Raw genomic sequence first — 72,089 nt, forward strand, 5'->3', positions numbered from 1 at the left:
CTAAATATAACTGAAGTCTGGCACATAGTAGGTGACTTCTTGATGGTAGGATTCCTTTGAAACTGGCACTACTGCCACTATTGTGAGCATCAACTCCTTAGTCCTGTGGTCTCAATGGACTGTGACTGACAGCCATTGCTATATCACGGGAGCCATATTTACTCCTTCATTTGCCAACCCTCCATTCTCCCCTTCTGGCTGTCTAGGCTGTCCCTTCCCTTGAGAAGGGTGGATGGTGCAAGATGTGATCCATGCAGGATCAATGGAACAACTCCTCCTCCCACTCCACCTTTCTCTGTTGGGGTGCTAATCCCTCATCCTCATTCTTTTCTCCTTTTTTGCTCATGGAAGTCTCTTCTGGCCCACAGACTAATCCAATTTTCCCAGGGCAGCCTCTGCACTTTCACAGCACACATCACAGTTATCATTCCTTGTTTAGAGCTGATCTTCCCTGGGAGACTTGGGATTCAGGGTCTCAGGGATTGTGTCTTTTGGTCCATGGCTGCATTCCATGCCTAGCCTGATGCCTGACATGTAATAGGCACTTAGTGAATATTTGTTGATTGTCTGACAGATGTAACCCCTCCCCTCTGATTATCATGGATAGGTTCCCAGGGTAAGGCATGCACTTGGAGCTTCTGTCCATGCCTGTGTAGAATGGACATGTTAGTTTCCAAGGGCTGGTGAGATTAATTAGTTCACTCCCTCTTTTTTTCAGATGAAGCAATGGTTTTAGTTTACTAGGTCTGACAAACAAATTGCCTCAGGCTTGGTTTGGATGACTGAAAGTTTTTGTTTCAACAGTTCTGGAGACTAGAAGCCCAAGATCAAGATGTCAGTAGGGGTGGTTCCTGCTGAGGGCAGAGAGAGAAGGATAGGTTCCCTGCCTTTCTCCTAGTTTCTGGTGTTTGCTGACAATCCTTGGTGTTTCTGGGCTTGTGTGGAAACATCACAAAGATGTCTGCCTTCATCTTCACATGGTATTCTCCCTCAGTACATGTCAGTCTCCAAATTTTCCCTTTTTATGAAGACACCAGTCCTACGGGATGAGGGCCCACCCTAATGACCTCATTCTAATGTGATCATCTGCAAAGACCCTGCTTCTAAGCAAGGTCATATTCACAAGTACTGGGGGTTAGGGGACACAATTAGCACATAGCAATGACTCAGTTCATAATACATTGTCCCCTCTGTTGAAAGAAGATGCTACTGACTCACCATTCCTAGAATATGGAGGTTGGGTTATTTTCTAAGTCTAGTCTTATTTGTTGTCTTTTGTGAGCAAGAACAATAAGACAGAGGAAAACTTGGGTTATAAATTAAGAGGTTAGTTCACTCAGGTAATGGAGTTTGTTTGCTAGGTTTGGCAAATGGTCTTCACATTAGTGTTTTCAACTGATTGACATTAGACCCACTTGGCTGCATATCTACCAAGAAGGGCAGTCACAAGAGTTCATTTATTCTCATGGATCAATAAACAATTATTTAGAGAAAGTGACTTTGTCAACAATTTAATTAAAGTCACCCAACCTTTGAAATGAGAAGTAATCCAAGTTTGGCCTCATATTAGCTCCATGGCCCTAGGCAAGTGACTTAATTGTCTGGACCTCAGCGGGCTATCTGTAAAGCTCTGGTACTGGATTAGTAAACGCCAATGACTCTTCTGGCTGGAACATTCTTTGGATTACATAGTTCTTTTAGTGTTAAAAGCAGAACAGTCTTCTAAGGAATTGGGTTGTGCAAAGTATAAAAAGGAATCAATAGTTGAAACGCTTTTCCTATTCATTATCATCAGTAGATATGAGGTGGTTCTAGGCTCAATGTAGAAAGATGTTTGGTCCCTGCCATCATCTACTTTTATGTGCTCATTGTCTACTCCATGCAAATGACAGACCAGCACACAGGACATATGACCTCTGCTAACAGAGGACTATTCCCCTGGCCCACTCCAGTGATCACATGTTAGTGGGTCTGCAGTGTTAGAATTTGCATGGGTTGACTGTGTCATTTTCATCCCCCAAATAAGTAATTTTCTAAGGAGTTATTTATAGGAGTGCCTGATAACATATTTAAGAACCTGATTAGAGTTTTAGTTACTTGTTGCTAGTGTAACCAAGCCTTTGGGGTGTACACATTCATTCTTTATAATCTCAGCATAAAAATTCTTGCTTATAATATCATCTTTACTATAAATAGGGATCTTTAGATGCTCTGCCCTTCTATTGTCCTACCTCTTACAATGCTCAATGTATCTTAATCCCTTTTCTTTATTTTGTACCAAACTGTGACCCCTTATTGTAGGGAGGATACAAAATAGACCAGATGTCTTAACCATGTTTGGATAAATCAGTCATCACTCTTCTTTTTTCCAAGAAAAATGAGACATAAAGCCTTGAGTGAGGGGCGTAGACCCTACTTTCCATTCAGTCTTTCCAAAGCAAACAGAAAAGAGGTGTAAATGTCTGTTAACTGAGCTATGTCACTTGAATGGGCATTCAGTTTTAAGGATGCGAATAGAGGGGGGAGACCCAACTGTCAGTGTTTTGTCTCATTTAAAATTGCGACTAAAAATAACCTCGGGAGAAAGCGAATTGATTCATTAATTTAGTTCTAATGTTTGAAAGGAGTATAGATTTTGATATGAAGCCAGGGAGACAAACTCTCAATACAGTAGTCTTTCCCTCAAATTTAGAATGCTACAATTTACATTTAAATAGTATCTGAAAAAAAAAAAAAATAGTATCTGATTTCAGAACCTTACTTTTTTGCCAAAAAAAAAGTCCCCTCAACAACATTACAATGAGGCAGAGTTGATTTGCAGCAACATAACAATAAGTCAATCATCAAAGTATTTTATTCCAACATTTTATATTCTGTGTTAGGTATCAGTGGCCAGGTTAGATGTTGAGCATACATAATATTTAAAGCAAAACAACTTTATGAGATCAGAACAACTCCAATTTACACATGAAAAAAAAATAATACGGAAGAAGTTCAATAGTCTGCTCAGGTTCATCCAGTTAGGAAATAGTATACTCAGTTTTCATGCATGGAGCAGGACTATTTGACTCAAGCCCTGAGCTCTTTCCAAATACTCTGGAGTCCTATTAACAGGGTCTTGATTTTGTACACAGCTTTGCAGGAGTGAGAATCAGATTACTACAAAGGCCTTGTTCTGACATGGATTCCTATGGCATCATTCAGCTACGCCAGGACAGTGCTGGTGGAGTTAGGAGGAGGACCGGAAGCACACACTAATGGGCAGGCAGAGGTGAGGGAAACAGTTCCTCAGAGTACTTTTAGGGGGAAAAAAGTACACACATCATTATGATAAAAGAGACCATAAGAGTGCCATGAGAAATTATGAAATAATGCTAATGGGAGCCTGAGAAAGAAGAGATCCTGGTATGCAAAAGCCATTTCGAACCCCACTCCAAGTATGACCACTACAGTGGTGGGCTCTATCACTGGGGAGAAGATCAGGAAAGACCTATTTGAGGAAGGGGCACAAGGATGGGCCTGAAGGATGGTTAGGGTTTTGATAAGAGGAAATTCAGGGATCCCTGGGTGGCGCAGCGGTTTGGCGCCTGCCTTTGGCCCAGGGCGCGATCCTGGAGACCCGGGATCGAATCCCACATTGGGCTCCCGGTGCATGGAGCCTGCTTCTCCCTCTGCCTGTGTCTCTGCCTCTCTCTCTCTCTGTAACTATCATGAATAAATAAAAATTAAAAAAAAAAATTAAAAAAAAAAAAAGAGGAAATTCAGGTGGGAGATGGCATTCCAAGGGAATGGTGTGGGAGAAGCATAAAAGTGGTGCTACTGTATAGGCAGAAGAAGACACTACTGTAGAGTATCATAACTTAGGACAAATATTTGAAAAGCAGCCCAAGGTTTATAAAACTGGGGCCTGGGAATGTTCTAGTCCAAAGATTTCAAATTCTGTCTTGTGGTTCTTTAAGAAGCCTGGAAATGGGCTTTAGTTAGTCTATGAAGTTTTATTTGAAACTCTGAATGTATGTCCATATTTCAGTTATCTATTGCTGCATAACAAACCACTCCAAACTGAATTAAAATTGAACTGACTTGAAACAATAATTTATTATTTCTCATGATTTTGCAGTCCAGGCTGGCTCAGCCAGGAACTAGAAATTTGCTCAAAACTCCAACCAGGGATCCCTGGGTGGCGCATCGGTTTGGCACCTGCCTTTGGCCCAGGGTGCCATCCTGGAGACCTGGGATCGAATCCCACATCAGGCTCCTGGTGCACGGAGCCTGCTTCTCCCTCTGCCTGTGTCTCTGCCTCTCTCTCTCTCTCTCTCTGACTATCATAAATTAAAACAAAACAAAACAAAACAAAACACTCCAACCAGATGTTTGGGCCCTCTCACTTATTTTCAGGCCTCCTTTGTGTTTAGTGCTTGCCCTCCTGCCTAGAATTTGAAGCAACAGCTACCCCCATCCAGTGGTTCCCCATCAAAGGCCACTTTGGGGGACATTTCCACAATTTACATTGAACATCCCCTTGCTGTCAAGTACAGAACTTAGATAAAAGAGAGGACATTTTGTGGATCAGTTTGGCTCAAAATGAATCAGAACTTTCTTACATCTGGGCTATGGACCTTGTCCTCAGCCAATGAGTCATCCAACTTTAGATGAATTGAAGAAGTGAATGCGTAATGACTCAGGAATTCTGCAAAAGCAATTCCTTCACTTCATGAGGATGGTCTTATGATGACTTGGAATTTAAGGGTCCTCGATTAGTTGTTCCTTGACATAACAAAGCTACTGAAATGCAGAAAAGCTATAGAGATGTCTGGAAACAGCAGGGTACTTGATCACTGGAAGCATAGATAATGTCCAAATCCATAGCATTACGATTAACTGGTGGGAGAGGAGTTCTTTTTCACCCGAGGGTAAAAGCAGGGAGAAGGAAGACACTATTTTCTCCATCACTCTTTCCTGCCTTAGAGAGGTCCCAGCCTATGTGCTATTTATGTGTCCTAAGGAAAAAAGTAAAATGAGTGAATACATTAGACTCTTACCACTGATTAATGCTGATAATCAGCCTTGCAACATCTGCTCACTTAACAACTTTATTAGCAGCCACAGAAGTGTATATTTGTACTTCTCTCGTGTTACTTAATGACAATTTAATTTACATTGGTCCTCTTCTCATGCATTAAAGACATTCTTCAAAAGTATATTAGATATTAGCAGAATCATTGTCAGCTAAATTAAAAAAAATGATGTCATATAGGTCACAAGGAAGAGATTCCAACCTGCGGGTTCCCATTTTGACTGAATCTGAATGTAATAAATCACCTTTGTCACAGACATGCAACAGGTCTGGTCCTATCCAAAACTGCAGGGAAAATGTTAAAAGTCTGGAAGTAAAAACATGGGGAAGTGACTTATTTGAGAACAAGAGTTAATCTCTTTCCACTTTGGGTCCGGAAATTCATGGACTTTGTTCCTAGATAAGAGTCCCTACAGCTCTGGCCAACAGGAATAAGGTGGTGAGGCAATCCTAGGTGTGGACAGTGTTATCAATAGCCAAAAGCTAAATTTGATAGCCACTTCTGAAATCCAGTCTTGATTACATTCATCAATCAGAATATGTTTTAGATTTCTTTATAATGCTGTAGTTGCTCTATCTACTATTCTACAATTTTAAATATGAAACGAAAACTTTAAATAAAAGAAAACTATCAGAGTTATGGGGAAAAACTGCTTATTTTTGGTGTAAAAAATGTCAGTCCTTCATACATGACTTCCACGTTAGGGAGAAAATGTTACTGTCCTTGAGTGACTAAAAGATAAATGCTAGAAATAATGAATCTGCATTCCAAGTTTATGGTCTATGTGGTTTTCCTTATATAAATAAGTACTTTTTCGCTTACACAAAATAACAAATAATGTATTATTAAACTCACATTTCCTTTTTAAAAACTTTTAATCTGAAATAATTAAAGATTCATAGAAAATTACAAAAATAGTAGAAAGAAGTCCCCTTCTCCCAGCGTGCTCCAATAGTAACATCTTAAATGTTACTTAACATTTAAATCTTAAATAGCTAGAGTACAATATCAAAACCAGGAAAATGACATGAGTACAATCCCCAGAGCTCATCATAGTTCACCAGTTTTACATGCACTCATATATGTGTGTTTCTGTGTGCATGTTTGTCAATCTATAGAATTTTATTACCCTGAGGAGATTCATGGCCCAGCATCATTTTGTCTCTTATAGTTGCTGTACTCTTTTAGAATCTAATAATGAAAACAATATTCATAATAAGATCTCTGTTTCAATCATGGCTATAATTCTGATAGCTTTATCTAGTTTAGTTTAGCAGATAGAAAACAGTATTTATGCACTTCATATTTCCTTCTTACATAGTAAGTATGTTATGGAGCAGTCCTATGTGTTATGAATTGCTTACTTAAGGCTAACATGATTTCTTCTTATTCAGTGTTATGCTATTTTATCTCATAAATCCTCAAAATAAAGCTATAAGATAGATATGATGATAACCATATGGTATATGAGGTGGTAGAGACTTAGACTGTATAATTATTCAGGACACATAGCTGGAAAGCACAGAGGTGGGGCTCAAATCCAGGTTGTGTCCATTGTCAAACTATGCACTTTTGTCAGTGTACTCCATTGGCTTTTCACATGGTACATTGATAACCTCAGACTTGGATAAATTCCATTGATGAGAAAGTTGGTAGACATTTTCAGAAAGGAAAAGTTGGAAGCATTGAAATATTTTCTAAATATAGAGTGAAAAATGGCTCAGAGGAATCAAATATTTTCTTAAAGAGTATTAGTTGACAAAAATTAGTTGAAAGTTTAGAAAACTAATTCTGGTTTTCATTTCTTTTACCTTGGATTTTTGCTCTGGAAGTGAAGTATTTTTAAATTTCTAACAAGGGTCCCAGGATACTGTGGTTCCTTTCAAATAAAAGTATCTTATGTTATGGCTTCACAAAACGAGCTGCTCTGTTCTTTTGCCTAATGAATCGAAGGACTCTAGCATTTGTTAAGCATGAGACACTGTGCTAAGCAAATTACCTCCTTTGATTCTCACAGCAAACTGTGAGTGTGGTATTAGTGTAGACATTTTTCAGCCGACCAAATAGTCCAGCAAAGTTAAATGTCTCAACACAAGTTTTACATGCTATAAGCCACAGGGCTGAGATTCCAACTCATGTCTGCTCATGTGCTTCTTAGAAGAGATTTATTGTCCCTTGAAAAGTGAGGGAAATGAAATAATTTCCCCAAATAAACAGATTTTTAATTAACTTTCCAATTTTCTTTGTTCCCATGTTTTATTCTGAAGGTTGGATATATAGTTAATGAGAGTTCTAATTCAAAATCTGCAGCAAGTTTGAAGAGCTGTGTTGGTGTGTTGTTTCAAGAACTGCCAATCTAATCAACATAGCTTTTGTCTAGGAAAGTGAAGTCAGGGGCTTGAAGTGTCCAGATTTCCACTTGTGTTATCTCAGTAGACACACAGCTGCAAATCAGTAGTTACAGTCAGGCTTCTTTGATTATTCTCAACGTTTCCCTCCAAATGAAGGAGAAAACTAAGAAAACTAATGTTGAGTCTAGTCAGCAGGTTTTACCCATAAAGATTCAATAATTTGAAATGTAGGACTAATTCTGAAGGTCCAAGAGCAGGGAAATGTTATTGACTCACCTTCTTGGGCAGATGTGCTCCTCCCTTGTCACTTTGGTTATGGAAGGCTTTGGTGACTCGTGGCATATCTTCATTCTTTGTTAATCTGGGGTGTTTGGGATTATTGAGTCAGCTGCAGGAATGAATCCTACTATTCCTCTTAGGGTTTGGGTCAGCTTCCCAGTCCCATAAGTCTGTTCAGATTCTGATTCAAAGCCTTGGATAGATCCAGGATCCTGAAGCCCCATGGAATGATCAGCAATGTAAGTGTGGTTGCTAAGTATCGGGAACTGCTGCTCCTTGATCTTGCTCACTCCCCAGTTAGGGAAGCTGGGAACTTTAGATGCCACTCCATACTCTGGTATTCCCATAGCCTCTGAATCTAGGTTCCTTGTTCCAACAAGTTAACTCCATTCACTTACCCCTTCCTTAAAATTGGTCTGCACACATGGACCTACAATGTTTACCTACTTCTCTCTGAGCCTGTCTCCAGAAGTCTTAGAGGCAGGCTATCTCCTGAGAAGTGCAGTGTTCTGCTTCATTCTTATCTTCACATTCTGCTTGGATTCTGTTTAGACTTGGAGAGCCCAAGACCAGCTGTTAATATTCTCTGACAATGGTGCAGCAGTAACAGCAGAGGGCTGCAGAAAAAGCAATGGTTTGAGCCAGATGGTAACTGAAATATTGGCTCCAATGTGTGTTTAAATGGCCACGGGACCCAAGACAAGTCTCAGTTTCCTTGTATGCAGAATGAGAGGACTAACTGCTGTGCGTGCAGGGGTGGTTGTAAGGTCAGAGTCAATTCATATAAACCAATTCATATAAAGCTTAATGACTGGTATGTGTTAGCCATTTAATAGTTGATAGGGTTTATTATATGTTTCAATGAACTATTTGGACAGTGGGAAGCAAAATGTAACTTAGACATACTTAAGCCTCTGGTATGATTTGTAATAATGAAAACAGGGAAACCAGTACTTGAGTTCTCCTGTTCTAGCACAGGGATCTTTAGAGAATGCCGATCCTGGTTTTGATGAGGTCTCATTCTTACCTTTCTCAGGTATTTTAAAGGTAGACCTGACAAGAAAGAAGAAATTCTCTTTCTAGTACTTTATCTAGATGGCGCAGCCAGGGAAGGAAAGCCTTTGGAACCTCCTGGAAGGTTGGAAATTTAGGCTGAAGAACTGGAAGGGGAGACAACTTATGGAAGTTTGTTAGTGGAATAGTTTTCCAAATGAAGTGCCTGAAGCCAAAACTCTTAGGTCATCTAAAATTAGACTAGACAAACCTTGAGAGTGAGCTATGCTGGCAGGGAAATGAACAAGCTGGCCTAAGGACGTTTTCCATTTCTAATTTCTGTGACTCCATGGAAAGATCTCTTTCTTTTTTGTATTTTCAAATGTATTTTTTTTCTTTAGCCTTCTCAGGGTTTTTTTTTTCCTCCTCAGATACATTTATAAATTCTACTTACAAAGCTTAAAATTACAGCAAAAATGCCATTTCATACTGTTAAGTTTAGTCCATTTTAAATCCTGTCTTGCAAACTTCTCCTCCTACAAAGCAAAGCTGTCCCCATCATGTTGCCTTATGGCCATTGCTATTTTTGAATTACATTTAGAGTAGAGTTAATCCACCTTTGATAAGGAATTTAATATCTATTGGCAGATCAGCTTGTAACTTTATGCTGTGAATATAGCTGCAGATTATGGAGCATCTTTTAGTTTAAATTATTCCCTGGGATGGAAAGCCAAAGTATTCAATGCTGAATACTTTGTGCTGTAAAGATTAAAGAAGCATTCTTCCAGAAACAATGCATCTGCAGTGGACATGACTTTCAGGATGGGCTGTCACAGAGGAGTGCAATTGGTTCTGAGCATATGGTGGGAAGTTGGGTGTGAAAAAGCAAATACAAGAATGGAGAAGCATTAGGAGAGACCAGTATGGGACTGAGAGGGACCCAGAGAACATTAATCATGGCACTGTGGTTCAGAGCTGGGTGGGCTCAGAATCCAGACTGGTACAGGAAGCACTTTCGGGAGATTAGAGCAAGTAGTTGGGCTGGAGTTTAGGAAAGTAGCTGCAGTGTTAGGATCTCACAATGGCAGGAGGCAGGACCCAAGAAGGAACTGGATAATGGGCTTTGGTGACAGAAAAGGACACAAACTGACATTTCAGCTTAGTCCGAAGTTTTATAATGTTAGGTCTCAAGTCAGTGTCACAGCCTGTAGGTGTAGGTAACTGACAGTACCGGGGGGACAGGCTATCAAGTGAGATTTACAGGAAGAAAGAAGGTTGCCGACTTTATAATAGCTCTAACATAGGTCTACTTTGATTTCAATGTCCCTTGGTGTTTAGTTTTTATTCAGATACTGGATCTTCCATCTGAGAAGTAAAATGTAAGGGAATTAAATAAACATTTCTCAAAAGTCTACCATTTAAAAAGGACTTGGCTAGGCATTTTTCACATGCTACTCATTGAACTGTGACAGCAGCCTATGACATAGTTATTTTTATTTCTATTTTATAGAAGATAGGGAGGCTCAGAGGGGTATGTAATTCACCGTAGTGCACAGTTAAATGTGGTAGCCTTTAGATCCAGTTCCAGGTCTGAATGATTCTGAAGTCCCCACTGTTTCCATTCCACAACACTGCTTCCTACGGAGGCCCAATGACTCTGGAGGCTGGGCTTGGCATTAAGTGTCAGGTGCTGTTGACTTTCTCCCTGCCTGCTTCTCTTTCTCCTTCTCCTACTGATCTCTTAAAGATCCATTCTTTCATTTTCCCCCAATCTTAAAAAGTAGACTTCATTTTTTAGAGTAGTTTAAGATTCATGACAAAATTGAGCAGAAGGTACAAAGACTTCCCATCACTACTGTAGTAACTACCTGACAAGGCTTCAGACTCTACAGCAATTCTAACATCCTTCTCATAGTAACCAGAGTGAATTCTCTAAAATGTAAATAAGATTACTTAGTAAATAAACTCCAAACTCTTTACCATGGTCTAGACGTAAACAATCTGATCTCTTTCTATTCCTCTGATGTCACCTTTCTTTACTGTCTACTTTGTTTATATTTTCCAGCCATATTAGCCTCATTTCTGTCTCAGGGCCTTTGCACTTGCTGTCCTTTCTGTTTGGAATACATTTCTTCTATATCTTTGAATAGTATTTTCTTGTCCTTCAGATTTAAGTTTCATCTTAAATGTCCCCTTCTTAGAGAGGACTTCCCTGAGAAATTGAGTGACCCTTATCACCTTCTACTAAATTAACCTATTTTATCTTTTCCAAATCACTTCTACACCTGAAAGTATCTTATTTAATAATTTTCTTCTTTTTTCTTATTTTAGCTTTGCATTACATAGATAATCACCCCAAAGCTAGTGGCTAAAATGGCCACTTACTGAACTTACAAATCTTTGGGTGAGCCAGCTGGACTGGGCTCAAGTGAGTGATCTTCTGGGTTAGACTGGGCTTACTCATGCATCTATGGTTAGGTAGGTGGCTCTGCTTCTGAGGGCTGGTTGCCTGTTGGCTGGGGTGCCTAGAGCACCTGGACTAGGTTTCTCTCATTATCTAGCAGGCCAGCCCAGGTTTATTCATATAGTGGATAATAGAATTCTCAGGAGAACAGAGTATAACTGTTCTCTTGAGGTTTTGATGTTGGGATAATGTCACTTCTGCCTCATTCTATTGATCAAAGCTGCCCAAATTCAAGGGGTGGGTAGTAGACACCACCTTTTGATTTACAGATTACATTGTAATGGGGTGTGGCTATAGGGAAGGAATACATGCTGGTAAGCATTTTTGCAAACAACCCACCAGACAGTGTATACTTGCAATGCATCCGAGCCTATTAGCATCTGAATCCCTTTTTGAATCTGGGAGATTACCCACTTTATGGCTCTTCATAGGGCAAAGATTCTTTCTTTCTGTGGAACCTAACAAGCTACATAGTTTCTTTTCATTTTCCCCCCTTTAAGGCACAGGCACTTGTACAGGTTGGAAGTGAACAAGGTAGACCAGCAGGTTCCCTGTGAAATTTATTTTTTTGGTTAGAGTGACAGCAAAGGTGACTGTCCTAGGTTGGTTTTATTTGCAGGATAGTTGTGCTCCTAGTAGAAAAGCAGCAAGAATGTAAGCTGTGGCAATTCAGGCTCTGTGGCAGGCATGTGATTTCTTCATCAGGCCAGTTCTTAGAGAAAGAGAGAGAGAGAGACCAAGAGAGAGAGGGAGAGAGAGAGAGCAAGAGAGAGAGCGAGAGAGAGCGTTAATGCATGAGGGGAGGGAAGGGGAGGAGAAAGGGGGGGCTGCAAAGGGAGAGGGAGAAGCAGGCTTCTTGCTGAGCAGGGAGCCCGATATTGGGCTTGATCCCAGGACTCCAAGATTATGACCTGAGCCAAAGGCAGATGCTTAACTGACTGAGCCACCCAGGTGCCTCTCATTAGGCCAGTTCTTTTTTTTTTTTTTAATTTATTTATTTATGATAGACTTAGAGAAAGAGAGAGAGAGGCAGAGACACAGGCAGAGGGAGAAGCAGGCTCCATGCCGGGAGCCTGACGCAGGACTCGATCCCAGAACCCCAGGATCATGCCCTGGGCCAAAGGCAGGTGCTGAGCCGCTGAGCCACCCAGGGATCCCCAACATTAGGCCAGTTCTATGAAAGGTTTTATATGTTGTTTCTGGAATCTTAAGTTTGAACCTCATTCTTTAGACCTCTCATAGATCCTGTGACCTACTCAATATTCTTTAAAAGACTCCTTTTCTTTGTAATCCTCCAGGGTCAGATTTGGTTGCTTTGCCACAAAGAGTTCTCTTCCAGCAGTTGGTATCAGGAATGAAGTTAATTTTTCTCATGTAACAGCAAGAATTAGGTGGTTGTCAGGTTGGCCCAGCTGCTCATACAGCTATAAGGATTCTTCTTCTATCTTCTTTTTTCACACTGTTGCCTCCTGCTAGCTCCATGTATTGCTTTCATGTTCCAGGCAGGAAGGGGTGGCACTAGCTGCGTTTGTTTCTTTTATAAAAAAAGGAAAAGTGTTTAGAAGTACCCCTTTAGATCTTCCCTTACACTGTCTTAGCCTAAATAAGATCACCTAGATTACCAACTTGAGAGACTAGGAGGTGAGTATCTAATCTCTCTGAGGAAGGCACAAAAGGAGGAAGCTAGAGAATCTGTGTTGAATAAAGTGATGACCAATACCCCTCACATTCTTAATCATCCTCTTTATAGAGATGGTTCCTGAAGATCAGATGGTTCCTGCTTCATACATTTTCTCTCCAGTGTTTAGAACAGTGTTTGGAAAATTCATTGAGTGGCAATATTGGGAGATTCTTTCTTTAAAATATATCTTATCTTTTGTTTCCATTACAGAACTACCATTTTATTCAGACCAATTATTAAAGATTTGTTTGTTACAGATCTGTTTTCATGCTGTATTTCTTTCTAGTCTTTCCCATCCTCTGTCTATATTACATTCTGCTACTAGTGTATCATCTTTAATGCCATTTTTGTCCTTTTTTTCTTCTCAAAAATCTGTATTAGTTTTCTTGTAAATCTCAATCTCTCAGCCTGGGATTCAGCTCCTTGCATTAGCTGTCTGTTTACCTCTCCCCATCAGCAACTTAAATGGTAATCACTCACAAATCCAGCTAATCTTGTGGCCATCTGGTACATGCTGTCATACCCACTATATGCAGAGTGACAGACTGCAGGGCTCATGGGGCAAAGGCAGGAGGCTTCACTGTGAAGGGAATAGGTGAGATACAGGGAAGGCTCTCAATAAAGGATGGCCTCCTTGCTGTTTTGTTGAAAGGGGTAGGGCAGTTACTATTCACTTTGAACTTGTCTTTAGTCTACAGTCTCATTGGTAGAACTCTTAACAGGCAGAGTCTGACCAGGTTGAAGCAGGCCTGGGCTAGCTCAGTCCAATCAATGGGGTGCTTGTGGCAGTCTTTTGGGGAAGTAAAGCATAAACCTTTTTGAGAAGTGGAGTCTTTTTGAGAAGTGGAACATGAGAAATGGAGCATGGATCAAGAATAGCAGATTGAAACACAGACTGGTCTACAGGGCAGAGAGTACAGGGAAGGCTGAAGTTCAGGGGCATGCAGGTGTCCCAGGGCTCCCTAGAGCAGATAGGACCATGGACAGTCAGCCTTGGCCCTTGTTGGTCTGAGACTGGGGAGGCTGAGCCTATACTTTATAGGACCTCACTGTTGGCATCCAGATTGTGTTGGATCATGCAGGGACTCGCAGCATCACCCTCTTGCTTCTTTTCTTTACCTTTACAAATGTTCCACTTTTTGTTAGAAACATTCTCTTCTGGTGTGCTTAGAGGGACATTTTGAAAACTGTGGGGGACAATTATGATATATCTCAATTTATTTGATGAAAAGTAATTTGAACCATTTTTACAATAAAACAGTATAGATACAGATAAATTTGACATGTATAGACACAGATAAATTTGACATGATGTTTTTCAGGCAAAATTAAGAGTTAAATTTCAAACTTTGATTAAAACTCCAGTCTATGATTATACATTCATTCATTTCATTAGGGGTGCTAGGATGGAAAGAACAGAAATAGAGAATTCTAAGACAAATCAAGGGCCACTAGAGACACTAAACATTATGGAAGTGGTTCATTAAAGATACGTGTACTAGGAATTTAAACTGAATTAAAAAATTTCCATTTTTAGAATGAGTTAAAAAGACCATGCTCGAGATTTTAAAAAATATTCTCTAATAGGAAAGGAAAGTTCTTGATAATAGCATTTGGTGCTAAGGATTAAAATAAAATTGCGATTTGGAGACAATATCTAAATGCCTTTTTTCATAAGGTAAAAATGTCAAGTCAGTCTAAAAGAATTTCAAGGTATTTTTCTCACTTAAGAAAATAACCTATTTCTCTCTTAAATACATCCTTCTGCATATTGTACTTTTATTCAAAAATGTCCGTGTCCTCTAAGCAATAAGGATCTTCTGAACATTTAAAATTAACAGTCTGATCACATGGATGGATTGAAACTTTTCAGGGTCATTGTTTCATAGCAAATTGGAATCTTCAAGCACCTAAATATCTTCCTGTGGCAGGGTGCTAAGAATGCACCAGGGGAGTTTACACCAAATCACTCTTTTTCACTGGCAGCTTCCAATAATTGATTTGAAATCCCAAGAACTGCTTATCAATTGAGAGAGAAAATTATAAACCTCGGGTCTACTTACCTGATTATTTTAAGCAGAAACTGCTTTATTGTTCTGCCAAGGTATTTAGGAATAATTTTGTGTACTGATTCATCTCTTAAACATAGCTTGGTTATGCATATTTTGAGGATAACTGCATTTTCTTTCACTCATGCTGAAGTTGTTCCTTTTTATGGGAAATAAAATATATTCCTTAACAATATTTTGAACACTCTTAAAGACTTTATGGAAGAGGTGATTTATCTCTGACAAGCAAATTTTTTTTTAAAGATTTTATTTATTTATTCATGAGAGACACAGAGAGAGTGAGAGAAAGGCAGAGACATAGGCAGAGGGAGCAGCAGGCTCCATGAAGGGAACCCAATGTGGGACTCAATTCCAGGACCCCAGAATCATGCCCTGAGCTGAAGGCAGATGACCAACCACTGAGCCACCCAGGTGTTCCGACAAGCAAATTTTTTAGAGAAGCCCATTTTTTTTTCATTCAGTTCTGACCAAGTGATTATAACTTAATAATTTGTCCTGAATTAAAAAATAAGTTTTGTCAAATGATAAATTTTAATTTAGAATAGCTTAAATTCTTGGGATGATAAATTTTAATTTAGTACAGCTTAAATTCTTGGGATATGTAGGATTCTACTTCAATAATACTATTTCTCCATAAGACTGTAATAGACTTCAAAACATTTAAATCAGAATCATTTGAATTTTAATTTAGAGTACATTTAGATCAGTTTCGTCTGATCAGCCACTAATGGAAATGTGAAATTCCACTGTGATTTGGGATCTTTCTGTTATCTTAACATGACCTAGATTATCTTGTCCATTATAGGACAAGATATCACAACTATAAATATATAATTTCTAAATATATCTATATCACAACTATAAATATATAATTTCTAAAGTTTGCTCATTTCATTACATGAGCAGTAATCTTCTTTTATCACAATTCTTTCAGCAATTCCAAGACACAGGCTACATCCTGGACTTGAATGCTTCTAAAATCTCTTGCTTATTCTGACCTCTGTCTCCTAATCTCCAATCATTAATAACTGCTTTTTGAACATCACCACCTGGATGTCTTTCTATGACCTTAGTAAGTATGTTAAAATGGAACGGATTTATGCAATTCCTGACTTAGCATTCTCTCCTCTTGTGAGAATTGTTGTTAATGACACTATAATTTTGCTAGGCTTAAAAATATGAGTGGCTCCTTTAAGCAAGGCCACCACAAGCACTTAGTAAGAGCCAACTCGTCATTTTTGCTCTTCCTGCTTCATGCAAGTTTTTCTGAACGGTGCTCAGTGCTGGATTCTTTAGTTACAAAAGATTATTCATTTAAAGGATTAAATAAATTACCTATCTCCTTGTCCTCCACAATTAACCTATTGTTATGTTATTTTGGGTCTACCTCTGAAATTTTGGGGGGAATAATTTCCTTCCTTTCAATTCCTATTTTCATTACTCTAAGTCAGGCTCTCAGGAACTCTTGATTTAACTATATTTAGAGCCACCTCACTGGTCTGTCATCACAGTCTCTTCCCTCCAAATTATCTGACTTAGCAACGTCAGGGAAATGTGCAGTTCTGATGATGTCACTTCCCTGATCAAAAATCTTCAGTGCATTTCCATGTTCTAGAAAATAGAATCAAAACTCCTTAGCCTGGTATTTTTTGATCCTCCACACAGATAGGTTTTAACATTTAATGGAGAACATTACTGCAGGGTGGTTAAGAGGCTGTACTATTTACTGTCCGTCTTTTGGTAAATTACTATTTCTTTCTCAACCCCAGTATTCCTACCTGGAAAACAGGGATAATAATAGTACATACCTCATAGAGCTGTCGTGAGGATTAAATAATTTATTTAAGGAATTAAACATGGTGCCAGGCACAAAATAAGTAATCAATACATTTTATCATTGTTATAGCCCTGCTAGATGAGTTGATAAACAGATACTATTCATGGAACTTGGTATCTGTTCAGTTCTACTCTGTAGGTTTTACAAATGGGGACATGAGTCTGCTTATAGCACTGGGAATTCTGGTTTCCCACCATTTAGTTCCCATGTATTTCTCATTAGCAATTATTTCCAGGTGAAGGGCTCTGCCTGTTGTCTTGTATGGACACACTGAAAACTGTTGTGACCACTTCCCTAATAGCATTAGTCATAAAACCCAAAAGTCCCCTAATTGGTGAATGGAAAAAAATATATGGTATGTTCATACACTAGAATACAAAGGAATGTTGTACTGATATATGCTCAAACATCACCGAACCTCAAAAACATTATGCTAAATAAGTGAAACCAGACACAAAAGGCTCCATGTTGTATGATTCTGTTTATATGAAATGTCAAGAATAGGCAAATCTATGAAGACAGAAAGATTACTGGCTGCTTTGAGCTATGGGTGGAAGTGAGAAATAACTGTAAATGGGGTCAAAGTGTCTTTCTGGGTTGACTGAAATGTGTATATATAGTTATATGTCATTTTATTACAGGTATAACCATCATCACAATTAAGACACAGGATTATTCAATTCCCACAAAGATCTCCCTTGGGCTACCCTTTTATGGTAACAGCAACAACTTCTCCATACCATCTCTACTCCTGACAACCATCAATCTATTCTCCATCTCTATAACTTTACCATTTCAATAATTTTATGTAAATGAAATCATACAGTATGTGAGTCATTTCCATTTAATGTAATTTTTGGTATCTTAGTGGTTAGGTATGCCATATTATTTTTTAATTTTCCATTCTGTTTTTTCATTTTTCTATTTTCTCTTTCATGCCTTCTTGTAGGATACTTGAATAGTTTTTAGAGTTCCATTTTGATTTATATATATTATTTTTTAGCATATCTCTCTATGTATGTTAGTGGTTGCTTTAGGTATTACATTATACATATATCAGTTTACTGATGTAGACATTTTACCAGTTTGAATGTAGAAAGCTACATTTAACTTCCCCCATTTATAATTGTTTTAATATTTCCTCTCCATACATTGAGAATTATATAAGGCAATAGTATACTTTTTGCTTCAACTGTCAAAAATCACTTAAGGATTCAAGAGAAGGAAAATCTACTATATTTATTCATATTTTTGATCTTTCTCTTTTAAATATTTTTTTTATTGGAGTTCAATTTGCCAACATATAGGATAACACCCAGTACTCTGTTGCTCTTTCTTCCTTCCTAATATTCCAATATTCCTTCTTTTATCATTTCCCTTCTATTAGATAGCTTCCTTTATTAATTCTTTTAAAGTAAGTCTGCTGATGATAAATTCTCTTAGCTTTCCTTCCTGTGAGCACATCTTGGTTACTTTTCATTCCTCAAGGATATTGTCACTGGATTAGAACTCTAGCTGACAGCTCTTTTATTTTAGCACTTGAAAAACAGTTGTAGTTTCCTTTTGACCTCTCTGGTTTCTGATGAGAAATCTGTTGTTATTCAAATTGTTTTTCTCTTAACAGATAATGTGTCATTTCTCTTTGCAAAAATTTTTGTCTTCAGTTTTCTAAGTTTGATAATGAATTATCTTGGTGTAAATGTCTTTGAGTTTATTGTCTTTGGGGTTTAATCAGCTTCTTGAATCTGCAGTTATGTTTTACAAAATTTGGGAATTTTTCAGCCATTATTTATGGGAATATTTTTTCAGCTCCACTTTCTTTCTCTTTTCCTTTTGCAACTCAGGTGACCCAAATGTTAGCTATTTTGTTAAAGTCCTAGAGTTCCCTAAGGTTCTGTTTATTTTTCAAAAAATCTATTTTCTATTTTTTGTTCAGATTGGGTAATTTCTATTGTTTTATCTTCAAGTTTACTGATGCTTTCTTCTGTCTTCTTTTTTTTTTTTTTCTTCTTCTGTCTTCTTTATTGTGCTGTTGAGACTATCCATTGGGCTCTTAAATTTTAGTTATTATATATTTTCAGTTCTAGGATTTCCACTTTTTTTAAAAAATATTTTATTTATTTATTCATGAGAGACAAAGAGGCAGAAACACAGGCAGAGGGAGAAGCAAGCTCCATGCAGGGAGCCCGACGTGGGACTCGATCCTTAGACTACAGAATCACATCCTGGGCCAAAGGCAGGCGCTCAACCACTGAGGCACCCAGCCATCCTGTTGACTGTATTTTTTCAGTCAAGTTCAGATTTTCCTGGTTCTTGGTATGGTGAAATTTTTTTTTTCATCTTATTTTGGGTATTATGTTATGAGATTGTGGATCTTGTATAAAACTTGTGTTTTAGCAGATCTCCTTTGACATAATGGAGTACCCTCTGTTTACTGACAAGTATAGATAGAAGTCCAGGTTCCCTATTGCCTCATTTGACACCCTGCGGAAGGGAAACCTCATTACTTCTGAGTGGAGGTGAATTTCAGGTTTCCTGTGTGGTCTCACTGACCCTGGAGGGTGAAATGGCCTCACTACTCCAGAATGGTGGTGAAAACTTTGGCTTTTTTTTGGATTCCTTCTGACACTTCCTCTGACATTGCAAGGAGGGGAGCAGTATGGATCCCTTACTGCCAGTTGGGGATGGAAGTGCTGGGTCCCTAATTGGTCTTCCTTGATGTCATCTCAGCATGGGAAAGGGAGGGATACCACACTGAAGCTGGGAAGGGATAGAAGTCAAGACTTTCTAAGGCAGTTGGAGGTTTTTTTGTCCCTCATGGTGTGTGGTTGTGGTTGGCAGCTATTGTTTCTGCATTGCTAGGGTTGCCCCTTTCCTGGACTTTTGCTAGAGAGAGCTGGCTTCTGTTGGAGCATTTTTTAAATTTGCTCCCATTGGTGTTTCTGGGTTGTTGGCTTCTCTAGTACCAGTCTAGATGCATCAGGCAAAAAGACAAACCAGGAAACAGATTGTCATATCAGTCCTTGGGTCCTAAGATACCTTGCCTTATGCCTCCTCCTTGGTATCTTTCAAGGTATTTGTTTTATATATAATGACCATGGTGTTTAGTTGTACTTAGCAAGAGGAATAAGAAGTAGTCTTTTGTTAAAATCCTGTGGGTCCCTGAGATTCTATTTATTTCTTTAAAAATCTATTTTCTCTTTATTGTTCAGGTTAGGTAATTTCTATTGCTCTATCTGCAAGTTCACTGATGCTTCTGTCTTCTCCATTATGCTGTTGAGACTATCTATTAGGCTTTTAAATTTCAGTTATTATATATTTTCAGTTCTAAGATTATATTTAGTTCTTTATATCTTCTATTTCTTTGCCAAGGCTTTCCTGGTCTGGATAATACATTTTAATCAAGTAATCTGACCTTTTTTTTTTTTTTTTGCCACTCTGCTTTAGGATGTAGGAGTATTGATTTGCATGATCTATAAGGAAGTAGTATAATGATAAAACAGGCAAATAATGGAGTTTACTAAGATAAATAATGGAGTTTTACTAAAGATACATCCTTTTCACTATAAAAAATTAAGCTTTGAAATCCCATCATAAGAAAGTAAGATAAATAGAAATAAAACCAAAAATATATTCAAATTGTAGATATGTATAATTTTCTTCTCTTAAAAAGAAATGGTATCGTCAAAAACTTATACATAAATGTTCATAGCAGTATTATCCACAAAGACCCAAGTCTAAAAGCTCAAATGCCCTTCAACTGGTAAATGAATAAGTAAAATAAAACAAAATTTAAAAATCCATAATATGAATTACTATTTGGCAATAATAGGGAATGAAGTACCAATACATGCTACAACATGGATGAACTTTAGAAACTGCTAAACTATGCTACATGAAAGAAGCTACATATCACAAACGACCACATATTATATGATTCCATTTATATGAAATGTCCAGCACAGGCAAATCTGATTAAAAAATGGTAAAAAAATAATAGGGGGAAATTTAACGAAAATTAGAAAGTCTTATACATAGTTACTAAGTTAATCGCAAATATCATGACAACAATAATCTGTGTATACTGAAATCTCTGATTGTTTTTTAACTTTTTTAACTCTGAAGTCTTCCATTATTTTCTCAAGTCCAGCAAGTATCTTAATGATTGCTGCTTTAAATTCTCCATCAGGTACATCACTTATATCTGTTTCACTTAGATCTCTGGCAGTGACCTTACCTTGTTCTTTCATTTGGGATGACTTGCTGCCTTGGCATTTTGTCTAACTCTCTGCCTTCTTCTATTATGTTTGAAAAGCCTGTTATGTTTCCTGGCCCTGAGAGTGAAGGCTTTATAAAGAAGAGGTTATATGGTGTCCAGGGCCTGATGCTTCAGGAAGTGTCTCTGGTATGTGCTCTGTGCACTCTGCTGTTGTGTTTTAGCTGTTTTATCCCTTGGTCAAGTCATCGGCAGAGGCCCTCCTTGCCTGCAGTGGGCAATGTTTGGTCCTTGGTCAGTATATGGTGAGTTTTAACTAGGTGTGCTCTGGTTTGCTTGTTAAATGAGATCTGATACTACTTCCATTAGAGCTGAGGCCCTGTAGAACTCTCTGGTGGGGAGACATGATGTGGGCAGGGGTTTTTGGTGGTTATCTTGGGAAGGGGCCTGCTGCTCTGGGACTGAGGCAAGATTTACTGAGAAGGGCAGCCACCACCACAGTGTAGGATTGTGGGACTTGGTATAAAAAGGTTAGGCATCTAGTGTCCATGCTATGCTGCTTACCTACCACAGGTGACTCTGTGTTTATGCTGAGAGGCAGAAGAGGAAAATAGCTCCTGCTGGCTCCTTTGTCCTTGGAGAAGAATCTGTTCCAAGAAGAGGGAATAATCTCCCTGCTGTGTGCCCTAGGTGTTCTTCAGATCCTTGTTTCCAGGCTGTCTGCCCTGCCCCCCCTCTCTGGGGTTGTTTGCCTGCCTTCTCTCCAGGAGGAGGGCAGCACCCTGAGGGCTCCATCCCAGCCAAGTCAGGCTACTGCTAAAACTCCAGTCTTCAAGCCCTGCTGCTTGCAAGAACTCACGAAAATCAGTTCCTCTTGTTTGCCCAGCCAATGGCTTTGGGGAAATGTTCTTGTGTAATCCCTTGTACATTCTCCTGTCTCTCCCCTTTCCCCATGACCAGAGCTCCCTGCCCTCCACCGCACCCATGATCCATTTCTCCCCCAAACCACATCTCCATACTCCCTATCTTCTTCACTGTGGCTTCTTCTCTCCTTTTAGTTGTGGAGTTTGTTTTATCAGTCTTCAGGTTGATTTCTGGGTATTTGGAATGAATTGATAGTTATCTAGTTGTGTTCAAAGGATGACATGAACCTAGGATCTTCCTACTATGCCACTATCTTAGCCCCCCTACCTATACCACACCTGTGTGTATTGAAGTTTTTGCTAGTTATCTCTCCCTTCCAAGAAGCATCCCATCCTACAACATTTTGGTTAGTTAAGTATATTTGGGCTGAGTTTGTCTCCCTGTTAGGCACTAAGCACCATGAGGACAGAAGCTGGGCCTGCCTTGTCTATCGTCACATTGTAGGATCCAGCACAGGTCAGAGATCAGGCTCTTTTGCTTGGTTTTGCAGGACTCTAGGTTACAGACAGGTATGCTGAGGTATGGGAAAGCTCTGTAGTTGGGGCCAGGAATGCCTAGGTTCAGCCCGGATACAGGTAGTGAGCTGTGATGGATATATCCATCCATCCATCCATCCGTCAGGAAAAATCAAGAGTACCGACCAAGAAATGGTCCTGTTCTATGATCATAGCAGGTTAGTACTGTGCACTGTGAGCCAGGCTTTATCATCTCTTGGCATCACTTTACATTTGTGACTCCCAAACCTTGGTGCAAACCCTGGTGCAGCCTGCAAACCTACTATACCTCTTTGTTCAGTTACTCTTCTACTCCATTACTATTCCACACTATTCTTCCCAGATTATAGCACTTCCTCCGCACTTGCACCCTCAATGGGTAGCCTCTTATTAGAGGTTGCTGATACTAGAAAAGTACTCAGTGGGAAGTTTTACGTCTACCTGCCTTCCTGCAGCTCTGTGTGGGAATCCAGGCTCAACATAGAGTCTGCTTGTCCTTATTATTCCCCCTTCTGCCCCTCCCACTGGCTCACACTTGTCAGGCTCATGTGCACCCCACCCCTGCATGCCTTCCTGCAGATAGACGTAAAACTTCCCACTATTACTGTTACTAGGGAAGATCGTCCCTGCAAACCCTGCTAAGGTGTGACCTCCACTGTGCATTAGATCCCATGTCCCTGCTAATCCCTCAAGGACACTGCTCCAGCAGTTCTTGCCTCTTGCCGTCTGCATTGAATCTTCCCTTTTGACTGGATCATTCTTGTACATCAGCATAGTATTTCTGATATTGAACAGGAAAATCAAACCAAAATTAGCAAAAATATTAACTCTACACTCTGGCTCAAATCCCTCTTCTTCCAGTTTTCTCTTTCTCCTATTCCAGTGAGGCTTTTACCTACTCTGTTCCACCAAAACAGCTTTTGTCAAGGTTACTGATAAACTCTACACTGCTAAAGCCCATACCTAATTCTTGGTACTCTTCTTAATTCCTTCCTTGCTACCTTCTTTTTTTAAACACTTGCTTCCCATGGCTTCTAGGATACTACTCTGTTGATGCAACCATTTCTTCAACACCTCCTTTGTGGTTTCTTTCACATCTCTGTATCTGTTATACTCTCAAGTGTCCTAACCTCTTACCTTGACCATTCTCTTCTCTGTTTATACTTACTTCTTAGAAGTTCTCATCTAGACTTAATCAAATACCATCAGATTGTAAGTGACTTCCAAATTTTTCCATCAGCTTGACCTTCTAGTATACATATACCTGATTGTCTACTTGATAATTCTACTTGGATGTCTAATATGCTCTTTGAGATGATGTTCATCACCATCTCCCACCCTCCAGACTGATACTTCTGAGGTGTTCTCTAATTGAACAATCAATAATTTCATTCTTCCTGTTTCATTGGACAAGAACCGTAGTCATCTTTGATAGTTCTTTTGCTCTCATTCCTCACAGTTGATCTGTAAAAATCCACATGTAATCCAGCAGCAAATGCTGTCAGTGCTATAGTGGAGATGTCCAGTATCTCACCATACCCACCACCTGCACAGCAACCCTCTTGACCTGAGCCACATTCATCTCTTGCTTGGATTATTAATCACTCTATTAATGGCCTTACTTTTATTTCTTTTTAATAATTTAATTTATGTAATCTAACAATCTAATTTATACCAACTTAATTTCAATAGCACACAAACTCTCTGCTTCTATAGTTTTGTCCTCTCTTCTGTTATTGACATCACAAATTAGTTTTTTATACATTGTGAGTGCAGTGATATTGCTTAATACTAGTTTTTATGCATTTTTATTTTAAATCATGTAGAAAATAAAGAATGGAATTGCAAACCAATATTAAAATAATACTAGCTTTTATAAGTTGCCCATTTTACCTTTCTAGAGATCTTTATTTCTTCACATGGTTTTGAGTTACTGTCTAGTGTCCTTTCATTTCAACTGGAGGGACTCCTTTTAGCATTTCTTATGGAGCAGATATAATGATAATTAACTCCCTGAATTTTTGTTACTCTGGAAGTGTCCTAATATCTAATTTTTGACGGGTGGTTTTTGCTAGACATAGAATTCTTGGTTGAGTTTTCTTTTTTTTCTTTCAGCACTTTGAATACATGACCCACTGCCTTATAGCCTCCAGGGTTGAACAATCAGTTGATAAAATTATTGAGGATCTCTTAAATGTGAAAAACTGCTTCTCTTTTGCTGCTTTTAAGATTCTCTTTGTTTTGGCTTTTGACACTTTGATTATGTGTCTTGCTGTGGGTCTCTTAGTTTATCTTACATGGAGCTCATTGAGTTTCTTCAATTTGTAAATTTATGTCTTTCACAAACTTTGAGAAGTTTATCGGGGTGCCTGGGTGGCTCAGTTGTTTGAGTGGCTGACTTATCATTTTGGCTCAGGTTGTGATTGCAGGGTCCTGTTATTGAGCTCTGTGTGGGAATCCAGGCTCAACATAGAGTCTGCTTGTCCTTATTATTCTCCCTTCTGCCCCTCCCACTGGCTCACACTTGTCAGGCTCATGTGCACTCCACCCCTGCATGCCTTGCTCTCCTGTGTTCTCAAATAAATAAATAGAATCTTTTAAAAAAATAATTTTTTCAGCCATTATCTCTTCAAATATTTTCTATATCTGTCTGTCTCACTCTCTTTTCTCCTTCTGGGACACCCCACTGCATATATTTGTCTGTTTGATGTGCTATAGGTCCCTTAGGTTTTGTTCACTTTTCCTTGATTTTTTTGTTCCTCAGACCCAATAATTTCAATTGTCGTGTCTTTAAAACCTACTGGTTCTTTCCTTTGCCTGCCCAAATCTGCTTCTGAACCACTCTAGTGAATTTTTCATGTCAGTTATTGTGTTTTTCAGTGCGAAAATTTTTTATTTCCTTTCTATTTTGCTTTTTAATAGATATTCTCATTTTGTTCATGTATCAATTTCCTTTCTTTGTTGATGTCTTTCTTTAGCTCTTTGAGCATCTTTCAGACAGTTGTTTTAAAGTCTTTGTCTAGTATCTGGACTTCCTTAGGGATAGTTTCTGTTGATTTATTTTGTTCCTTTAAATGGATTATACTTTCCTGTTTGTTTGTATGCCTCATATTTTTTTTTTATTGTTGAAACCTGGACATATGAGTCATATATTTTGATAACTCTGGAAATCAAATTCTTTCCTCCTCCAGGATTTTTAGTTTTTTTTTTTTTTTTTTTTTTTTTAATTGTTGTACAGCATCTCTTTGCCAAAGATCAGCCTAGGGTGAGAGCTTAAGGTCTTTTCAGGTCTTTTCTGAGGTCGTGTTTTTCCCAGAGTATGTAAGGTGACTTTCTAAATCGTCCCATACACAGTTACTTCTGAATATGCTGGCCTTGAATGCCTGCTCCTAAAAGGGGGAAAAAGTAAGACTGGAGGGGGAAAAGTCCTGGTGCTGTTCCTTTAAACCCTATTAGCCACTTCAGCCAGTAGGGGTTGCAACAATGGGTACCCACCTCTGGGTGCACCTCCATGACCAGAAGCAGTAATCAGCCATTAGAACACAGAATCACATTATTTGGAGGACAAGGTCATTATTACCCACCTTGGCTTCCCTAAGCTGCTTCAGGGATGCGGCCTCTTGTCCCCCATAGTTGGCTGCCATACAGGGCTGGAGGATGAGACATAGATAATTACTACCATGCTAAGCTGAAACAGATAAAAATTGACCACAATTTTACCAGCCAAACCTTTCCCTGGTAGCTGCAAGCATTCTAACAGACTGCAGAGTTCCAAAATAGTTGCTTCAGGCAGTTTCTGCCAATGCATGTGCTGTTCAGGTGTTCAGAGTCCTAGCACTTTCTACCCCACTATCTTCCCTCTCATCTACCCCTATGTTTAACTCCAGTTTTATTTCTTTTTTTAAGATTTTATTTATTTATTTGAGAGAGAGCACAAGCCAGGGGGAGGGATAGAGGGAGGGGGAAAAGTAGACACTTCCCTGAGCAGGAAGCCCGATGCAGGGCTTGAACCTGGGACTCCAGGATCATGACCTGAGCCAGAGGCATACATTTAGCTGACTGAGCCACCCAGGCACCCCTTAAATTCAGTTTTTAATACAATATTCAAAGTAATAAAGTAATACTTCATAGTATCTTTGAAATTACCCCTCAAAAGCCTCCTTTAGTTTCTCATGTCAAACAAACTGTGTTTAAGTCAAAGTCTTTACAAAGGGTACAGGCCTTATGTAACTTGACTTCTCTAGCCATCCTGACCTTCCTATCACTTCCCAAGTACTTCACATATTTCCCACACACTCTATTTTTTTTTTTTTTAAGATTTTATTTATTTGAGAGAGAGAAAGAGAGTGCACACGCACAAGCAGGGTGATGAACAGAGAGAGAAGCAGACTCTCCACTGAGCAGGGAGTCCGACATGGGCTCAAACCTGGAACTAGGATCGTGACCTGAGTCAATGGCAGACATTTAACTGACTGAGCCACTCAGGCGCCCCCACACACTCTATTTTTGACTCAGGACTTTGCATTTACTTTCTCTCTAGGAACACTCTTCTCTCAGATTCCTAAATACTTTTCCTCCACTGCTTTAAGGTTCCTGCTCATATATAACCTTCTCAAGGAGGTCTTCCCTGACCTTCAGCACTACCATTCCTACTTTGCTTCATTTTTCTTCATAGCACCTAGCATTGTGTAACATGCTGAAGACTTGTTTGTTCATAGTTTGTGTCTGATGGATAATGTGAGCTCTATGAAGGCAAAGATATTTTCTGTTGCATTCACTTGTGTGTGCTTAGTGCACAATGTGTGCATTAAATATGTGTAGAATGAATGAATGAACAAATGAATGAATAAGGAAGATAATGTGAGAAACCCAAAGGCTACAGGGCAATACTCCTATGGACTGAATGATGTACTCCCCAAATTTGTATGTTGAAGCCCTAATCTTACAATGTGATAGTATTTGGAGATGGGGGTTGTGGGAAGTAAATAGGTCATGTGGGTGGAGCCCTCATAATGGGATTACTGCCCTTAGAAGAAAAGACACAAGTGAGTTCTATCACTCAGGTAAGTGTGAGCACTCTTACACTCTCTCTCCACTCTCTCTCACAATGTGAGGACATAGTAAGAAGCTGGGTGTCTTCAAACCAGGAAGAATGCCCTCACTAGCAACTGAATTTGTTGGCACTTTGACCGTGGACTTCTCAGTTTCCAGAACTGTGAGAAAGCAATGTCTGTTTAACCCACTCGATTTATAGTATCCTGTTATAGTAGCCTCAGTGGGTTAAAACAGATCTCAATTTCAAAGTCCAGGATAAGTGTAATGTGAGGAATGGTTTCGAAGACAGAGACTACCAGGTTCAACAACCAGTAATTTAATTTCAACAGAATGGACCCTATACAGAGTTCCATGTGAAGTGGATGGAAATGACAAAGGTTATATTCCATGCTAACTGCATAAAATGATTATGCATCCTGATAAAGTCTGATATCTGCCCTAGGTTCCTTGGGCCTGCCTGGAGAGGTAAATTCTAGCAGTTAAGATTAGCCAGAGTTCTTTAGGTATATCTATGTATCTATATATATCTATTAACATACTGTATTAAACACAAGCAGAGGATCATTCGTTTGGTCAATATTTATTGATTGTCTACTATATAGAAGGCATTGAACTGTTTCTGGAAATTCTCAGGTGATAAGTAAGTTGCATGTCTGGTGCTTAATGAGCTTATTGACTAAGAAGCTACCAATTGCATTGCAGTATGAAATGTGCAGGGCATATATTTTTACAGATAACAGATTACAGTGGAGCGTATCTATTCACCAGGGAATTTTTATGCAGTGGGAACACAAGGGTTCATAAGGGTTTCTGAGATGAACTGAGTATTGGAGGAAGAGATGCAAAGGTGGTTGGTGATGCAGGGCAGGGAGTTTGGGCTAGGAGAAGGCATTCTAAGTACAAGAAGCAGTATGTGCAAAAGTTTGGAGCCACATTTAAGAAGTATCAGGTAATTCAAACTATAGAGTAAGACACATGGGTTGAGATGAAATTGGAAGGTAAGCTGGTGTCAGATCATAAATGGCGTGGCAGGGTAGGGTGTGGTGATGTTTTACTAAAGGCTACAAGGACCTTGGGAGTGTTTTAAAAGATTAACATGGAAAAAATAATAATTTCCATTAATTTTTAGGACATTTAGGTGCTCTGCCAAATACATAATATGTGTTGTCCTATTTAAACCTCACAATGAGACTATAAGATAGGTATTTTCTCACATTTTCTGGCCAGGAAAATAGGCATAGAGAAACTAAGTAAATGGCCTGAGGCCATCCAGCTAAGTGGAAGGAACAGATAGGATGTGAACTGAAGTCTGACCTACTTCAAAGCATGTATGCTTAACCACTGTGCATTGGACTCCCCGCGAGCTGGCTACTCTGTCAGCAGTGACCACCTAGAATTTAACAGTTTAGACATGTCAGGCAGGTTGCCTCAGAGGTCATGGCTATCAAATCCATTAACAGGGAGGAACCTTAAAATGAGCTGTGCCATAGAGGCTTTTGGTATTTCTCAGACTTAATATAATCAAAGTGTGGTCTAACATCAGCAGCATCAGCATCAGCAACAGGGGATTAGAAATGCAGGCTCTCAGGCTCCACCCGAGACCTACTTAGCCACTACAGTTCAGCAAGATCTTCAGGGGATTCATCTGCAAATTCAAGCTTGAGAAACAGTGGTGTGGACTTCCCACACTGCTGTGTGCCAATACAAGTGATGCGAGGGAGATAGCATCATGGCATGATTGGGCAACAGGTGCACTTGGTCCCTCTTCTTAACTGAAGTCCTGGGAGTGCAGCATGTGTTACAGGAGATTCTTGGAGAAGGAGAGTTCCTTCTTGCTGATGCATGAAATTTTACTCTTCCTAAATGTGCCCAAAAGACTTCCTTTAGCTGACATTTCTTCACTGTTGAAATAAAACTGATAGATGTGAGTTGTTTATCAGACATGGATTGTAGGATTCAAAATAAAGTCAACAGAAATGCCTCATTAGCCTGTAACTATTTAGGGGCAGGTTGTATCTCATGCCAAATTTTTAAAATGTGTCCTTTTATTTGAAGCTAGTAATGATGCCATTCATGTATATTGGTACCCTGTAAACATAAATTTCTTTTTTTTATTTATATTTTTTTAATTTATTTTTTATTGGTGTTCAATTTACTAACATACAGAATAACCCCCAGTGCCCGTCACCCATTCACTCCCACCCCCCGCCCTCCTCCCCTTCCACCACCCCTAGTTTGTTTCCCAGAGTTAGCAGTCTTTACGTTCTGTCTCCCTTTCTGATATTTCCCACACATTTCTTCCCCCTTCCCTTATATTCCCTTTCACTATTATTTATATTCCCCAAATGAATGAGACCATATAATGTTTGTCCTTCTCCGACTGGCTTACTTCACTCAGCATAATACCCTCCAGTTCCATCCACGTTGAAGCAAATGGTGGGTATTTGTCATTTCTAATAGCTGAGTAATATTCCATTGTATACATAAACCACATCTTCTTTATCCATTCATCTTTCGTTGGACACCGAGGCTCCTTCCACAGTTTGGCTATCGTGGCCATTGCTGCTATAAACATCGGGGTGCAGGTGTCCCGGCGTTTCATTGCATTTGTCTCTTTGGGGTAAATCCCCAACAGTGCAATTGCTGGGTCGTAGGGCAGGTCTATTTTTAACTCTTTGAGGAACCTCCACACAGTTTTCCAGAGTGGCTGCACCAGTTCACATTCCCACCAACAGTGTATGAGGGTTCCCTTTTCTCCGCATCCTCTCCAACATTTGTTGTTTCCTGCCTTGTTAATGTTCCCCATTCTCACTGGTGTGAGGTGGTATCTCATTGTGGTTTTGATTTGTATTTCCCTGATGGCAAGTGATGCAGAGCATTTTCTCATGTGCATGTTGGCCATGTCTATGTCTTCCTCTGTGAGATTTCTGTTCATGTCTTTTGCCCATTTCATGATTGGATTGTTTGTTTCTTTGCTGTTGAGTTTGATAAGTTCTTTATAGATCTTGGAAACTAGCCCTTTATCTGATATGTCATTTGCAAATATCTTCTCCCATTCTGTAGGTTGTCTTTTAGTTTTGTTGACTGTATCCTTTGCTGTGCAAAAGCTTCTTATCTTGATGAAGTCCCAATAGTTCATTTTTGCTTTTGTTTCTTTTGCCTTCGTGGATGTATCTTGCAAGAAGTTACTATGGCCGAGTTCAAAAAGGGTGTTGCCTGTGTTCTTCTCTAGGATTTTGATGGAATCTTGTCTCACATTTAGATCTTTCATCCATTTTGAGTTTACCTTTGTGTATGGTGAAAGAGAGTGGTCTAGTTTCATTCTTCTGCATGTGGATGTCCAATTTTCCCAGCACCATTTATTGAAGAGACTGTCTTTCTTCCAATGGATAGTCTTTCCTCCTTTATCGAATATTAGTTGCCCATAAAGTTCAGGGTCCACTTCTGGATTCTCTATTCTGTTCCACTGATCTATGTGTCTGTTTTTGTGCCAGGACCACACTGTCTTGATGACCACAGCTTTGTAGTACAACCTGAAATCTGGCATTGTGATGCCCCCAGCTATGGTTTTCTTTTTTAAAATTCCCCTGGCTATTCAGGGTCTTTTCTGATTCCACACAAATATAAACATAAATTTCTTTATTGAGTCAATAGCCATGTCATTGTGTGAACAGTGATGATTATATTTTTTATTTTTTTTTAAATTTTCATTTATTTATGATAGTCACAGAGAGAGAGAGAGAGAGAGAGAGAGAGAGAGAGAGGCAGAGACATAGGCAGAGACAGAAGCAGGCTCCATGCACCGGGAGCCCGACGTGGGACTCGATCCTGGGTCTCCAGGATCAGCCCCAGGCCAAAGGCAGGCGCTAAACTGCTGCGCCACCCAGGGATCCCCAGTGATGATTATAAATGGAGGTTCGTATCAAAGTTAAACACTATTGTTTCTCTTATCTACACCTCTCTCCCTCCATCTTTCCTTCCTTCACTCAGTGACTCTCTCTCTCCCTTCCCTCTCTTACTCTTTTTTACTTTTTTTTTTTTTTTTATTGATGATAGTCACAGAGAGAGAGAGAAGCAGAGACACAGGCAGAGGGAGAAGCAGGCTCCATGCACCGGGAGCCTGACGTGGGACTCGATCCCGGGTCTCCAGGATCGCGCCCTGGGCCAAAGGTAGGCGCCAAACCGCTGCGCCACCCAGGGAGCCCTCTTTTTTACTTTTTAGTAGGTGACATGTTATGAAGTCGGTATTTATCAGGCAGAGTGTGCCATTTCACGAAAGTCTTTTTCCTTTCGTGATCTGTTTGGAGACAGCATTTGAGAGCACATGTTTGAACCCGATCTTTTTTTCCTGGAGGACCCCTTACATTGTTTTTGTGGTTCAGAGCTGAGGCAGGAAGCCTGATAGGAAATCTGATTAGGTAGGGTAACTTCAAATCAGATTAGACTACAGGTAGCCATTAGAGGCAGCAGGTGTCACCTCAGGTGACAAAGTCCTGAAACATGCTCAAATCTCATCATGATTAAGCAAAGCGGAAGAGTGCTATGTATGCAGAAGCATAAAATCACTTTGTCATGTGGTGCCTCTTTTATTTGTCTTGTGTTATGCTGAGCAGCCAAATTGTTCACATTTACAGCCATTTTCATTAGAACTGCATTGATGCAGTAATAAACAGGAGTGCTTAAATGACTACCATGAGCAAATACGGACTCAGAGTTACTTGTCAAAGAATGATAAAATGTCAAACTGTTTCATTTTTAGCAGCAGAACAGTCTTTTCTCCTTAACATAAATAAATGAGAATTTAAGACTGTCTGAGAGAGAAAAGCTCATGGATTGGTGATCTGAGAGTGATACTGGGTAAGCAAGACAAGGCAAGAAAAACTGATTAGGAAGACTTCATGACTGTGGAGCGTGCTAGGAACTGGTTTGTTTCTGGCTGTGGTCTCCTTAAGGTGAATTCTGTCTGGTGATTAGCATCACTTTGGATTAAATTAATTGGCTTACTCAATCCCTGGGTGGATACGCTAAGAATAAATCCAAAGACATTAGTTTCTTTGCATGAAAAGAGCAGGTTACATATCCAGTAACATTATATAAATTATATAAACAACTTAAAACAGGTTTTTCTTTAAAGGGGACGTTTCAAGTTCTGGTAAGTAAACTATTTGAAATCTTTATTTTGAAAGCAATCTGTGTTTAGCTGTATTTTATTTTCCATTTTATATCTAGATTGTATGTTTGTATTCTATCTTTAACCATTAGAAAAAAAGAATAAATAGGCTAGAAACCTTCATAATTTGCTGATATTGAAGTAGGAGAGAACTTCAGTATCAAGAAATCAAGAAATTCTAGTGTATTCAAATAGGGGTAGGTTTTTTTTTTTTTTTTCCTGGTTATAAGAACACTATTTACACATTAGAGGAATCTGAGCAATCCATTAAAGAAGGAAGCTGGCTTTAATTCAATAATGCTGTGACCACCATAGGGGAGAATTTGTGTATTTCCTTTTTGAACTCCCATCCTTAACCCCACCTCACAGAGTTATGATAAACTGTGGAATGAATGAATTTTTCTTGTAATGTCAAATCTCTGAATCACCATAGAACTAACTTTATGAATATACCAATGAAGTAGAAGTCTACTTAATTCTTTTTCTGAACTGCCTGAATTCCTAGTGTATAGTAGAAAATTAAAATTATAATTAGTGAAATGATGCATGTGCATCTTGTAATTCTGCAGTGTGTTTTGTCAAGTGAATGGTGGTAAGAAGCTATGGCCCTCTTGGTAGAGCAACTATTTAGATCTGAGCAGTACAGGTATTGAGAACAATGATGGCACAGATAAGCATAATCATGGGTAACCAACACTTTCCACCAGTGAACCAAATAGTGTTAAAAACATCTGCTGAATCTTAAAAATTGATACAAATATCATGATAGTTCTGCAGTTTGACTTTTGGCAATGAAGAGAATGCAGAGAAGAGGTAAAGATACTGGTAGCATGCTATCAAGTCACTGGAAGTAGATTTCACTATAATGTGGGCTGTGGGGAAGAGATTTTGTTTATCAGATCATTTGCTACTTCTAGGAAAAGTCAGCGGTGAGAAAAACGGAGGGCCTTAGGAATCTAGCTTCCTCATTACTTCTTTGCACCTCTACTTTTCCTTCAGCCTAACCTGCTGGGAGAAGAATTAGACCACTTCAGGCTACTTTGTCCCCCCAGATCTCCCTCCCCTAAGTATATTACTACCTTATTCAACTTTAGAGGGCATAGAATAAACCTTACTATTTAAAAAGTATGAAAAGAGATATTTTAAAATTTCCATCTACATTCTGATCAGTTTTTAAAGCTAATTGAGAAGGGTAAGACAAGGTAACTAAAAGGTGTGAAGGGGCTGGTAGCTCTGTTTCACAAAAAGGGACAATCTACTGTCAAGACTCACTGACCACATTCTTGGTCTTGCTCAGGTCTTTGGCAGAAGCTGTACTAATTCCTGGAGGGCATCTCCATCATTCTGCCTCTGGCATCTCAGCTTTATGCAGTCTCTCCTGTAGAAACTGCCATTTCGGGGATCCCTGGGTGGCTCAGAGGTTTGGCGCCTGCCTTCAGCCCAGGGCATGGTCCTGGGGTCCCGGGATCGAGTCCCACATCGGGCTCCCTGCTTCTCCTCTGCCTGTGTCTCTGCCTCTCTTTCTCTCTCTGCATCTCTCATGAATGAATGAATAAATAAATAAATAAATAAATAAATAAATAAATAAAAGAAACTGCCATTTCTTCCAACCCTCAGTGCCAATCTATCAGGCTCAACGAGAGATCCCTCCTTGATATTCTCATGACACTCCTACTCTTCCTTAACTGTGCTATTGAATTTCTCAGTGAATTTCCCATAGAAAATGTAGGACACATATATGATTATATCAAGGCAAAGATTGAAACATTTCTTCTGGGAGGAATCTGGCTTTGTCCTTTCTTCTTCAATAATGATATTGTGCACTGGATGCACACAGATCCTTTAATTCAAAAATGATACTGAATATTCATCATGTTCTGTATTTCACATACAATGCCCACCTTACCATTGACTCTTAAACCTCACTTGCATGTACACAAAGTGTCAACACTTTCCACCAATGACTTCTAGGCATTTTCAGAGATCTTCTTACATGCAGTGAGGATCCTATGTGTGTGTGTGTGTATATATATATATATATATATATATATATATATATATATATATCTTTTTTTTTTTTTTTTTTTTGCTACAGCTTCCTTCTCAAGGACCCCGGTAACCATCTTATAGGTTCTTTCTCTATAAATGCCCCTCCATTGCTGGGCATATGGCATCTTCCCAGGACCTGGTACCTTCAGTTCGGGGTCAGGCAGCTAGGATAGCACAATGGGGGCCACTTCTTCCCTCCAATTGTCCTTATTTTCTAGGTTCTCTTTCCTGGTCCAAGCACAAAATCTCAATTTTTTTATTTGAGGGGGGAAAAAAAAAGAAGCCTCCCAAAAGCAAACCCCTTAGGCTATCAGCTTACATAACTGTGTCTTAACTTGATAACCAGGTCATTGGCTCTCCAAATAGTGAGATCCAGACAGAAGACTATTGCAATTAAAAGCCTTGCTATGTGCTTGTAGGTAAATATAATTTTCCAAAATTAGGAGAAAATGTGTTTTATTCATACACTATTAATGTAAATGATTTTAAAATAAGTATGTAAGTAAAGCAACCTAAAAAGTACTTGGAGGCAAAGAGTCCTGAAGTTTTTATTAAATATTGAAAGAATTCATCCCTCTTATAGTTAGTGAGGGCATGGGGATTAAGCAGCATGCCCAAGGTCAGACCACAGTTTATCAGCTGAGGATAAGAGGTGCAGTTTTGCTGACTCCATTGCAAAGGTGGATTTCCCAGCTTCTGAAGCACAAACCTGCTGCAGCTGCCTTTATTGTCTTAAGTACTATAATTACTTTAAACTGCTTGTCGAAGAGAGTGGGGGAGACATATATAAATTCTAGTTTGATCTCTGAATGTATTTTCCTAAATCACACATAAAATTTGCAAATCATATTGGAGATACACGAAGGATCTTAGGCAACAGTTTGCAAACAGTTAAGTAGATGATTTGGGCCAAATTTATAGCTGATTTATAATGACAAATATGCTTTTTTCATCTAATACTGATCACGTTTATTTAGTTTGTTCAATTTGTGCTTAAGGCTGCAGGGCATTTTTACTCTATCAAAAGACACTAATAATTACATCAACTTAAATATAGTAGAAAATAGTCACAGTATGCCACAAATGAGAAGTGAATCCAGAACCAGACAAACCTTTCCATGAGCTGGTCACTTGTCAGACTCTGGTTTCACTTATGAAGTAGGGGGGAAAAACCTGAGTGGCTGAAAATGGCTCTTAAATTCCCTCCTGAAATAGTTTTTTTTTTTTTTAAGATTTTATTTATTTATTCATGAGAGACAGAGAGAGAGGCAGAGACACAGGCAGAGGGAGAAGCAGGCTCCCCACAAGGAGCCCGATGTGGGACTCGATCCTGTATCCAGGGATCATGCCTGGAACGGAAGGCAGACGCTCAACTGCTGAGCCACCCAGGCGTCCCCCTCCTGAAGTTTTAATTTAATTATTTTTAAAAAGATTTAATTTATTTATTTGACAGAGAGAGAGCACAAGGAGGGGGAAAGGCAGAGGAAGAAGCAGGCTCCCCACTGAGCAGAGAGCATGATGTGGGGATTGATCCCAGGACCCTGGGATCATTAAGTGAGCTGAAGGCAGATGCTTACTTAGCCCACTGAGCTACCCAGGTGCCCTGAAGTTTTAACTTTAGAACCACCAATGGGAACAGTACCTCCACTTTCAATAGCTCATAGCAATGCTATCATTCATTCGAAATATTTAATGAAATGATTCCCAAAGAAGGATTAATGGTGCATAATCTACCTGCGTTTTTTTGGTATATTTTTATATTGGAGTTCAATTTGTCAACATATAGCATAACACCCAGTGCTCATTCCGTCAAGTGCCCCCAACAGTGTACCTGAATGTTTTAAAAAAGATTTAACTTACTTATTCATGAGAGACAGAGAGAGGCAGACATTGGCAGAGGGAGAAGAAGGCTCCCTGCGAAGAGCCTAATGCGGGATTGGATCCCAGGATTCCAGGATCACAACCTGAGCCAAAGGCAGACACTTAACCACTGAGCCACCCAGGTGCCCCTACCTGCATTTTTAATAATCTGTAATGGAAACATTTTACATTAGTTTAATATGGCCTTTATTTAAGGATTTACATAATATATTTGTTCTAGAATTTAATGTCAGAAAACATTTTCTTCCAGATGAACTCATTTCGTTCTACCCAACAATTCGAACTGGATAAACTTTTCCTGTCTCCCCCTTTTTTCCTTCACTGGCAGGACATGCAGAACTAAAGGGATCAACTGCAAAACTCTTTTCTCATTGGATGGCTTTTGATGTGTGTCTCTTTTGTTATTTTTTAATTGTCCAATAATACCTATTTAGTTTTTAGGATTTGCAAAATTTAGCAATGTATGAGAAACAAGTATTTATCCATAGTTCTGCCAGTCAGTGATAATTACCGTCAACATTAGGGCTATATGTGTTTCTGGATTTTTTTTCCACTAGCATAATAAATATGTATATGCTGGCAATGGCATGGTATATGTATTTTATAAACTGCCTTTTTCTTATGATCATTTTTCTATGCTGATAAATATAGACTTCTAAAGTAATGTTTAATGGTTGCATAGCTTCCTAGGGCATGGGTGTATATACCATAATTTATTTAATGACACCTTTATTCGTGTCTTTAGTTTGTTTTTATCTTCAAATTATAAATATCCTTATTGTTTCTATTTTTTTTATTGTAAGCCCCTTAAAGTTCCCTTTCAAAATAGGCAGGAATAATGAATGAATGAAATGCTAGGAATAGCCAAGATACCTACAACTATAATCAGATTGCATTTACATTATCATGTATTCTTTATGGTGCCGTCATTGCGGAGATGAATAATTATCCTCACCCCCCCCCCCCCTTCGCAGCCAAAATGAGCGAAACTTCTTCCACTAGTGTTTCCATGATTCATCGGTCTTTTGAAGGTCAAGGTCCTCCTCGCCACCTGAGTGTCATGCATCCTGTTGTGGCCAAAAAAATCAGCTTCTACAAGAGTGGAGACCCACAGTTTGGCGGGGTCAAGGTGGTGGTCAACCCGCGTTCCTTCAAGACATTTGATGCTTTGCTCGATAACTTATCAAGGAAGGTGCCTTTACCTTTCGGGGTGAGGAACATCAGCACCCCTCGGGGAAGGCACAGCATCACACGCCTGGAGGAGCTGGAGGACGGCGCGTCGTACCTGTGCTCCCACCGTAGGAAAGTGCAGCCGGTCGACCTCGACAAGGCCCGCCGGCGCCCGCGACCGTGGCTCAGCAGCCGGGCCATCAGTGCGCATGCGCAGCGCTCCCCGCCGACCAGCATAGGCGCCGCCGGGGCTCCCGGCATGCTACGCGCCCCGCGAAGGCTTCTGGTCTTTAGAAATGGCGACCCGAAGATAAGGCGCGTGGTTATTGTGAACAGAAGGGTCACGCAGAGCTTCCAGGCTTTTCTGCAGCACCTGACAGAGGTTATGCGGTTCCCGGTGACCAAGCTGTATGCCACGGATGGAAGGAAGGTGAGTGTTCTGGGCGTTTCTCACGTCTGAGCTCGCGTCACGTAGGATGTGGGTGGAGGCCCCGGAGAATGAAAGGCTTCACGTGCACGTGTGTGTGTGTGTGTGTGTGTGTGTGTGTTCGTGTTCCCACCCTGGTGGGAGGGTACCGGCTCACGTGTGTGGGTGGCTCTACTGTTCTCTGGTCAGAATCCGAGGAAGCGATTGCCATGAGGGGCTCTTTTTAATCTCACACTCCCTCCCCTTTTTTGCCTTCCTTGTGCACCGAGTTGTATAATGGGTTGGCACAGAATCTTATCAGGACAATATTTCTTGAAAAGCCGTGGCCACTAGTGATACTGTTAGGTAGAGAAAGCATTTTTTTCTGCCATCTCTGCTGGTGTGAGGGTAGGTAGGTAGGTGGAGGAACAGAGGAGAGCTCCCCCTGCAGCTGTGAGCCTGTCCACCAGGCCCTTTCTCAGCTTGCTCATGGTAGAAATTAGCTACAGCTGGATATTTTGGTGGGGAAGGCAGAGGCTGAACTGACTTTTAAAAATATTTTTTAAGTTATGGCAGAAGACTGGTCACCAGGTAGTGTACAGGCCGAGTAATGATGTTGGTCTCACCACCCCCACCTTGATAGTTGGTAATTTTGTATACATTATTGGTGCCTACAGAATGCTTGGTGATGGGCAGCCCAGGTGGCTCAGCGGTTTAGCGCCGCCTTCAGCCCAGGGCTTGATTCTTGAGACCCGGGATAGAGTCCCACATCGAGCTCCCTGCATGGAGCCTGCTTCTCCCTCTGCCTGTGTCTTTCTCTCTCTCTCTCTCTGTCCCTCATAAATAAATAAAATCTTTAAAAAAGGAAAAAAAAAAAAAAAGAATGCTTGGTGATTATCTCTGTAAAGCCCTGAAGGTTTTTGATTCCATTCACTATAAAATTGACATGGAAAGGGGGCCATAGCTGGCTCAGTCCACCACACTCTTGATATCAGGGTTGTGAGTTCAAAGTCCCACGTTGGGTGTAGAGATACTTAAAAAAAATAATCATAAAATCTTTTTTATTTTAAAGATTTTATTTATTTATTCATGAGAGACACGGAGAGGCAGAGACACAAGCAGAGGGAGAAGCAGGCTTCCCGCAGGGAGCCCACTGGGGGACTAAATCCCAGAACTCTGGGATCACGCCCTGAGCCGAAGGCAGACCTCAACTGCTGAGCCACCCAGGCTTCCCAAACATCATAAAATCTTTAAAAAAATTACGGTATGGAAAGAACAAAGCTTCATGTTGCTCATATAAGGACCTTAACTCTTTGGTTTCTTCTAGGTTCCCAGTCTCCAGGCGGTGATCCTGAGCTCTGGAGCTGTGGTGGCAGCAGGAAGGGAGCCATTTAAACCAGGAAATTATGACATCCAGAAGTACTTGCTTTCTGCAAGATTACCAGGGACCTCTCATCATGTATACATCAAGGGAAATACTAGATCAGAAAGCAGAAAGAGTAAGTCACTTAAATTTTTAGCCCTGAGTTGTGTGTTTTTTTTTTCTTTTGTTTTTAACCACAACATCAAAAAAACAAAACAAACCCAAAACCCAAAGCAATCTATGCTTAAATGACCAATTTCCTTCATCACGTGAAAGAAAATGAGAGGATCAAAAACATTCTAAACTGAAATTGGTTATATGTATAGTTGAAAAGAGTCATAGAGATTGTATGATTTTTTTTTTTTTAGATTTTTCCAAATCAGTCAGTGATTAAGTTGATGTGGTAAGCCTTTATTTGTGTGTGTGTGTGTGTGTGTGTAATATAATACCTAGATAAAAAAAATTGCCAGCATTTCTTGATTTGGAGAGGAGCTTTATGGAATTTGTGTAAGTGACATCTGGTAGAGTTTTCTCCAGATTGTACCATGCAGCATCATAGCTGAGCGCAGCAGATTGAGTGACTGTGTTTTTAAAAATCTCTTAAGTACATATCAACTCCACTTTCTGAAGTTATTCCAGTAAAAATCACAGCCCTTGGATCCATTTTTTATTTAAAAAATTGATGTGATCATTCATGCTGGTTAATAATAATCTAGGTTGATGATTCCTTAGGAAATGCTGCACAATATAGCATAATCCTTTGGGTTGGGGAGAAAGAGGGCTTGTTGATGCTCAGAACTGTGGCATAAGCTGTAAATTCTCTATGCAGGCATGGTTAGTTGTATTATTCAGTGTGCTCAATATTTTAATCTCTATTCATTGTGCACACTTTTTTAGCTCTATGCTAAGGAATTTATTGCCATTTATACTTAAATTTTGGTTTTCATTTAGATGTGGAATAATAAACCCTTTGAGTAGTATTAATCTCTCTACTTACTGCTGAAGAGGGTGAAACTCCTCTGTTATGATATATTCAATAGATATCTCTTAATGTTTCTATTTTGTAGGCATTAGCTGCCAAATACCTGGTAAGTGTATGGTAGTACTATTTCACTGTGCTCATTTTACTAAGGTGATTTTACTATTTTGTGATATGGGCTGCTGAGTATGATTTTTGATGGTGTTAGGGAATGTGAGGGTTTTGTTAAGTTTTAATTTAAAAAATTTTAAGTGAGGCATTTTCATTGGCAATTTTGGTAAATGCATACAAAAATAAGAGAAAATATTTTTAGGTTTATACTCTGAAATGTTGAAGGTATTTGATTGATGCAAAACATATGTAAATCCATACAAACTGTTAATAAGAGTTTGATTGAATTAAAGAAGCTTGAATACTAAAGTTATCTTTAGAGACACACAGTAAAAAATAACTAAATATGTTGGCTTGTTGTCTAGCTGTTTTTTTTTGTGCCCTATGTCAAATGTACTAATTATGCAAAGTGAATGCTAAATTAGTAATTATTACTCAATTAATGTTTTTAAATTCTAAAAATGTTTTAGCTTTCATAATGCTATAGATGTCTCTCTTGGCTTTGCACAGGCAGGAAAATGAATATAACTGAATTATATTATTTGCTTTGTTTGCATAGGTAAGCAGCACTTAGACTCCAGTTTCAGTACTGGTAAACAAAACAACAAAACAAAATTCCACAAAAATCTTTATTTTTGCTAGAATCCTTGTCAGTTTCTACTTTATAATTTCCTTCTTAAAACTGCCTAATTAAACTCATTAAAATTCTATGAATCTCATTATTAAAGTAGGATTATAGGTTTTCTTTTTGAGAGTAGCTTGTAGAAATGTACCAGATGTTATAGTGAATTTAAGTAACCAATGAATAAGAGGTGAGAAACATATTAATAATCTTACTATGTATGATTTTAACTTCAGATATAGAGCTGCATTATAGTTTCAATAGGGTTTTTCAGACAAGTTTCTGAAACAAACCATGATTTACAATATTGTTTCTACAGAAGAATGTGTTGCAAGTTCAAACCAGCTGATTTACTGATGATATTTGGAAAATAAAACATCCATGCATTTAGGGCTGCCTAGCATCAATGTGAGGAAGGTTTGGTTTGTAATAAAGACTTACAGTGTATTCAAAAAAAAATCTTACTATGAAATTTAGAAAATATGGTATTTTTCTTACCAATAACTTAATTTTTTTCTTTTCTTTCTTTGCTGCCTCTTCTATTGGATATTTATAACTTCTCTGTCTTCTGCATTTTGACATGGGACATCTTTTAACTCTTAAAATCTTGAAAGTGAGCACACATGTGCCTTCAAGCCCAAGGTCCCAGATTTATTCTGTTTCTTCTGGCAAAATGCATAATAATGATTGCTACTCAGACCATTCTTTTGCTTCTGAAAATTACTTGGCCTTGGAAAAAAATGATTCTCGGAATTTACTGATATACCCTTCTGAAGATGATATTGAGAAATCAATTATTTTTAATCAAGATGGCACCATGACAGTTGAGATGAAAGTTCGATTTAAGATAAAAGAGGAGGAAACCATAAAGTGGACCACTGTCAGTAGAGCTAGTCTTTCTCATAACAATGAAAAGTGTGAGGTAGGCTGTTTTCCAGGAAGAACAGATGATCAGTCATCTCATTTAAAGATTGCGGCATGCTCATTGTCTGCAGATGTCTCATCTCTGGAGAAAGACAATAATCAAGAGGTCAGTTTGACAGAGGAAATAAACACTCGAATAACAGATCAAGAGACTGAAACTTGCACTTCTGTTAGTTGGGAGAATGGTGCTATGGACACAAACACTGTCCAGGGGACTCAGGATCAAGCAAAGCATCATTTTTATAGGCCCCCTACACCTGGACCAAAGAGAGTGAGACAAAAATCTGTGAGAGGGAGTGTGACCTTGGTTTCTGAAACGGAAGTTGAAGAGGAAATGATTAGACAATTTTCCTATAGTGAAGCAAGGGAAGATGGGGAAAACAAATCTGAGTATCACATGTTCACACATTCTTGCAGTAAAATGTCATCAGTATCTAACAAACCACTGCTTGTTCAGATCAATAACAATGAGCAGATGGAGTCATCTTTAGAAAGGAAAAAGGAGAGCAGGTTGCTCAAGTCAGGTGCAATACGTGCTGGTGTAGAAATTACAAATCAGAAGATGTTAGAGATGTCTCATAATAATGGCTCGCCGCAGACTATATCAGAAAACTCAATTGTGGGGGAAGTTATAGTTGATAGTTTAACATCAGACAACAAAACTAATATCAAAATCTTAAGGCCTTATAGTAGGACCAGGGATAGATTCAGCCCTATTTTAGCAGATACGACTCATTCTTTAAGTAACGACTCTGGAATTGACAAAACTGTTTCTGAGATCCCAGCTTTGGTAGAGTCTTCCACTGTTACCACAAGAATTGACAGACTAATTAATGAATTTGCTCAGTGTGATTTAACAAAATTTCCAGCAAATGAAAAGCAGACTTCGTTATCTGTTGCCAGCAAAAAGAAGATGAAATCTCAGCAACAAGTGATAAATTCTAGGCATCAGATCCGGAAGATTGCAACCAAAGGAATTCTTAGTAAGAATAAGAGAATAAACACAGGACGTAGAATTGCACAGGAAATCATATTGGAGGGTTCAGATGGTTCCCTTAAAGGAGGAGTAGTTTGTGAGGAAGACCTCCATGTAAGTGATACGGTAATTGAATCAAATTATTGTTCCCAAAGTGATCTCAATCCTGTAAATTCCAAGAATTTCCATGTAAATAAATTAAATACTCTTCAGAATCCTAAGAAGTTTCAAGGACTTTTAGCTAAAAGAAAATCCAGACCACTAACCAAAGTAAGTTTAGGAGGACCTACAAAAAGAGAAATTGGTCAAGGAGATAAAGTATTTCCCCATAATGACTTTAGGTATTGCAAAAATAATTTTGAAGATCAAAATTTATTTCCTATGTTTAACTTCCTTGAGCAAAGACCCAGTGATTTTTGTGGACCACAGGGCCAAGCAGAAATAGCATCTTGGTATTTGGGAGGAATTACTAAGAAAAATTTAGTTTCAAAAGTTAATAATTCACACATAACTTTAAAAACTCAGAAGAAACAAAAAGGGGATAAGTTAAAATCAAGTACTACTGTAAGTAAACAACAAGTTACAACCAGGGCAAATTCCTTAGGTTCTTTGAAAAAAGCTGTTTTTCCTGAGGCTATTAGCCATCATTCAGTTCAAAATTATATACAGAGATGGTTGCAGAACACAAATCCACATTCAGCTTTGCAATCTAGAAAATCAGCTCCAATATACAAAAAGGATAGGAGTGTGGTAAGTTGTAACAACAATGGTTTTGCAGGAACTAAGTCCCACACAAGTTCTGGAGAAGGAAATAATTTTGCTAGAGAAAGTAACAAGTATATAACTAAAAATGCCAGTTTGACAGAAAATCTAGGTAAAAAGGTAGGTAAATTTTTTGACAAAGTTAACAGTGAAGAACTTTCTAAAGATCTCTGTGAGAACCAGGTTGAATCTCTGAATGATGCTTGCTTGCTTCCCTTGCATGAAAATTGTGCTTTGTCACAGTCAGCTATTGATGATCATAATACTAAAATCCAGGTATGTGCTGAAAAATTAGGACCAGAGATAAGCCTTGTTTACCAAGAGATAAATGTAGCTACAAAAAGGCACAGCGTAGAAGCTGCCATTCAAGTAGATCTTACAGAAGAAGACACTTCAAAAGACCCTTTACCAATCTTATTGCTTCGCCAACTGCAAGCTTTAGTTCCTAGTATTCATAAGACTCAGAATGGAATTACTCAAATGCCAGGTTCACTTGCAGATATTCCCTTCTCTTCCCCAATATGTAAGTCTTATACTAATGTTCTTCTAGCTTGGCTTCTGGTACTAACCTTAAAAGGAAGTATAAATAGCTTCTGTCAAGGTGATGCTCACAAGACTACCAACAGAGCTTCAGAAATACTTGGATTATTGGAGGTCCTAAGGCATACTGCCATCACAGAGGAAGCTGATGATTTGAAGGCTGCTGTTGCCAATTTAGTGGAATCAACCACAAATCACTTTGGACTCACTGAGAAAGAACAAGACATGGTTCCAGTAGGACTTTCTGCAAATTGTTCCACACCCAACCTTCATAGAGTTCCTAAGTGCGTTGAAAATGAAAAAACACAGAAAATCTCTTCAGGTGGAGGCCACTCTGCCAGTGAGCACTGTGGCCCTGAAGCCTGTGTTTCAGAGTTGACTTGTTCATGTCAGATGTGCATTGTGAATAAGACCTGTCCTCCAAAAGAGACTTGTAACCTCAGTGACATTTTTTGCCCTAGTGATGGCTGTACTGTTGATCAGACCCCCATGAATAAGGCTTGTTTCCAAGGAGAGGTCTGTTCACTTACTGATGCTCTATCTTCCCACAGGGCTTGTGCTCATGAAGAAAACCATAGTCGTAAGGCAACTTGCCCAATTGATGAGGCCTACATTCCCAACAAAATCTGTAACACCAGTGATTTTTTAATTTTTAAAGAAAACACATGTACTGATAATTTGGAATTGACTGAAGAATTAGAAAGAATAAATAAAGTTCAGAAAGATCTAAATGTTTTGGCAGACCCTGGGTGTAAACATAGCTTTAATATATTGGTATCAGACCAGAATATCAGCAATTTAAGCTACTCTAGCTTTCCCATAAATGAAACTGAACCAGAATTTGATAAGGAACGTAGTTCTGTAGCTGAATTGAAAAATTATTCATTAAAGACATTTCAGGGTAAAAATGCATATACATCCTCTGATAAGGAAGACTCCAAGACTTCTGAAGAACCAGGCTCAATAACCAATAGCATGACATCAAGTGAAAGAAACATTTCAGAATTGGAATCTTTTGAAGAATTAGAAAACCAGGACACTGATACCTTTCATATGAAGGTAAATGCAAGAGAGCAGGCCGCTGAAGAATTGATCCAAAAAGAGTTAGAGGCTAGTAAAAATTTGCAATTGATCGATGGCTCCAGAAGGAACATTACAGAAGAAGAAGAAAGAAATGGTATAATTTGCGAGGCAATCCGAAGGAGGCTGGCAACACCACCATCTTTAGTGTTTTGCTATGATTCTAAGCAAAATACTGAAAAGGACCTCAATGAAGGAGAAACTGAAATGAGAGTAAAAATGATGGTGAAAAGCGTGGAAATTGGAAGTTATTCAGAGTCCTCTCTTGATTTTAAAAATGACTTCATAGGACCAGTGACTTCTGATTGGTCTGAATTTAGACCAAGCAGTGAGAATGAGCAGCCATATAAAACATCCAGTGATGGCCCCAATGGCAGTTGTGAGGAAATTGTTCAAGACAAGGACTATAATAAAGGATTTGTTAAAAGGACAATAGAAAAACTTTACAGTAAAGGGGAAATTATTAAACCATCTTTTTTTTCTGGGTCTATACACAGATCTCAGGTTTGTCCTTATAATTCTGTTGAATTTCAGTGTGCTAGGAAAGTAGATCTTTATGATTCTGAAGGTCAGTCATTTGGCTCTTCTGAACAGCTCTCTAGTAATTCATCTATGTTGCAGAAATTTCTAGAAGAAGGACAAGATAAATGTGACTTTAATGATGTGAGGGCCAATTATCATGGAGGAGACATTTTAGGACATGGTACAAAACAAAACGATCATAACAGAATCATCAGAGACATAGAAGAAGGAGTACTGATTGATAAAGGAAAGTGGCTCTTGAAAGAAAATCATTTGTTAAGAATATCATCTCCTGAAAATTCAGGCTTATATGGCAATGCAGACACCATATCAGTGGATACTCTACTTAATAATGACAATGAAGTACCATATTCCCATTTCGGAAATTTGGCCCCAGACCCAACCATGGCTGAGCTGTCCTCTTCAGAATTGGAGGAATTGAGTCAACCCCTTGAACTGAAATGCAGTTATTTTAATATGCCTCATTGTAGTGATTCTGAGCCTTTTTGTGAGGATTTGCTAGATGTTCAAAATAAAACTTGTGCCAGGGAGAGAATACCAGTTCATCATGCAGAGGAGAAGGCTAATCATAAATCAGAAAGAGTATGCACATCAGTAACTCATGGCTTTACATCTGCTGGTAACAAAGTTCATCCTGTCTCTGATGATACTATTAAAAATCAACCTTTGCCTGTTAATAATGCAATTCATGGTGCACTTCAGGAAGGCGACTCTCTGGATAAACTCTATGCTATCTGTGGACAGCATTGCCCAATACTAACTGTTATCATCCAGCCTATAAATGAGGAAGACCGAGGATTTGCATATTGCAAAAATTCTGATATTGAAAATTTCTTGGGCCTCCATTTATGGATGAAAGTACATCCATATTTACTACCATCAAACAAAACCATATTTAGAGATGCTAACAATAAAGCAAATGGTAGAAAAGCATTTATTGATAATGCCTTTGATGATACATTTGACTTGATGGATAAAAGAAAATTAAGAAATTTAAAAGGAATTAGTTCATTGGGCTTAGAGGAAGAAAATAATTTAAAGAAATTTCAATTATATTTAAAGAAAAAGTTTTGTGTGAATTTCTTGCACACATCATTGTTGATTGTGGATAATAGGAATTCAGATACACGTGACTCCATTAATCAGACAAATGAAATCTTTGAAGTAGTTGATGAGAATAATAATTTCTTGAATAGCAGATTTCAGAACTCAAGAACAAATCTCAACCAAGTAGTAAGAGAATGTAGTGACTTCTTTTTTGAAATGCATGGTCAGACTTGCCTATTTTACCAAGTTGAAACATCCTTAAATATTAGTAACAGAAATACAGTAGAAATATTTTATGTATTTGAGGATGAAAATCTTTTTATTTGGGAAGAGGAAAGCCAATTTGATCTTGAAAGCAATGATGAAGATTTATAATTTTAATATCAGCACAGACTTTTAAAATCAATACATTTTTTCCTCATAATGAGATGAAACATCTAGAATGGGCATAGACGAGATAACCTTTAAAAATTTCCCACTTCTTTAAAATGAGCTTATTCTAGAAGCTTGCACTTGGATAATCTGATTTGACTTTCATTATTCTGCTGTTCTTCATTTTTCCAAAAATTAGAGACTCAGTTTTTATTGTATTATTTTTGAAATTTTTGTGTTTGTTTTTCCCTGAACATATGTAACTTCCTAGAACTGATTCTTCTTTCAGGACATCACAAAAGCCCTAAGGACAGGAATTAGATATTTTTTCTCTCCTTTTATGTTGTTTACTTTAGTGCAAAATGTGTATTGGTGAATAAAATATATTGATGAATAAATAGAATAGACATAGTCTCAAAGTGTACTTCATTTATTAATTTTAACTGCTGATTTAATAAAGGCATGAAGGTAAGATCTCACAACAATCTCCTATTTCTTGTTCCACATGTGTTGAATCTGGTTTCCTCAGAACGTCTAATGAACTCACAAGCATTTCCAGAGGACAGGATTCACCAGTTCTTTTCACAATTAAAAAAAAATGCTTTACTACTAAGCTGTCTCTCTAGTACTTTGCCTAGAAAATATAATCTTTTAAACAGTAGTAAAATGGTAAGAAATCCAAATAGGTCAGAATAAAAAAGAGGAAAAACTTAGGGCAGCTCAGGGAAGCAAAAGGAGCTGGAATGTTTTAACTTGGGAAAGAAAATTTAAAATTTAAAATTCTCAAAATTGGAAAAGAACTGCTATGAAGAGAAACTTGACATTTTTTAATGTTTCAACTGCAATTAGATATAAAAACACGTTGCCTAGAAGGATAAATAAATTTGATTAGACTATAAATTGCCTCTTTTGAATACTTGAGGTATTTTGCTTGGGATTATCCAGGGAACCTTTTAAGATTCCTTTCACTTCATGACTATATGATAGTACAGAAACACATTTGTTTTAAAAAGATTTTATTCATTTATTCATGAGAGACATAGAGGGACGTAGAGAGAGGCAGGCTCCATGCAGGGAGCCCGACATGGGACCCGATCCAGGGACTCCAGGATCATGCCCTGGGCCAAATGCGGACACTCAACCACTCAGCCATCCAGGATTCCCTAGAAACAAGTTTTATAAAACATTGAAATAAAAAAAAAATAAAAAAAAATAAAACATTGAAATCTATGTTTCTTGTGTGGAACTGCCTCAAAGTAGAACAATTAATGGTGTTTTTGAGCCACATACGGAGGTGCTAAAATAACTTAAATTTGGCATTGAGTAACTAAAGGTAAGTAATTACATAAAAAATACCTTTGGTTTCAGCTCTGCATGAGGCATAAATTCATAAAAAACTATGAGTTGCTATTTATTTCACCAGATGAAGCCTATCTCTATGTAGAGTATGCTTTTTCTACATTAAGTGATAGGATTTTCTCATGAAAAGTAGAGATTGCTATGTTATGTAAGCTTCTGTAATGACCAATGAGAATTTTGTTCAAATAAAAGGGCTAAAATTGTGGAGAAATAATAGAAGATGGATAATTAATGTTAATTTTGTGCCTATTTTATAGTAGGGTCTATGGTAGTCTTACAGATTGATTACGTGTAATCTTTCCTCATAAAGACACTGAGTTTGGCTTTGCTATACTCCCTTTTTATAGGTGACAGAACCTAGAGTAAGGGAGGTAAAGCACTTTCATCAGTGGTGCACAGTATCATGTCAGAATTTGAACCCAGACCTTTGTGCTTGAAAATCAAAGCTATTTTTATTACACCTTTATTTTTTTAATGTGAGGAAAAAGTGGTAAAATGTTTAAAAAATTGGCATCTGCATGGCTCAGTCTGTTAAGTGTCTGACTCTTAATTTTGGCTCAGATAATGATCTCAGGGTTGTGAAATGGAACCCTGATCAGGCTCTATGCTGAGCGTGGAGCCTGCATAAAATTCTCTTTCCCCTTCTTCCTCTGTCCCTTATCCATATATATGTAAAATCAGTGCTCTCTCCAGAGAAGGAAATTAATTTGGAAAGAGAATGATATTTAGGTGAATCAAGGAGATTGGGGAAATCACATCAGCCAGGAGCTTTTAGGAAAATATGGGATGTAGTATATGGTTTTTACCAATTATACTACAAATGTTATATTAATGCAATAACACTAGTAGGTGGCCCAGATGATATTGGGAATAGAATTGAGAGTGACATGTGAATTAGTAATGCATGACTGTGTAATGTACTATTTGAGATGAATGGGTTCATATGCATTATATTCTGAGATTTGGATCCACATCGTCTATCATGTTTCTATCCTGGTTCTAGCATATTGCTTGGGACATGGTAAGCACCTAGTAAATGTGTTGAATGGTTAAGAAATGCTTTTTCTTTATGCCTTGTTATCTTCAAATTGATACATATAGGGGGATATGAAAAGATGCTAAGAGGTAGAGCTGAGTTTTTTTTTGTATTTTTTGAAGCAATATTTCAGTCATTAAAAACATCTGTGAAAGTGATTTTTTCTTTTAAACATTAAAATGAATTTTAAAAAATTTTCACCAGACTTATATTAAAAACATATCTTGTAACACTGTGAAAGAAGACTAAATGAAACTTCAGAAGAAATTTAAGAATTTTGCACAGATTTAAAGGTGAAGTGTCCGAGGTTGAGGATGGGATCTGAGCCTATTGTGTTCTGGATAATGTAGCCAAGTTCAGAATCTTGGAATCTAGGTGAAATGATGTAATTATTGTTTATGCCCACAAGATGTCAGCTGCGCTATGCTTTCCTGGAAGCTCAGTCGCTGAACTCAGAAAGAGGCTTGCATGGCTAAAGGGAGTGCATCAAGGACTGAGACAGTCCCTGGGCAGTTTGCTTCTGCTTCAAAGAAAACTAAAGACCAAATTGTACAAGCACCCCTCCCCACAAATCTTAAACCCAGATGTCATATCAGGACTCAGAGGAAATAGTCTGTTTGTAGCAAGGAGCTGAAGTTCAAAAGTAGAGGAGTTACTAAGAAAAGTGCAAGATCTTCAATAATCATCAGAGTTGATTACAAGAAAAGCTGAATTTGGAGCATCGGGATAACCCAAAGTCCTAAGTCCAGTTGAAACTAAGTTAATGAATCTTTAGTTTGTGGGTAGAGGTGATTTTTTCCATGGTTTTCAGATATTTTATATCAACTTTTCAGTGACAAAATATGTGTCCTGTTTTCAAGGTTTAAACTGAGATATCAAAGCAATGTTTCATGTTTGTACCACTCATTTTGTTAGTTTTCTCATCTGTAAAATGGGGCTACCACGTTAAAGGTCTTATCTGTAAAATAATTTTAAGCTGCCTTATAAGATTGTTGTGAGAGGGTCACTTAAGAGTATGATGGAAAAGGTATTAGCACAAAACTTGGCACACTGTGCTTAATACATTTTAGCTGTTTTGTTTAGCATTTAATACATTTTGGCTGTTTTGTTTTTATTTACAATTTAATTTTTTTTACCCTTAAAAATTGAGATATAGTTAACACAGTTAACACACAACGTGACATTAGTTTCAGGTTTACAACATAGTGATTTGACAACATTATACTTTGCTTACTACAAATGTAGCTACCATCTGTCACCATGCAATGCTATTATAATACCATTGACTATATTCCCTATGCTGTACCTTTCTGTCTTGTGACTTATTAATTCTGTAACTGGAAGCCTGTACCTACCACTCTCCTTCACTCATTCTGCCCGTCCCTTTGCCCCTTGTTCTCTGGCAACCACCAGTTTTTCTATGTGTTTATGGGTCTGTTTCTGCTGTTTTGGTTGTTTCATTTTTTTAGATTCCACATTTAAGTGAAATCATATGGCATTTGTCTTTATTTGACTTCTCTTACTTAGTGAAATGCCCTCTAGGTCCATCTGTGTTGTTGCAAATGGCAACATCTTACTCTTTTTTTATGGCTGAATAATATTCTGTTGTGTATGTATACCACTTATTTTTTATTCTATTAATGGAATTTGAATGCTTCCATATCTTGACTATTGTAAATAATGTTGTGATTAACATAGTAAATATATCTTTTTGAATTAACGTTTTTGTTTTCTTTGGTGGAATTACTGGGTTATATGGTATTTTTATTTTTAATTTTTTGAGGAGCTTCCATAATGTTTTCCACAGTGGCTGTACCAATTTACATCTCTCCTATCCCTTTACTTCACATCCTTGCCAACACTTGTTATTTCTTATCTTTTTTTAAAAACGATTTTATATATTTATCTGAGAGAAAGCAATAGATAGAGCATGAGCAGTGAGAGAAGGGCAGAGGGCAAGGAAGAAGCAAACTCCCTGCTGAGCAGAAAGCCCAATGCAGGACTGATATCCCAGAACCCCTGAGATAATGACCTGAGCTGAAGGTAGACACTTAACCAGCTGGGCCATCCAGGTGCCCTAATTTCTTGTCTTCCTGGTACTAGCCATTCTGACAAGCATCAGGTGGTATTTTATTGTGTGTGTTTTTCAAAGGATTTTTTTTTTTTTTTAAGTAATCTCTACACCCAACATTGGATTTGAACCTAAAACCCGGAGGTCAAGAGTTGCCTGGTCTACTGACTAAGCCAGCCAGGTATCCCTCATTGTGGTTTTAATTTGCATTTCCCTGATGATCAGTGATGTTGTGAATCTTTTCAAGTATTTGTTGGCCATCTATATGTCTTCTTTGGAAAAATGTCTATTAAGGTCCTCTGCCCATTTGTAATCAGATTATTTGTTTTTTTGGTGTTGAGTTATATTATTAGTTATTTATGTATTTTGGATATTAACCGCTCATTAGATATATTACTTGCAAGTATCTTCTCCCGTTCACTGTGTTCCTTTTTTTGGCATGTTGACAGTTCTCTTTGCTATGCAAAAGTTTTTAACTTTGGTGTTGTCCCAATAGTTTATTTTTGTGTTTGTTTCCTTTGCCTGGGGAGACATGTCTAGAAAAATGTTGCTAACAGCAATGTCAAAGAAATGACTGCCCCTTTTTTTTTAAAAAAAAAAATGTATTTGACAGAGAAAGGGAGAGAGACAGAAAGCGTGAATGCACCAAGTAGGAGTAGCAGAGGGAGAGGGAGAAGCATGGGGCTTGTTTCTAGAACCCTGAGATCATGACCTGAGCTGAAAGACAATTAACTGACTGAGCCACCCAGGTACCCTGACTGCCTTTTTTTTTTTTTTTTAAGTAATTTGTGTTTTTTTAGGTCTCATATTTAGGTCCTTAATTCATTTTTTAGTTTTTGTGTGGTATGAGAAAGTGATCAGTTTTCATTTTTTGCATGCAGCTTTCCAGTTTTTCAACATCATTTATTAAAAAGACTGTCCTATTCCTTTTAAAAAATTTATTTATTTATTTATTTGTCCTATTTCTATGGCATATTTTTGCCACCTTTGCTGTGGATTAATAGATCATATAGGTGTGGTTTTATTTCTGGACTTTTCTGTTCCATTGATTTATGTGTCTGTTTTTGTGTCAGTATCATGCTGTTTTGATTACTTTAGCTTTTGTAGTGAGTGTATCTTGAAATCTGGAATTGAGATACCTCCAACTTTGTTCCTCTTTCTTAAGATTACTTTGGCTTTTTTTTTTTTTTTTTTCACTATGAAAATGCTTTAATGGTGGCATCTGTACAGCATGTGACGTCCAGACAGGAAAAAGAGCAAGTGCACACAGAGACACGGCTGTCAGAGAACAGGTTGTGAGCGAATACAGAGTTCACACAGCTTCCACGCGCTTTACCAGGTATCAGCTCTAGGCCACCTCCTCCTCCGCCTCCTCCTCGAACTCCCCCTCCTCCTCTGCCGTGGCATTCTGGTACTGCTGGTACTCAGACACCAGGTCATTCATGTTGCTTTCGGCCTCTGTGAACTCCATCTCGTCCATGCCCTCACCCGTGTACCAGTGTAGGAAGGCCTTGTGCCGGAACATGGCCGTGAACTGCTCTGAGATGCGCTTGAACAGCTCCTGGATGGCTGTGCTGTTGCCAATGTCTTTTGTGGTTCCATACAAATTTTAGTATTATTTGTTCTAGTTCTGTGAAAAATGTTGGTATTTTGATAGGGATTTCATTAAACCCATAGATTGTTCTTAGAAGCATAGAGATTTTAAGGATGTTAATTCTTCCAATCCATCAACATGGAATATCTTTCCGTTTGTGCTTTCTTTTCATTTGTTTGATCAGTGTTTTGTAGTTTTCAGAGAATAGGTCTTTCAGCTCCTAGGTATTTTGTTCTTTTTGGTGCAATAGTAAATGAGATTTGTTTTTTTAAAATTTTTCTTTCTACTATTCGTTACTAGTGTATAGAAATGCAGCTGATTTCTGTATATTATCTTGTATCTTGCAACTTTAATGAATTCATCAGTTCTAATAGTTTTTTGTTGGAGACTAAGGCTTTCTAAATATAGTATGTCATCTGCAAGTATTGATAGTTTTACTTCTTATTTACCAATCTGGATACCTTTTGTTTATATATTTATTTTTCTTGTCTGATTGCTGCAGCTAGGACTTCAGTGCTATGTTGAATAAAAATGGTTAGAGTGGGTGTTTTTGTCTTATTCTTGATCTTAGGGGAAAGAATTTCATTTTTCACCATTGATTATGATGTTAGCTCTGGGTTTGTCTATATGGTCTTTATTATGTTGGGGTATGTTCTCTCTAAACCCACTTTGTTGAGAGTTTTCTTTTTTAAAAAAATTATGAATGGATGTTGCATTTTGCCAAATGCTTTTTCTGAATCTATTGAGATAATCATATGACTTTTATCCTTCTTGTTAATGTGATGTATCACATTGACTTACGAATATTGAACCAGGCTTTTCTCCCTGGAATAAATCACACTTGATTGGGCAAATAGTGTTTTCAAATGTATTGTTGAATTTGGTTTGCTAATATTTTATTGAGGATTTTGCATACATGTTTCTCAGGGATACTGGCCTGTAGTTTTGTTTTTGCTTTTGTTGTTTTTTTTTTGTAGTGCTTTTGTCTGGTTTTGATATCAGGGTAATGATAGCCTCATAGGACAAATTTGGAAGTTTTCCTTTTCCTATCTTTTGGAATAGAGAAATATAGATATTCTTTAAATGTTTGGTAGAATTTGCCTGTGAAACCCTTCAGTCCAGGACTTTTGTTTGTAGGGAAAATTTTTTTTTTTTTTGTAGGGAGATTTTTGATTACTGATTCATTACTAATGACCAGTCTCTTTAAATTTTCAAATTCTCCCTGATTTAGTTTTATGATGTTTCTAGGAATTCATCCTTCTATGTTGCCCAATTCATTAAGATATAAATTTTCATAATAGTCTCATCATCCTTTTGTATTTCTGTGGTGTTGGTTGTTATTTCTCCATTTTTAAATTTTGAGTCTTCTCTTTCTTGCTTTGTTTTTATGATGAATCTGAGTAAAGTTTATCAATTATCCTTACCTTTTTAAAGAACTAGCTCTTGGCTTCATTGATTTTTTTCCTATTATTTTATTAGTTTCTGTTTAAGTAATTTATGCATTAATCTTATGATTTCCTTCTTTCTACTAGATTTGGCTTTGTTTATTCTTTTTCTAGCTCCTTGAGATGTAAGATTAGGTTATTATTTGACAATTTTCTTGTTTCTTGAGATAACCTTGCATCACTATAAATTTTTCTCTTAGAACTGCTTTTGCTTTGTCCAAAAGATTTTTGGATCATGTTTTCATTTTCATTTGTTTCCACTTATTTTTTTGTTTCCTCTTTAATTTGGTGGTTGATTCATTCATTGTTTAGTTGCATGTTGTTTAGCTTCTGTGTGTTTTTTTTTTTCCAGATTTTTTTCTGTAATTGATTTCGTTTCATACTGTTGTGGTTAGAATAGATGCTTGATATGATTTTAGTCTTCCTAAATGTATTGGGACTTGTTTTGTGGCCTAACATGTTATTTATCCTGGAGAATGGTCTGTGTACACTTGAAAAGAATGTGTATTCTCCTGTTTTTGGATGCAATGTTTGGTATATATTTTTTAGTTAATCTGGTGTAATGTGTCATTCAAAGCCAATGTTTGTTGAATTTCTGTCTGGATAATCTATCTACTGAGGTAAGTGGGGTGTTAAAGTTCCCCACTATGATTGTATTATTGTCAATTTCTCTTTTGATGTCTGTTAATTTTGCTTTATGTAGTTAGATGTTCCTGTGTTGGGTGCATAGATATTCACAATTGTTATATCCTCTTGTTTGATTGATTTCTTTATCATTATGTAGTACTATCTTTGTCTCTTGCTACAGTCTTTGTTTTCAAGTTTATTTTGCCTAATAAGCATCGCTCCTCCAGCCTTCTTTTTTTTTGCTTACGTTTGCAGAATATATGTTTTTCTATCTCATCACTTCTGTTCTGTATGTGTCTTTAGGTTTGAAGTGAGTCTCTTGTAGGCAGTGTATTAAATGAGTCTTGGTTTTTCATCCATTCAGTCACACTATATCTTTTGATGAGCATTTAGTCCATTTATATCTAAAGTAATTATTGATGGGTATGTACATATTGCCATTTTTGTTTTGTGATTATTTTTGTAATTCTCCTTTGTTCCCTTCTTATTTTCCTGCTTTCTTCCCTGTGGTTTGATGGTATACATTGTTGTGCTTGGCTTTCTTTTTTGTGTATCTATTACAGATTTTGATTTGTGATTACTGTTGGGTTCATATATAATATTTTATGCATATAGCAGTCTGTATTAAGCTGATGTTGTATTTTATATCTTTTTATTTCATGTGTCCCTTGACTTTTATAGGGTACATATATAATATTTTATGCATATAGCAGTCTGTATTAAGTTGATGTTGTATTTTATATCTTTTTACTTCATGTGTCCCTTGACTGATTTTTATAGACATACTGATTATACTACTTTTATATTTTAACCTTCTGGTTGGATAACTGGTTCTGGTTTTATAACTGATTAATTTACTACCTTACTAATGTTTGCTTTTACCTATAAAATTTTTTCCTTTCATAATTTTCTTACTTCTAGTTATGGCCTTTTCTTTCCATTGAAAAATGCTCTTTAACATTCTTGTAAAGCTGGTTTAATGGTGAGGGACTCTGTTAACTTTTGTTTGTGTAGGATCTTGCCTCCTATTCTGAATGGCAACCTTGCCAGGTAGAGTATTTTTGGTTATAGATTTCTTCCTTTTAGCACTTTAGATACATCATGCCACTTTCTTCTGGCTTGCAAAGTTTCTGCTGAAAAATCAGCTGATAGCATATGGTGTTTCTTTTGTATGTAATGGCTTTCTTTTTTCTTGTTGCTTTAAAAATTCTGTATCATTCAAATTTCCTTCAGGTTTTTGAAAAAAAAATTCTGTATCATTACTTTCTGCCATTTTATTAATATGTATCTTGGTGTTGCCCTCCTTTGGTTCACCTTCTTCGGGGGCTTTCTGTGCTTCCTGGATCTGGATGACTGTTTCCTTACCTAGATTAGGGAAGTTTTTAGCACTATTTTTTCAAAAAAAAATCTTCTGTCCCTTTCTCTCCTCTCCTTCTGGGATTCCGATAATGTGAATGTTAGGCTTGATAATATCACTGACCTGTTTTAACCCATTCTAATTTTTTATTACTTTTTTCTTTTTGCTGTTCAGTTTGGTTGCTTTTTAAAATATTATTTATTTATTTATGATAGACATAGGGGGAGAGAGAGAGAGAGAGAGAGGCAGAGACACAGGCAGAGGGATAAGCAGGCTCCATGCCAGGAACCCAACATGGGACTTGATCCCGGGACCCTAGGATCGCGCCCTGGGCCAAAGGCAGGCGCCAAACCGCTGAGCCACGCAGGAACCCCCAGTTTGGTTGCTTTTTATCAACTTGTCTTCCAGATTGCTAATTTGTCTTTTTGTATCCACTAATCTGCTGTTGGTTCTATCTAGTATATTTTTAAATTTCAGTTATTAAAACTCTTCAGATCTGACTGGTTCTTTTAAATGTTTTCTATCTCATTGTTGAAGTCCTCACTGAGATCATCCACTGTTTTCCCAAGTCCAGGAAGTATTTTTACAAATTTACTTTGAATTTTTTGTTAACCATATTGCATATCTTTGTTTCATTAGCTCTTTTGCTGTGATTTTGTCTTGTTCTTTCATTTGTGCCATATTTCTTTGTTTCCTCATTGTCTAGCTCTCTGTTTCTTTTTCTTTTTAAAGATTTTATTTATTTATTCATGAGAGACACACAGAGAGAGAGAGAGAGTCAGAGACAGATAGGGGAGAAGCAGGCTCCATGCAGGAAGCCTGATGTGGGACTCGATCCCAGGATACCAGGATCATGCCCTGGGCCGAAGGCAGGTGCCAAACCGCTGAGCCACCCAGGGATCTCTCTAGCTTTCTGTTTCTATGTATTAAGTAGAATCCCCTGGTCTTGAGAGTAGTGGCCTTAAGGAGGCCACTACTGGAGGTGTCCTGTAGCACAATCCCTCCTGGTCTCTAGAATCAGGCAATCCAGGTGTTCTGTGTGGGCTGCATGTATGCTACTATTGTGGCTGAGCCACTATTGCCTTCAACCTAGCCAGTGGCATTGACCACTTTGCTCACTCTAGGTGTCCTGAAAAGAGTTTGGTCCCTGTGCTATTGAGAGACTTGCCTGAAGTCACTGTGAGCTCGTTGGTGGATGGGGCCAGTGGTCAGACAAACTATCTGCAATCTGCCTTTCCACCTCAGCTGCAGGTGCACCAAAGGACAAGGCTTGCTCCCTTGGCAGCCAGCTAGGAGGATGGGCTTTGAGAACTACAGGCTCACTGGTATCTGGAGTTATCTATCCCCTCCCCAAGGCAGGAATCATTTTGCTGGTTCCTGCTAGGGTTGCTTGCACAGTGTGGTTGGGCAGGACCTGCTTTGAACAGATGTTTCCTGAGGCAAGTAGGTTGGATGGAGCAGGTCCACAAGGGAACACTAGGGTAGGGCATGTGGTGCTAGCAAAGTAGATGGAGAGTGTTAGCATTGACTCCTACAAACATCTGGCTATCTAGACGGAGGAGAAATGGCATCTGGTAGTACTTTTGGTCCTGGAGAAGTCTCCTGAAAATCCGTACCCCTCCAGTTCATGTTCTAAGATTAGTCAATAAATCTTCACATATACCCCATGTGATTTTCAAACTGCTGCTGCTTTGCTGTCTCTCAGGCTGATTTTTTATTAGGCTGGCCCTTTAAAAGTGGGGACTCAGTTTCTTATTGCCCTCCAGTTCTTGTGGCATTAAGTTTACTAATTTTTAGAGTTACCGGAGTTAAGCCCTGCTGATTTTTAAAGCTCCTGAAGTGAAGCCCCATTGGTTTTCATAGCCAGATGTTATGGATACTCGTCTTCCCAGTGTAGGTCCCGTGTGCAAGATGCCTAGTGTGGGGTCTGATCTTTTTGCTTGTCTGTGCTTGGGGTGCCCCTTCTGTTTGTAGATGGTCTTGCCAGGGGTTTAGAACCCAAGTCTGTCTGTGCCCCTCTTACCTTTTTGATATGGCCTTCTCTCTACAATTAACTGGAAAGTTTTTTTTGCCAGTCTTCAGATCATTTTCATAGTGTGTTGTATAGATGTAGCTGTTCTCAGTTTATCTGTGTGACAAAGTGAGCTTATTATCCTCCTAATTTTTTTATCTTCCTCAATGATCTCATTTTAGCTATTTTTTAAAAAGCCATTATTGTTAATGACTTTTAAAAATATGCTTTAAAATTTTTTATTTATTTATTTTATCAAGCAGCTGGGTGGACTCTGGCTGTTGGCATGCACTACTGTGGCTGTATAGCAGTGGAGGCCCATGTCAAGAGTCAGGCTGAGAGCATGCATAGCTGAGTGGCTTACTGTAAGTGAGCCCAGTGGTGTGGGCCAGTAACAGGAAATTGGGTTGGAATCAGGCCTGCAACCATCAGTGGGATCATTGGTGTGCACCCTTGTGGCTACAGGGTCTTCCCAGAGGCATGCACATGGCATGGAGATCGGTGATGAGCATCAGCATTCAGGGCCACAGCTGGCTGGGCTAGCCAGAGGTGAGCCTGATGGTGTAGGCCAGAGACTAGAAATAGGGCTAAGTCTGGGCCTATCGGTAGCTGTGGGGACCTTGGCAGTTAATGTGCACTGATATGGCCCCAAGATCTTGCTATGGGCAGATACATGGCAGTAGAGACTGGTGAAGAGAGTCGGGCTATTGGAGTACAAGTACAGAGCTAGAGGCCAAATAAAGCTATATTTTCCTTTTTGTGTGGTTGTTTTCGGGTGTTTTGTTCACTCTGTTGCTAAAATTTCTTAAATGGACTTCTGAGCTCTCCCAGAGCTGTTTTTGTCCTTGGATAGCTGTCTAATTGTTGATCTTCATGGGGGGATGGAGACTGGGTCTCCTACTCTACCATCTTGGTGATGTCTCTCTCCTGTAAGAGTAATATTGATGAATACCTGGAATCTCAAGACTATCACCCAAATAACAGTGTTTAAAGGGAACGGTGAGTCAATATAAATTAAAATAGGATGTGAGATTCATGGAGAAACATGACTTGCATGTCACAGGAATTTATTATATTAGGACTGATAATGGTTAGTATGAAATAAATGACATTAAATTCTTAATTTATATTCAGATAAATGAAAATATATATGTGCACACACACTTATTGCAAAAAATATCCCACTTTTCTTATAAATGTGGTGTAGAAAATCCAAAAGAATAATTCCACCTCATTTATATGATACTGGGAATACTTTGAGACTCCCATCTAAATATAAGAATATTAGGGGCAGCCCCGGTGGCTCAGCGGTTTGGCGCTGCCTTCATCCCAGGGTGTGATCCTGGGGACCCTGGGGTCGAGTCCCACGTCGGGCTCCTTGCATGGAGCCTTCTTCTCCCTCTGCCTGTGTCTCTGCCTTGCTCTCTCTCTCTCTATCTGTCATGAATAAATAAAATCTTTAAGAAACTATTAGTGGGAATTCTCTCTCAAAAAATTAATTTATTATGTGAAGAAAGACTTGGACCAACAGAGAGCTCTCTAGATTTGTTATTTCATGGCTTTGCTTACTTACTTCCCATTCATTCATTATTATATACCACTGTCCATACTGAGCTCTGTACTATGTTTCATAGAACTTATGCCCCCTTTTTACCCTTCCAGGAGGTATGGTATAGTAGTATAGTACGATATGAATTCAGGCTGATTCACTCTGTTTCTTCAAAAGGTTACTCTGGAGTTACTCTGATACAGCTTGTTTGGCAGTCCACCTAGTAGAATTATAATATAGACTTTGACCTGGTCTAAAATGGGTTAATATAAAATGTCTAAATGGTATGAAGGATGTGGCATGATATGGAACATCTTCATACTGACTTAACCCTTGGGTCTTGAATGAGATAGGAATGGGATCCTTGGTGACTGCCTAATTGGCAGATACCTGCAGACAGCGGGTCCACTAGTTTCTGTAGGGCATTAAGAGCTAAAACCAGACCTTGGGCCTGCTATGGCAGGTTATCCAGCTCAGAAGTTCTACTTCTTTGGATGGTAAATACTTTCCCTCGTATTTTGATTTTTTTATTAAAGTTATACATGTGTAACTAGTTTTGAAAAATCAGGTAGAAATAGAAGGCTCAAAATAAAGAATAGTAGACCACTTTCTTACCCTTTACATAACGAATTCCCACTCCACAGAGGCATCCACCTTTAAAACTTTTAGCACTTCTATTTATTTCTAAAACATTTTTTTCAATTTCAGATTTTGCTTATTGAACTTCTCCACCTCCCACCTTCTACTTCTGTCCCTGTTCCTCCCGATATTATTTATAACTTTTAAAAATCACTATTCAGAGGTTTTATTTAATTACCGTATAAATATTGTTCCTAAATTGAGCTGCTTTGTGTATTTTGACATTTCCTTTCTTGACTACTTTTTGTTTTCCTTGAAGTTAAAAATTGATTATCACTCATTTATTACCAAACCAATCCCCATGGCTGTAAATCTCTGTCAGCATAGATGTGTTCCTCTATTGGACCAATATTTTTCCCTTGGTTATATTAGTTATCTTGGAGGCATTCTTCATAAAGTCTCTTGCTACCCTACTCCACCCCTTTTCATCCAAAGTGGAATGTTTGCTCTTCAGGCTTTTCTGCACACCTGTCATCCTGGAGCTTTTCTTCAGCAGCATCCTGGGAATCTTATTTCCCTCTCTATATTGAATGTTGTATTTTTTTGAAATCCACATTCTACCCTTTAGGCATTGGTTTTGATAGAACAAATTCTCTGGTAGTTAATCAGGAAGGATGCATGGGAGGTAAAATTTAGGGGATCTTAAATATATGAAGCTACCTTTTTTTTTTTTTTTTATTCTCGTGCTTAACTGACAAAAGTTAGTCATCGTAGGTTAGAAATAAGGTTTTGAAAGCTTTGTTCATTTGTCTTTGTCTTCCAACCCAATGTGAAAAGTACTAAGCCATTCTCATTTCTGCTTCTATATATGATTCTCTTTCCCAAAAGCTTTTAGGACCTTTTATTTATTCTGGTATTCTGAAATTTCACAAAGATGCACATTGGTGTAAGTATATTTTTCATTTGTTATACTAAGCATTCAGTACCCATATTCTTCAGTTCTGGAAATTTGTTTTATAAATGTGTTTTTTTCTTTTCATTTTAGAATTCCCACTATGAATGTCATCTGAATTAATCCCTTAATTGTCTTTTCTATTTTCCTTGTTTCTCTTTTCTAAGAAAAGCCTTATTCAGATATAATTTACTTTAAAAAAAAAGCCAGTTTCAAGTGTATATTTTAATGGTTTTGACAAATATATAGTCATATTACTGTTATTACGATCTAGATATAGAACATGTCCATCACCCCAAAACATTTTCTGATGCCTTTTTGCAGTCCATCTCGTCCCCCCTTTGCCAGTCTTTTGGACATCACTGATATATTTTCTGTAACTACAGTTTTTTTTTTTCTAGACTTTCATGTTAATGGTATATGGAATGTAATTTTTGATGGGTGCTTCTATCACCTAGCAAAATGCTTTTGAGATTTGTTAATGCTGTTACCTGAACCAGCAGTTTGTTTTTCTTCATTGTGAGTGGCATTCCATTCATTATATGGATATACCATGGTTTGTTTATCCGTTCACCAGTAAAAGGATATTTGTATTATTTCTAGTTTCTAGCTATTATGACATAAGTTATATAAACATTCATATACAAGCCCTTTAATAGGGCATTTAAAAAATTTCTCCTAGGTAAATACCTAAGAGCAAAATTGCTAGGTTGTATGTTTAACTTTATGAGAAGTTGCCAACTCTTTTCAGAAGTGGCTGTAACTTTTCACATCCCCATTAGCTGTGTATGAGAATCACAGTTGCTCTGTATTTGTACTTGGTAATATCAGTCCTTTAAATTTTGGTCATTTTAGTGTGTGTTTAGTGATGTCTCTTTGTGGTTTTAATTTGCATTTCTGTAATGAGTATAGGTGTTTGCCATTCATCTGTCTTTTGTGGTACAGTGTCTTTTCAAATCTTATTTTCAGTTGGGTGTTTGTAGTCATAGGGTGGTAAGAGTTCTTCATGTATTCTGGGTGCAACTTATTCAGATACATGTTTTACATATATTTTCTCCCAGTCTATAGCTTGCCTTTTCTTCTTCTTTTTTTTTAAATGGTTAGACTTTCAGCGAGCAAAAGTTTTAAATTTTGGTAAAGTTCAATTTATTTTTTTGTGGTTTATAAACATCTTTCAACTTCTATTTAATAAATCCTGCCTAGCCCTGTCACAAGATTTTCTCCTGTTTTAAGAGTTTTATAGTTTTAATTCTTATGTTGGGTTTATTTGACTCACTTAAAGGTTTTTTTTTTTTTTTTTTTTTGCATATGGTAGGAGGTAAAGGATGAGGCTTATTTTGTTTCATATGGCTATCCAAGTATCCCATCACCCTTTGTTTAAAAGATTCCCCTCTTTCTATTGAAATACTTTGGATTGAAAAGGATAGTCTTTTGTTGAAAATCAGTTAACCATTATATGTGGGAGTATTTCTATATTCTCTTATTTCATTGGTCTGTATGTCTCTTTATATGCCCAAACATACTGTCTTGATTACTATAGCTTCATAGTAAGTCTTGGAACCAGATGGTGTAAATTTTTCCAACTTTGTTGACTTTGAAAATGGCTTTGGTTAGTAAACATTCTTTTGTTTCCTTCTTCTTCAAATTCTGTTCGACTGATAGCTGGAGACCATGGCCCTGGGTGCCTAAGCTTGTAATTTTCTCTCACTGCTGAACACACAGCCAGTGAAGTAGTCTTGGCTTTTATAGTCCTTGGCAAAAATAGAGACCATAGAAAATGCAAGAGTTCAGCCAGCTTAATGCATAGAGAACCATACACATTGACCCTGCCCATTTGTAAGGCAGTCTGTTATTGTCTTGGACTTTCAGATTGCTATTTTGCTACTTTAGGAGGCAGAAAACAGAAAGAAAGGCTTTTCTGTCGTGATTGAAAAAACAGTTCTTTTCTTTTCTATAACTCTTACTACTCAGGAGTAATTTTGTGGCTACTTCTGATTTCACATAATCTTCTTCAAACTATAGTAGTTGAGATTAAACACTCTTTTCTTGTTGCCTTGCTTTGAATAAGATTTCCAATAGTCTAATTCCAAGTATTTGTGATTTATATTTGGCTAACACCCACCACAATAAGTTTCCTTCTAGACACTGCTCTCATCCAGTGGCTACCTATGTCCCGAAGCATGATCCCCTTTCCTTTATGTTTCTTTTTATTGCTGCATACATGAATTGCAATCATTCAAGTGTGTAGACAGGAACAGGCACTACATCTCTAATTTTGTACTGTAGGATATTAATTTTCATTTATGTAAACATTTTAGTCTTTGAGTTTACAAAGCTGATAACAGTATTTTACATAAGCGAGTTATTAGTCTAATTCTTTCTCAATTTTCTTTTTATTATTGCCTTTTGTTTTTAAAGATTTTATTTTTAATCTCTAAAAGGTAATTCAATCACAATTACAATGATAGTAACTTTCCTTTATTAAATGACTCTTTTATAGCAGACACTGTACCCATGGGCTTAACAAATGTTATTTGAGGGATGCATGGGTGGCTCAGCAATTAAATGTCTGCCTTTGGCTCAGGGCGTGATCCTGGAGTCCTGGGATCGAGTCCCACATTGGGCTCCTTGCATGGAGCCTACTTCTCCCTCTACCTATGTCTGCCCCTCTCTCTCTCTCTGTGTGTGTCTCTCATGAATAAATAAGTACAATCTTTAAAACAAAACAAAACAAATGTTATCTGAAATAATTGTCATAAAGATCATGTGAGTATATAATTTTCATTTTTTGAATAATAAAACTGAGTTTCAAAGAGTAGATCTCAAGATAGTTATGTGCCCTCAAAAATCTCCTTCTACTACTTTCTATTCCTCACAATGATGCTATTCAAATTAATTGAAAAATCATGCTTTTCTGTGGTCAGAGGTACATAATTTATTGTGGCACTTAAATTTCCAACCTACTGACTTCTAGGAATGGTTCTGCTCTTCCTGTTTGGCATTGCTTGTAGGTTATTTAGATAATTTTTGGTCTGTGAGTTCCTTATAGTTTACCGGGAAGAACAATTAGGAAGTGATTATAAGGAACTCTGGAAATAGAATAATTCTAGAGAGAATTTTTATAACCACAGAAAACATTATTTTGTTTCTGAAGAATTTAGACAGATTTTCCCTATATTTTGATATTGAAGAGCTCTTCATGTATAGTATGCAATTCATCATTTAAAGTTCTGTTTTTTCCTTTTACATATTTTCCCATTTAAAAAGCTGACAGTGATATAGTACATGATAAAAATAAAATAGTATAGGCAAATACAAAATGAAAAGTTAACTTTTCTCCAGGTCCAGCTTCTAAACTCTACTCAAAGAGGTTTTCAAATTTTCCCCTAAATTATTGTTTTTAAAGATTGTGTTTATTTATTCATGAGAGACCTACAGAGAGAGCAGAGGGATAGGCAGAGGGAAAAGCAGGCTCCCTGGGAGCCTGATGTGGGACTTGATATCAGGACCCGGGATCATGATCTGAGCCAAAGGCAGAAGCTCAACCACTAAGCCACCCAGGCATCCCTCCCCCTAAATTTTAAATGCATATGTCACCATGTATATTTATGGATACCTATGGATATTGTTTTTATTTATAAAATTGAGATTATACTATTCAAATTGTACCATATTTTGCTTTAGTTATTCTTTTAAAATAATTACATTATGTAGTATTTCAGTGTGGCTATTTTGTGATTTTGAATTGTGTATTAAAAAAGTATATGGTTATGTCCAAATCTTCACTTTTTTAGGAATTTTGAAGAATGTCCTAAGTACACAGTTTGGCATCTTTGTGAGTATATTTGTATAGCATTGTAGCAATGAAACTCTTAGATGAAAGGGCATGTGTTGTAAATTTTCATAGATACTGCCAAATTGCTCTTCACAAAGGGTTTTGGGAAAGTACACTGATGCTAAACAGTATGAGAAGGCCCACTCTCACAGCACTAGATATTCTAAAACTAAAGATTTTTGCCAATCTGATAGGTGAAAAATAATGTCTTGTTTTGATTTGCCTGTCTTTAAGGGAGGATGAGCATATCTGTTTCTTTGTTACGTGTGTGTGTGTGTGTGTGTGTGTGTGTGTGTGTGTTTTAATGGATTGGTTATTCATATTGTCCATTTTTCTATTGTGAAATTATTGGCTAACTTTGTTTTATTGATTGAGGTATTTGCAAATTAAATAAATTAGTTCTTTTTTATCTGTGTGGCTTCCCCCCCCAACTTTATCAGTTTAATTATGGCTTTTATAAGTTTTTATTTGATGTTTGAAACAATTAATTGTATTGAGGTATTTACATAAACAAAATGCACACATTTTAAGTTTGTAGTTATTAGTTTTGACAGTTAAGCTTGCCTGTATAACTACCACTTTAATCAAGTTATAAAATCATTATATCATTCCAGGTAGTATTTTCATACTCTTTGCTGATAATTCCACCACTCCTGACCCTAGGAAAGAATTCATTTGCTTTTTGTTACTGCAACTAAGTTTGTCTCAGAAGTTCTTTTGTGGTATCATATAGTGTATACTCTTTTGTGATTAGGATTTTGATCAGCATGAAGCTTGATATTAACTCAAATTTTTGTGCCTTTTAATTGCTGAGTTGTATTTATTTATGTAACACAATTTGCTTGTGTGATCACTTTTTGTGTTAGTTTCCTAGGGGTATTTTAACAAATTATGATAGCGTGTCTTGAAAAAAATAGGAATTTATTCTTTCACAGTTCTGGAGGCTAGAAGTCAAATCAAGATATTGGCAGTGTCATGCTTTCTCTGACAGCTCTAGGGAAAGAATCTTCCTTGCCTATTCTTAGTTTTTGGTGGTTGAAGGCAGTCGTTGACATTCTTTTATTTGTAACTGGACATTTTCAATCTTTGCCTGGCATTCTTCCCTCTGTTTCTGTCTCTTTACCTCTTTTTATAAAAACACCAGTCATAATTAACTAAGCCTACCCTACTCAAGTGTGACTTCACCTTAGTTATATCTGCAATGACTCTGTTTACAAATAAGGTCACATTCATAGATACCAGGCATAAGGACTTGACCATATCTTTTTGGGGACACAGTTCAAACTCAAAACAGTTCTCCTCTGATCCTGGAAAATTCATGTCCTTCACATGTGGGAAATACACTTACCACACTCCAACATTCACTAAAGTATTAACCATTCCAGTATCAACTTTAAGTACAAAATATTCCCAAAATGTAATCATCTCAAAAAGTTTGAAATTTCATCTTTGATTTCATTTAAATTAGGTGTGGGTGAGACAATGGGTATAATCCATTCTGGGCCAAAATTAACTCTCCATCCACAGACCTGTGAAACTAGAAAGGAAGTAATCTAAAATACAGTGGGACAGGTATAGACAGACATTTCCATTCCAAAAGGGAGAAATTAGTAGGAAAAAAGGGGTCATTTGTCACAAGCAAGTCTGAAATCCAGTAGGACAAATTCCATTAGATTTTAAGGCCTGAGAATAATTCTCTGTGGTTTACAGCGTTGTTCTTGTTCTTCGCTGGGCCCTACTAGGGAAGTAACCCCATCTTGGCCCCCAGGATGGTAGCCTTGCCCCAGGGCAGTTACTCCACCCACTTAGGCACTTAGAGTCATTCTTTATTTCATTCCAGCTCTGTCCATTTCATCTGCTGTAATAAAATTCTTGAAAACCTTGTTGGTCTTCTGTGGATGTTATGGGAATTCACATCATAAGGTATAAGAGTACTCTATAGAGTCTTCCTGGATAGCTAATTTTTACTCCTGGCTTCTGCTGAGATAGCTGATTGGATCCATAAATCACATGCCTGATAGCTTTAGCAAACAGTTTTCCTGCCACATCCTTGGCTCTGTTACCAGAACATGATATCTAGATAGGTTGAGAATTTTTCAGATTATTAGGTGCTGAATCCTTTTTGCTTAACAATTCCTGCCTCAATTTATCTCTTTCCTCTTGAATTTTACCATAAGCAGCAAGGAGAAACCCAGGGCACACCTTCTACATTTTGATTGAAGATCTTCTCAGCTAAATTTCCAAGTTCATCATTACAAGTTCTGTTTGTACTCCTGAATAATAGAGCATAATTCTGCCTAGTTCTCCGCTACTTTCATAACAAGAATATCCTTCATTCCAGTTTTCAATAATGTTTCTCATTTCTGTCACTTTCAATAAAGTTTGTCTCATTAATGGGTATATAGTTTTGCCAAATGCTTTTTTTGGTCTATTGAGGTGGCCAGATACATGTTCTCCTATTTTGTTAATATGATGAATTACATTGATTGATTTCCAAATGTTAAAGAGCTTTGAGTTCCTGGGATAAATTTGTAGGTTGTGGTTGACTTGATTTCCTAATATTTTGTTGAGAATATTTTCATTTACATTCATGAGGGTTATTGCTCTGTAGTTTTCCTATTACGCCTTTGTTTTTGGTATCAAAGTGATGCTTATCTCACATGATGAGTTGGGAACTATTTCAAAGGGTTTGTGTAAGATTGGTATCTTTTTTTTTTTAAGTTTTGGTAGAAAATTCTCCATCTGGGCTCGTAGTTCTTTGTGAAAAGAAATTAACCATAAGTTTATTATTTTTTAGAATATTATATATTCAAATAGTTTTGTATCTAATATAGTATTTGAGTCTTTAATCAAGCTGTTTGTCCATTCCCTGCATCCTGTTTTTCTCTAGTCCATTTATTTATCCCTTCAACCTATTTTTTTTTTTCAAATTGGGGTCTAATGGGATATGAAGATTAAGATGGTTTTTAGGATTTTATCTCTTCACCTTCTTTTCCTATAAAGTTGCTAAGCAAGTTGGGTTAGGTGCCCTACACATTCCTAAAATCTGTCTCACTCTTCTCTTGGCTTCTACTTTACATAGATTACAGTGTGAGTTTTTGTACCTTCTTTGTTTAATTTCTGCTTTTTTTTTTTTTTTGCCAGTTCTTTTTCTTTAATTAAAACGTTATTTTTCATATTTGTTTTGTTAGTTTTCCTGTGATCTGGTTTCTTTTTTCCAAAATCTTACGTTAAGAATGTTCTGATTTTTTCCCTTTTTGTTTGTTGGCCTTAGTACCTCATATAGGTTATTAACTGACAAAAGACAAAGACATCATTTTATGTTTTCCATCTCCTCCCCATGACACCAGATACCTAGTAATGACTCAATGACTTGTTGGCTTGTTGGCTATTGACTTGTTGGCTATTGATTGATTAAAGTATAAGTTATAAACTTAAAGATGTATCTTGGTTCATAATCTTTACATTCTGCTCTAGCTTTTGCAACATCCCCCTTCCAAAGTTAAGGTTTTAATGATTTAAAGAGGTGTGAAGATCTGTGGTAATCTGACATCATATTTCATTATTTTCTTTTTTATTTCTATTCCTTTTTATCCTTTTTATCCTTTTCCATCTTAGTTGTTAGAAAATGCAATTTCTTTCCCTATTGATTTGGTCCTTGTACATTTAGCAAGTATTGATTCTCTTCTGAACTCATTTGCTACTTTTCTAAGAGAGTAGAAGCTGAAGAGCTTTATTTCATTTTATTTAAGCAAGTATTGACATACTAGTTATTCTATGGAAAACAGCTAGAATTTTCCCAGTTCTGTAGTTTATAATTGCAGTTTAACTACTTTTGCATTATTAAAGATAGCCTATTATCCTCTTTCAGTTTTTAAAAATGAGGTTTTTATTTATTAACTGACTTTCTAGATGATTTGGTAGCCTAACTTGGCTTTTTGCCATGTGTTAGAAAAATAAAGTAGAATTTCATGTTTCAAAGTAGATTTTTAAACACATGGGTTAATTTAACGTATATTCATTGTGTCATACAAATAAAACTTAAATTTAAAATTTGATTACTATTTGAATGATCAAGATGGGAAATAAACTTTAGTTTTAAAGTATGGGAGAGAGAAAATCACAGTTTAAAAAGTAGAATGTAATTTAAATCCATAGTTCTGAATTTTATTGCCTCATATTCTCACTTCTTCTATATAATCTTGAGTGCATTCCCTAATTTTTCATTATTTCAGTTTTCTTATTGATTAACTCTGGATGTTTTTTCCAAAGAAACCTAACAAAATTAAATTGAAATCCTAGGAATAAAATCATACACTGTTAGTGTGCTCAGTTATATTCACTATGAGCCAGATATTTTCTAGCACTGTGTTTATTTGTTGCTGGGATACAAAATTTATTTAACATTTGTGGAACTCAGTTATTTCATCTATTAATTAGGGATACTTAAAACCCTAAGTGAAGAAATTGCCAGATGACTTCTCAAATTCCTTTTAACTTATCTGATTCCAGTTTTTATGATTATATAAATTATTACATAACTTTCTACTTTGGAAAATACAAATCTAAACTCAGAAGATCTTAAAATGTATAATTCTGAATGCACATACTACATGTCAGAGCTAACAATATCTGAAATACACAGGGAACTTAAGTTATATAGTAACCGTTGGAGTCCATGCATCACCAAGTATAAGAGGATAATTGTATCTCTCTAACTTTATTATTAAAGATCTAGGAAATATTCTGATAGTTACATTGTAGGAGATAACAATTTTGTTGAGTATTTTAAAAACCAAGTCTAAACCTTGTGTTATAGTACTTTTCCAAAGGAGATGGAGAAGAGTAAGTTATGTCTGTTCTGAACTCTCCTGGCTTTATGAAGATCTGCTTTTCTGAGTCTTCTATTTTTAGAAGTTGCTTTAATGCTGTGTGTTATTTGTGCTTCTATAGGTGGTAACTGGAAAGTTTCCATAATCACCAGTGACTTGCCAAACTCAGGGACCAGCTCACAGATTTATATTATACTGTATGGACAACATAGAAGTTCACTTCCTATATATCTTTATGGAACAGATGGAGCTCAATTTCAGGATGGCCATGAAGACATATTTACTGTAAGTAATAAAATGGAGTAAAACCTGTTAATATAAGTGATACAGCTAGTTGGTACTTTGGAGTGAATGCAATGTATCAAATTGGTGCTTTGTGTTATAAATGCCATTTGTCCTATAGAAGATCAATCAAAGTAATTGATGGCAGTTTTTGTTCATTCAGATTATACACAAGTTAAACTTCAATACAATAAGAGACAATAACTGGAGAGAAATACTAGATGGACAACATTTATTGTTTCTATACTTGTGGCTGTCAGGAGCAAGGGCTTACACCTTTCTGGCTGTGGCTCTAACAGATAATGCTCAAAGTCAAAGTCACAAAGGAAAAAATACAATTATCAAATAAAGGAGAGCAAAGAAGTTGTAATCAATTGTTAGGTCATGACTAGACACATTGAGATCAAGATTAGGGAGAAACAGAGGTAGCAGGGGAGACCAGTATCAGACAAGTTGTTGAACTAAAGAAAGTCAGAAAAATTAGCAACCAAAAGAAAGACTTGAAATGAGTTTGTACTTTATAGGTATTCAATAATATCTGTTGAATGAATGATCAGAAAAATAGAGGGATTGTTTGGGACCAGGTAGAAATAGAGCATAAAATCACAATCAAGAAAGAGTACCCTTAAATTATCTCATATCTTTATATGATACTTCCACGTGATCCTGGGTGTTTGGTTTACTACAGTCTGTGTATTCAGTCCACATATGTCACAGGAGAGGTTGAGTTACTTGGAACCAAAATAATACTTTAGTTTGAACTATCCATTTCGTACTTTCTATATGAGTTAATATTTAAAGAAACTCTTGTGTTGATGGGCACTAAAAGTAAAAATTGAAGACTTTGTCATTATTTTGCATGTGTAAGAAATATTTTTAGAAGTGACTATACCAAAAGAGTCTAAGTTGTTTTTGTTGTTGTTCTGCTATTATTTCATTTGTACTTTTATTTATTTTATTTTTTTTTCGTTTGTACTTTTAAATCAAGTTTTACCTTCACATGGTGTATTGGGTTAAATTATTCTGAATTCTGAAGTAACAAAGGAACACCTTTAACTCTTCATTCCCGTTTTTTTTTTTTCCCTACAGGAAACCATTTTCCTAGTTCCATGCTTCTTTCTGAG

At 37.6% G+C, this 72,089-nt stretch overlaps 1 protein-coding gene and 1 long non-coding RNA gene across 3 annotated transcripts; one reads left to right on the forward strand and one right to left on the reverse strand.

The window, feature by feature from the left end:
• Positions 1-4,344: 4,344 nt before the first annotated feature.
• LOC119866698 lies at positions 4,345-37,894 on the reverse strand. Of its 2 annotated transcripts, none has more exons than XR_005380957.1 (3): positions 37,744-37,894; positions 25,971-26,036; positions 4,345-5,000 (listed from the first exon to the last, which is right to left on the reverse strand). It is a non-coding gene; the product is annotated as an uncharacterized LOC119866698 (long non-coding RNA). The 2 variants fall into 2 exon arrangements; XR_005380958.1 differs by lacking the exon at positions 4,345-5,000 and adding an exon at positions 11,721-11,877.
• RP1 (RP1 axonemal microtubule associated) lies at positions 37,521-47,847 on the forward strand. Its single transcript, NM_001003040.2, is given in 3 exon segments — positions 37,521-38,141; positions 39,445-39,616; positions 41,807-47,847. Coding segments are annotated over 3 exon segments (6,426 nt in total). The 3' UTR covers positions 47,440-47,847.
• Positions 47,848-72,089: the final 24,242 nt, after the last annotated feature.

The sequence above is a fragment of the Canis lupus genome, chromosome 29 (assembly GCF_011100685.1).
Source record: "Canis lupus familiaris isolate Mischka breed German Shepherd chromosome 29, alternate assembly UU_Cfam_GSD_1.0, whole genome shotgun sequence".
Lineage (NCBI taxonomy): Eukaryota > Metazoa > Chordata > Mammalia > Carnivora > Canidae > Canis > Canis lupus.